Source organism: Haemaphysalis longicornis, unplaced genomic scaffold, assembly GCF_048455015.1.
Source record: "Haemaphysalis longicornis isolate Haplotype H1 unplaced genomic scaffold, Haemaphysalis longicornis Haplotype H1 scaffold_8, whole genome shotgun sequence".
NCBI lineage: Eukaryota > Metazoa > Arthropoda > Arachnida > Ixodida > Ixodidae > Haemaphysalis > Haemaphysalis longicornis.
The window spans coordinates 136,094,424-136,166,512 of record NW_027526445.1 but is presented as its reverse complement, the minus strand read 5'-3'; the positions used below and the strand labels follow the sequence as shown (position 1 = coordinate 136,166,512).

Below are 72,089 nucleotides of genomic sequence, written 5' to 3'. Positions count from 1 at the left end.
CGTAGGGGAACCCTGAGTAGTATGCAAAGCAGCCATGGGGTCGATTCAAGTACCCATTAGTTTTCAGTTCGTCGTTTCCGTTAGGTTGAGGTACATAGCTACCGTTATATTTACGGTTGGGTTTCCATGGTAACTACTACACTTTTCACTTACCGGAACTACGAAATGGGAAATTGCGTTGAGCCCATAGATGTTTCGCATACTACTCAGGGTTGCCCGACGGGAAGATGGTGTTACAGCGTTACAGGTGTCTCCCTGGGCCAGCCCGAGATGAGCCGAGCATGCGCACTGGGGAAGTGAACGGCGCCACAACAAGGGAGGGACACAGCCCCGACCATGAGATGCTGGAGCGACAGTGTTGCCGTTTTCTTTCTGAGCCGGCATGAGACGAGCACGCTTCTCCTTAAAGGGCCTTGGAGCGGCATTGTTGCCGGTCTCTTCCTGGGCTGGTGGATGGACGGACGACGGACGACGAAGCCGAGAGCAAGAGATGCTTTGCACCTAACATCTGCACACAGGGAACGCAGGAGTAGATTGAGCAAAAACCGATCCCCACATAGACCACAAGTAACCTGGGCCATGATCCCCTCTGACTCACCTTATACAAGCTGTTATCCAACCCCCTCAGCAAGAGCGGAGCAACTGCTCAAGGAAAACAACAAGGACAATAATCAGATCCCCGGTCCCTAACAAGAATATTCCATCATGGCCAATGCTATTCACACAACACGTGCGCCCGCTGCGTAGTTGCGTAATGGTTGGTACAGCTTGGTACGCCATCTAGACGCTTGCATCCAGGAAGAGACGATGCAGAGCTGGGCGCAGGAGGAAGAAAGTCTGCACCATCAACCAAGAGATGTTACGAGGATAAAACAGCAGAGTACACAATGTATTCACAGTATTTACAGCATTTACAGCAGAGAGCCACACAGGCCGCAATCCGATATTATCTTCGTCCTCCTTGTAAAGACCAGAAATGTGTTGGGTTCATCGTAGTTACTCAGCTGAATGACTTGTAACAATACTGTCGTCCTCATACATGCTGCTTCTAGAATAGTTTTTGCCAAATATCTGATTGCCTTTGTTAGGTTGTTATTTATCCTGTTCGTACGGACCCGCGTTCTCCTCGTTTAGAGCCACAATTTTTTTTGAAGGGCTGTTCTGAAGTTTTTGCGCCCTGGCTCTGACTTTACAGTGGGTCTCTAAGTTTTCGGGAGTCTCTTTTTGTTTGGAGGTTTGGACTTCGCATCTAACTGTGCTTTCCACATTTAAACAAATCTTGCCTAGCACCTCTATGTACTGCATAACATCTGGCTTGTCAATTAAAATGACGTTAACTTTACCTTTGTTGAAACATTGGACATTTGCAATGCCTATTTTCTATTCTTTCGTTTGTAGAGAAATGTTGTCATGGCCATCAGGTTATTCCCGTACAAAAATGGAACCAGTGTATTATCCCGAATTTTCGAGAGCCCACTTAAAAGTTTCCCACCGCTCTCTCTCCCGTTTATTTTCTCATAAACGTTTGCGGTAACCCCTCCGATCACGGTCGTGAACTGCGTTACCTTCTTGAGTGCTGTTTCGACGTCTTTGTAAAACTGTGCGTGGCTTGATTATCCTAGCTAGGTCTTGGTGTGCAGGTTTGTAGTGTCGTTTACCTGTAAAGCTTACTTCGCTTGAATACGAATGCGACTCTTTCACTAATGATGCAAAATTTCTACGCGATTTCTTCTATTTCTTAGTGTATTTACAATCCCACCTCGTCCGCTTTATTTTTTTCAGGGTCTCCTTAGGACAGACAAATCCCGCTCAGCTATGAGAAGCCGGTACAGTTCTTCGAGTTTCACTTAACCCGAACTTCACTTAACCCAATAATGTCCTTATTATGTCTGCATAATGAGCGGTAAATTTCAAAATAGACAGTCGAAACACCTGAGAAGATACACTGCAGGGATTTGGACAAAGAGATAATCTCAGCCTAACAAACATGTTCCTCTGAAAGTACACCGAAAAAAAAAATTGACTTCATTTTAAGTGACATCTCGGGTATCGTGCAAGACGAACAGGTGATAAGTAAGTTTCAGAGCACCAATCACGGGATGATTTGAAGAGAGCAAAGGCTCCTTCGTAGAAGAGAAGGAAAGAAACGCGTGAAAACTATGAAACCACGCATAAAATTAGCCAGAGCCAGATCACAGCAGTTTAAAATAACTCTTCAAAACCAATTCGCGCTTCGGAACAAGCAGAACGGGGTCAGCGAAGACAGGCTAATGAACAACATAGCATCGGCACTCAGTACATCAGAAGCAGCTGTGGGAGAAGTGACATGTAGAGAATAAACTGGGAAACTAGAAAACCAAGAAAAATATTTCCCAACGTAAGAACATGAGAGTGTCAAGTTCGGTGGATCGGATTCAGTTGGATGACCTGTCAAAACTGATTTTCAGAAATAAAACAAAGGTCCTTCGTGCGTATAGCATGACAGTGGTCTAGGAAACGCTGCAAATAGGGGAACGCTTGACAGGAACTAAGAGAAAACTAGCCATTGTGACAGGCACGCTGTACGATATCAGTGATGTGCAGGGAAACATGACGCCCAACTTGGACGATATAATTAATTGTAAGAGAATGATTGCACATCAGGCCGTACGCCAGCGACGTTATACCAGAGGAAACTACTGAGAATACGAGCTCAACTTCCGATGTCCAACTACTAACTAAATGGGAAGTTCGAACGGCTCTCAAAGGCCAGAAAATATAAAAAGCTGCAGGGATGAGCCGCATAACCATAGTTTTTCAAAGGACGGACACGATAATGTACTGGAAAAGCTTGCTGTAGTGTTTTAAAAATACTTAAAGTCAAAAGTGGCCATAGCCTGGAAAAACGTTCGCATCATTAAAATTCGTAAGAAGGGAGATCCTAAGGACCTAAAGAATTACAGACCCATCAACCTTGTCTCACTTGTCTATTACCTGTTCACCAAAGTTATAGTTAGCTACACACCGAGAGGACCGGTTGCGGTTGGAAAAGGGTACTTAATCATGGATAACCTCTATGTCGTCAACCAAAGCATAGAAAAATCAGCAGATGACACTAAACTACTTATGTGGCATTTAGGAATTACGAGAAAGGGTTTGATTCCGTGTTCACTGCTGCCGTTTTAGAAGCACTATAACACGAACGAATAGAGAAAAACAACATAAGACTTCAAGATATATAAAGGGATGTACGGGCAGGTTAACCCTCCACAAGCAAAGCGATAAATGTCTCATCCGAAAAGGAGAAAGAAAGGGATATACCATCTCTTCAAACCATTTCACAGCATATCTGGAGACCGTATTTTGAAAGCTTCTCTGGGAAAACAGGATGAAGGATAAAAGTGGACTACTTGAGCTGTTCGAGGTTTGCGGACGACGTAGTCTTGCTGAGTGAGACTACAGAACCCATGCAAAGAATGCTTGACCATCTGAAATCTGAAAGCGAGGCCATGGAGCTAAAATAAATATGCATAAATCAAAAGTACTCCGGGATAAGTTTGATAGGAACGTTTTCTTCAGCTCAGGAAAGGAAACGCCAGAGGAAGTAAGAGACTATAACTACTTCGGAACGATGGCCTCTGCTGACCCTAGCGACAAGAGAAACCAAGCAGAAAATATTAATGGGCTGTGGAGCACTCTGCGAGCGCTCCCAATAATGAAAGGTGAGCTGCCTTTGGCATTTTAAAGAAAAATCTGCAACGAGAACATACTGCTGGTGATGACATGCAGAAACGCGGCGCTTTGCTAAACAACCAGAAAGGAAGCTTAGGTCGGCTCGACAGCCCTTGGAACGAATATTGCCAGAAAAACACTCCGAGACAACACTCCAGCTACCGGAATTCAAGAACAAACTATAGTTTAGGATGTCATAGTTCAAATAAAGAAAAACAAATTCACTTCGGCTGACGAAGTGTTGAAACAAACGGAGAACCGATTCACAATTCGGGTAACAGAGTGAATACCAATAGTTGGGTTTAGATGAATGGGAAAGCCAATTGCACGATGGAGGGTAGAAAGTCTAAACTTTGGGGGTAAACGTGGACTCGAGTAGGGCAATGTAGGAGTGATCGGAAGTCAATGGGAGAGGGCTTTTTCCTGCAGTGGTCCAAAGAAGTCTGGTGATAACAAACGTCCGAAAGGTCTTATAATAGTACAGGTAAGCTTCCCTCTCTTCGCAGGGTTTGCGGGTTGAACATTACCAGGTTCAAGTTTCAAAGGCGGACTGTCCGGACCTCTATATTATAAGCAACCTGTGCTGTATCACTAGCCTAACCCTTGCTCTGATTGCGTACGATACTGCTGCTGGGGACTGAGGGCGTCTACTTGCTTTGGTCAGTCATGTTAGGTGTGGTGCCAACTACTATACCAGTGCAGCCAGATCCGCTTCTGGTGAAGAGATCCATTTGTATACGAAACAGCGTATCTAGTGTGGTTGAATTTTTACTCTTTTAGCCTATTTTGCATCCGGGATGATTCTTACTTCCGCAGTAAGCAGCACTCCATACCAACATGTGTTGTGCCCAGAGAGCCAGACGAAAAAGCAAAAGAAAAAAAGAAACAAAGAGAAACAAGAACGAGGATCACAATTGTGATCCTACTGCTTTTCTTTGCTTCGAAGGCATTCATGTGTCCTCAGGAATGCTCATTTGGTGTAGGCACAAAAAAAATCCCAGTATAATTTTTAACGCTAAATGATTCTTTCCAGGTTTGTAGACGACACAGACTTGCTGAGAGTCTGCAGAAGACTTTCAAACATACTTGAGGACCTACAATCGGAAACCATTCTTGTGCGGCTTCTCTCGACTGTGACGCCTTCACTAGGGGAAGAACTGTGTTCACATTATATCACACACAGAATCCCTGCGATTACCGCCATCGTTCCTTATCTTCCAATTCTACCAATATCGGCTGTCACTTTTTCTTGTCTCGGGGATAATAGAGAAAGCAGGGGATTCGTGGTGTCATCGTTGCAACTTGTTCTTGTGCTTATACTTCCAACCGGGGAGAGGTTTCCTATGTCGCCCTATCCTTGCCCAAGACGGTCGCCTCGTTGTCTGTTTCCACAGGTACCTCCAATAATGATGGAATCTGGAGTGACCATTTCTTCCTATCGTCATCGTTAGCATTATCTTTTATCTACAAGTGGATTTTCTCACGGTCTTGCCAATGAAGCCGGTGTGCGCCAGGTGCGGCTCGTGCGAAGAGAAGTCAAGTTGGCTTTCGTGTTTTAGGTATGAGCCAAATCAAAACCAACGCATGTGCTTCATGTAAATCCGAAGTTCATGCCTTGCCTTATTTTCTTGTGCAAGATTAGTCAGCGTCGTTGTAGTTAGGTGCCGCATTGGTGAGGACCCTTCTTGTAAGATCCATGCCATATCTTTATTGGGGACATATCTTTAGAAGCGATGGCTCCACTTCTGGTTCTGTTGCCTCTCTTTGACAAATTACGTACACCACACGGTTTCCCTGCGAGGTCATGCATGTTGTCAAGACATTCACCCTTTTCCGCAGGCACACCCTGAGGGATTGGTTGAAGTTTAATGGAAGGTTTCGGATACATTTCGTGTATCTGGAGGTCTTTGCTGGGGTCTTCGGTACGCGTGGATGCAGTCAATCTGCTGCTTGAGTCTTTAAGAGGTATGTTTGCACGTGATGCGTCACCGGCTAAATGGAATTTGCATGTATCGGTTCGAGCGAGAATCTGCGACGCGACATGGCCATATCTGAGACGAGCACCGAACTATTCGATCGCGGGCACTGCGCCACCCGCTTTATGCTTCATTGCCATTTCACGATGATGTCAGAAAACTCAGCTTTGTCCAGAAGCTCTTGCTCAATCTAGTTGCTAGTCAGAATGGTTCTATGTTGCAGTCCGTGTTCCGCCGTCAAAGCGTATTCAAGGGTTGGACTCGTAGCAAAACGTTCGCTAATGGCGGAAATTTATTCATTCATTGTGTCGGAATTCAAAATGGGAGCCTTATCTTGGGAGATCAGCGTCCTTATAGTAGAGCCCTGAATACTTCCCTTGTGGTATTGTTGATCTCCCGTTGCCTACGATCGTAGTTATGTGATGATGAAGTCGGTGTCACTTCTCTTCAGGTATCGGTCGCTACAGTTGAGCAAATTCGGTCATTTGTTCAACCCGCGCGATTTCGGCACCACTGGGTCACGACTTCAATGCTTTCGGAAAGAAAAACAACTATTTACATCGCAATACACACGTAATACTTCCGATCGCGCCACCGTTCCTTAACGTCCTCTTCTACTCAGGTCTGCATTTCACCTCTTAATCCTCCAGGGAATGAAGTTGCGAGAGGGCTGAAAGGAAATAGGAATAAATCTGAAGTAATCTAGAATAAACATAAGGAGAGTGCTTTCTACAGTATAATTAACGATACGCTAGATGGGGTAGAAGAATGCATCTACATGGGAGAAGATATTGTTACGAGAATAAAAGCGGGAACACAACGTATTCACCCTATTCTCAGTAGTTACTCTAGATAGCAACACAGAACGGAATCGGACCGGACCTTCGGCTTCTTTTAAGAGCCCCAAAAAACGTCCCTCGTCTTCGTCCTCTTCACTTACAACACCGACGGATAACGTAACCCCCCGGGACGAGGCGCCGTCCCGGCGGTCTTTATAGAGGTGTTAGGCTGGGGCAAGCATATCGCTTCAGGCGGACAACATTCACAATGTCTGTTGGTCGATTTGCAGGGGAGCGCTGGATGGTGATATCTCATAAGTCACGTCAGTGACTTGGCGCACGACTCGATAAGGGCCAGAGTGGCGAGGAAAATGTTTAGCTAAGAGGCCCACACGACGCGTAGGTGTCCACAAAAGCACGAGGGCACTTGGATAAAATTTGGCTGTGGAGCGGTGCTTACCATAGCGAAGTTTGCTGGAGGCCTGGGACGTCGTGAGTCAGGTGCGTGCTATTTCATGAGCCGCGTCGGCATTGGCGATGGCGTCGCGGGCATAGTCAGTCGGGCTTGCAGCACATGGAACCAAAGTGTCCAATGGCACTTTGGGGTGTCGACCATAGAGCAGGGAAAACGGGTAATACCTCGCAGTGTGGTGGCAAGAGGAATTGTACGCGAAGGTTACGTACGGCAGAGAAACGTCCCAATCATGGTGGTCGGGGCGACGTACATAGATAACATGTTGGTCAGGGTTTGATTAAGCCGCTGCGGTAAGCCATTTGTCTGGGGATTGTAAGCCGTTGCCAATTTATGTTTGGTCGAGCACGAGCGGAGAATGTCATCTATCACTTTTTAAAGGAAGTAGCAGCCCCGATCAGTAAGCAGCTGCTTAGGCGATCCGTGGATGAGAATCACGTCGTTGAGCAGAAAGTCTGCAACGTCTGTGGCGCAGCTGGTAGTAAGAGCACGGGTTTATGGCATACAGGGTGGCATAATCAGTGGCCACCGTAACCCACTTGTTACCTGCGGTGGATGTAGGGAATGGCCCTAAGAGGTCGAGACCAACTCGGAAAAATGGTTTTGATGGCATGTACAATGGTTGAAAGGGCCCAGCGGGAAGAGAAGTTGGTGTTTTGCGGCGTTGGCACGCGTCGCAGGCGTTAACGCAACGTTTCACACTACGGAATAAACCCTGCCTAAAAAAACCGACGCTTGATACGGTCGTAGGTGTGAGCTACGCCAAGATGTCCAGCTGTGGATAATCGTGGAACTGTTGAAGTATGGCTAGGCGAAGTTGATTTGGCTAAGACTGGTAACAGCTCAGGTCCGTAGCAAGAGAGCTATCTTCGATATAAAGTACCGTCTTGGAGGGGATAAATGCGGCACGATGGATCCGAGAGGTTAGAGGAGAGGTGTCTATTAGGGACCGTAATGCCTCTCCGCGGCTTTGTTCATTGGGTAAATGGTGCAAATCGGAAATGAAAAAAACGACGGCGTCGGTGTCATGGCAGATGATGTCGGCCTGATGGACGGGATAATGGGAGAACCAGTTTGCGTCTTGGTGTAATTTTCCCGAGTTGTGCACAACAGAGAATTGTATTCCTGCAGACGCAGTAGCCAACGTCCGAGGCGGCCAATAGGAACTCGTAACGACGAAAGCCACCACAGTGCATGATGGTCAGTGACCACAGAAAAATCTCTCGCATATAGGTATGGGTGGAATTTAGATACGGCCCACACAAGAGCCAGGCATTCGCGTTCAGTTATGGAGTAGCTTCACTCCGAGACAGAGAGGAGGCAGCTGGCATAGGAAATCCCTCGGGTGTGACCGGCCTGTTGTTGAGCGAGGACAGCTCCGATACCGTAGCCGCTTGCGTCTGTGCGGAGGTCCGTAGGAGCAGAAGGGTCAAAATGTGCCAAGATGGGAGGTGTGGTTTGCAGGATGATGAAAGTAGAGAAAGCTTGTCCTTGTAGAGGACCCCAAGAAAGCGTAACGTCCTATTTCGGTAGGTCCGTTAGGGGCCGGGCAACATCAACAAAGCTCTTAATGAAACGCCGAAAGTAAGAACACAGCCCGACGAAGCTACGGACATCTGTTGCAGACATAGGTGGTGGAAAATCTTTGACGGCACGGATTTTAGCAGTGTCGGGCTGAATACCAGTGGCGTCAACGAGATGACCAAGGATAGTAAGCTGTCGCTGTCCGAAATGACACTTAGATTCGTTAAGTTGAATGTCGCCGCCACCGAAAATCTCCAGAACCTAGGAGAGGCGCTGAAGGTGGCTTTCGGGTGTTTGGGAAAAATGATATTATCATCAAGATAGCACAAGCACGTATGCCACTTAAGGCCATGAAGGAGCGAGGCCATCATGCGCTCGAAGGTTGCTGGAGCATTGCCTAACCCGAAAGGCATGACTTTAAACTGGTAAAGTCCGTCTGGTGTAATAAAAGCGGTCTTATGACGGTCCATATCATTCACAGTAATTTGCCAATATCCTGAACGTAGGTCGATGGATGAGAAATATTGAGCGCCTTGAACCGAATCGAGAGCATCATCGATGCGGAGCAATGGGCGATATCTTTTTTGGTTATCTTATTCAGGGGCGATAATCCACACAAAATCTCCAGGTGTTACCTGTTGGACCTCTGGGTCCTCCAGCTGCGGCGCGATTCTCAGGAAGGGGCGCGACACGTCGTGATCCGATGAGGCTTTAATGGAAAACTAGAAGAAGTGGGCGCGAGCCGGCGCAGCCACATGAGCATGCGGCAGCTCGTGAAGCGTAATGAAATGAGGATGGTTAGCGTCGTCTGCTGCAAGGGGTGACGAAGAGGAAGTCACAACAGTCTCCCCCGCCGACAGATGGCGCTAAGGGGCTTCCAAAGGGTTAAGTAGGGGTTCGGGACGCTTGGGTTTAGTGCCCCAGGAAAAACGTGCACTGCTGGGCCCGACGATGCCATCAAGTCCACCAATGAGATTTGTCCCAAACTACAGAGTTGTGTTGGACATTGCCTTTCACAGTGTAGCCCAAGTTTTTCTTCAAGGGCGTCTCTCTTGCTTGGTTTGGCGTGATATCCTTGGTATCATCACTCCTCTTATGCCGAGATCGTTTTTGCCGCCACCGGTGCTTATACCATAGGGTGTGTTGCTGCACCTTCAAGTCACGCCATGGTTCGTTTGCAAGCCAGGTTCCCGTTGTGAGGGTTTGAACGACCGAGGGTTTTGTGCTCCTTGTCTGGACCATGTGAACTTTCACTTGAAGCCTCCCTCTGTGCTCGGCATGACGTCTTCTGACTCGTTCTTTCTTTCTGCGTTTGCGTCTTTTGGACTCGGTTCGTAATTCAGACGTTCGCTCACGAAGAGTTTCTGCTGGCTGTCGCGCCAGCTCGCTGGAGTGCAGGATTATCTTGGACTTGATCGGAAAGGTGTCCGACTGCTTGTTGCTGTGAAATCGTAGAACTTTTAAGCCTCCAGAAAGCGAGGAAAAAGACTTTTCCGATGAAGGAGTTCCTTGTTGCGAAACGGAGGATGCAACAGGGTCGTTGCTTGCCAATTGTCTTGTGTTCGTTGACGCTTCTCGGAAGACCTTATTCTGGTGCATCGCTTCTTTACTAGGGAACTCTGCTCCAATGAAAGGACCGTCTAGGGAGCCTTTCGGCAGTCGGGCTGTCAGTGGGTAGCTGTTTTCCACTGATTTGAATTGGTGCTTCGACGTAACCGTTGGGAGTACAGTACTCGAATTTGTTCTAAAGGGCACCTTTGTGATTTTCCACGCGTCTAAGTCGGGTAGTGGATGGTCTGGTTGTGGGGATGCCCACTTGTCTCTCTCCGTGGTGTTTTGCTCGGAATTCGGCAGCAGCGCGGAATCGCTGCTTGCCACTCGTCCTTCTGGGGTCTTGACTCCGACACTTTTAAGTTCCCAGAAATGACGAAAAAGTTTAGAGACCACTCTATCTTCAACGGACGATCGAAGGACAACAGCACTGGTACACTGAATGATGTCGGCTGCAGCACACGATGGGCCTTGCACAGTCCATCCTAATTTGGTCTCTACAGCCTTCAGCTTTCCATGCACAGGTTTTACGGCACCCGTTACCAGCTCCCAGTAATAGTCCGTGCCAACGAGGACCGCAGTCTGCATGTCATTAACTCCTTGTACAGAGAAAGGCTGCGTATCCAGGTGCATCTCATTCATAGCCGTTAAAACTCTCTCTCCTGGTAGGGGAATATTTTCGCTGCATATCGTCTCCAGTTCCAGCGCTTCGATACTAATCCGGCGTATGTTGTCTGCAGCGAAAATGATTACTCGTACCTTTTTCATCGTTTTCCGCGTATTGTGACCTCCGAACACGCCTACGGTTAACGTTTCCTCGCCCAGCGGTTTGCAACCGAGTTTTTCAGAAGCAATGGCAGTAATGAAGCTCCGCTGGCTTCCCCCATCGAACAGAACTCGGTAGCGCCCTGACGTTTTCATGCCTCCTATTTTGGCTGTGAGAGTCTGCAGCAGCACGACTGAGCCCGCTTGTTAGGAGACCAAGTTGACAGGTTTCGAGGTAACGTTGCCGTCGTCGTTCTTAGTACTGTCTGAGGCGCACACGGATGTTGCATGCCTCCTCAAGCACTTGCTACATTTAGACAGGCTTCTGCACTGTTTAGCCCTGTGGCACTTCTTGAGGCAACGGAAGCATCGTCCTGTTTTGGCGAGAATCTCCTTCTTGGACGAAAGGCTCAGTTGTTCGGCATTACAGTCTTCGGCAGAGTGCGTTCCAGAGTGGCAAAAAAAAACACTGCTGTAGCCTGCTCACTGTGCCTTGCAAAGCTGAGGTCGTTGCAACGTCATGCAGAAAGCTGCGTTTTCGTCCATCTTCTGAGGTTCGATGAATTTGCTGTGTGGCGTGTTCATCAAGAGCCTCCCGACACGTGAGCTGATGGTCGAAGAAATCCAAGAGCAGTTGAAGCTCCTGGTCCGGAGAGGTCATTCGACCGGAGGAGTCGCCGTGTGGGTTCAATGAAGCGCCATCTGGGGAAAATGGCGTCTTGCGCCCCTCACGGAACCGCAGGACCATGTCTGTCGGTAGTACCCTTAAAAGGATTTCACGCAGCATGGTGCAGTAGGTCGTGGAGCTCGTGCCAAGCGCCTTGAAGCTTCGGATATGAACCTGGACCCGATCGTAAAGGTGCCTCAGTTGTCGGACGTGGGATGACGACGACACCGGCTTCAGGTCCAGGAGGCCTCGCAGATTATCTTGCACAATGATGCGGTCATCTCCAAAGCGCTTCTTCAATATCTCGATGGCGTCCTTGTAGCACTCTTCCGTCACTTGCAGTCCGGCTATGGCTGATGCAGCTGTTCCAGTCACGAGGCTGCTCAAGTAGTTAAACTTGTCAGCCGTGCTGAGCTCGTCGTTGTTGTGGACGGCTGCCGAAAACTGTGTCCAGAATCGCTGCCACGATCTGCGGTTCCCGTCAAATTTGAGGAGCTCTAGCTGGGGAAGCTTGCATTTGCCAGTCGGTGATGGGTGGACGGTCGTCGGACGTGGCGTTGAAGACCGGGATTCTTGCAGCTTGAGACGAAGGTTCGCGGTAGCGCTGACAACCTTGTCGCGGTATTGTCCCGCGTATGTCGTCTCGCTGTCTACTAGGTCATCCGGTGTCTCTTCAAAGATCGCCTCGTCCAACTTCTCTATCTGGCCATAAAATGCATTGATTCGTTCGAGCAGTACACTCACCGCTCCTGCCGTCGCCTCTCTGTTTCCACTTATGTGGTCTTCCGCTTCCGCTAGAAGGCCATCCAGTTGCACCCGTAGGCTGCGGCGTCGTCGAAGCTGCCGTTCCATTCGGTCGCACGCAGCTGGGAACTCGCCAAGATCGCAGGCGCCGCGTCTTTTTCTGGGATTTCGCGGCTCCATGCGTCGATGGGCTTGGCGTCGTCTAGAAGTCCCGGGTTTCGGCACCATGTGTTGGACCTCTGGGTCCTCCAGCTGCGGCGCGATTCTCAGGAAGGGGAGCGACACGTCGTGATCTGATGAGGCTTTCATGGAAAACTAGAAGAAGCGGGCGCGAGCCGGCGCAGCCACATGAGCATGCGGCAGCTCGTGAAGCGTAATGAAATGATGATGGTTAGCGTCGTCTGCTGCAAGGGGTGACGAAGAGGATGTCACAACATTACCCTTTTTCTTCCCTAAGACGACTGGCGACTCCCGTGGGCTAAGTGAAGGTTCGATATTATCTTTAGGGAGCATCTTGTCAACTTCCTGTTGAATAACTCGGCGTTCACTTACAGACACACGGTATGGGCGTCTACGGATAGGGGTTACGTCGCCGGTGTTAATCCGGTGTCTCACTAGAGTGGTCTGTCCTAAGGGACGGTTGCCGAGATCGAAAATGTCGCGATAAATGGTCAACACGCGGCCAAGGTCTTTCGCTTGTGCAGACGTGCGATCTGCGGCGATCATTTGGTCAAAAGGGTGGTCCGGGGAACCAGAAGGGTGTGGACCACGAAGAGATGATGGGGACGCGGACACAGACAAGCTGAAGATATCTGAGCGTTTCAAGGCGAAAGTGTTGCAATAAACATTTGAATTCGGATGATTTGGGGAATGCGGCAGAAACTGAGAACATCGATGCAAATTTTGTTGTTTTGAACTGTCAGGACGGTATGGGGAAGGTTCACATCACGTGCGAGCAAAATGTCCGTGATTGGCGATATGATATAACCCCGTCTTCAACCGGAGGACAAGGTGACAAAGGCACGCTTGTGGCAGCTCGTGGCGCTAATCAAACGAATTTCGTAGAGTGGAGGCGGCAGGGCGAGTCGTCGACCATTGTAGCTGCTTGCGGAAGTTCAAGGCGCACAAAGCCTAAGGCACAGTCAATAAGGGCAGCGTGTTCTCCCAGAAAGTCCAGGCCCAGTATGCGGTAATGGGGAGATTGTGGCAGTACATGGAACAAAACAGAAATGGGACGATCGGCTATTGTTACACGTGCAGTGCACAGGCCGAGTATAGGAGGGTCTCTTCCATTGGCGACGCGCACCAGGCGAGGTGGAGCTGGCGTCATAACTTTCTTCAGTTGTTTGCAAAGTCATGCACTCATGACAGATAGGTGCGCGCCTGTGTCAACTAATGCTTGAATTCGGACGTCATCGACATTTACATTGATAAGATTGGGCCGGGTATATACAGTCGACAGAGGATTTCAGGGCGTGGTCCTCGATACAGCGCTACCTCTCGGCGCTGCACCATTTAGCTTTCCGACGATGGGCGGCTCTTATAGGCGGCAGAATGCGAGCGGTGAGCTTGCGGCGAAGGCGACTGTCGGCGGTGAGGGTAGGGATGCGACTATGTCGGGACGTGGACGCATCGGCAGGGAAGGTGTCTTGCATGTGGTAGGACGGAAATCGATGCGAGGGACTTCGAAAAGGCCGCCAATTTGGAAAACGAGAACGTAGACGCGAGGACAAGTGGTTTTGGCAGTAGCGGGAGACATGTCCGACGACGCGGCAGCGGAAGCAGGTTGGTCGGTCGTCAAGTTTGCGCCATTGTGCTCGACTGCGGGCACCAGGAGAGTAATACTGACGCCTGGCAGGTTGACCGGGTCAAGGATTGCAGTTGCCGGTATCATGAAAAGCGCAAATAGACCGGACGCCTAAGTTGTCGATCTCCTAACGGACGACCGTCTGAATGAGTGACACAGTAGCAGCGTCAGGTCCAGCCAGATACGGTGGCCAAGTAGCAAGGGACATGGCTTCGACATCCCGGCGGATAAGTAATGTTAATGGCAGAGACGGGGGCAGTTGGGTATGTCGTAGGGGTTGTTCCTCACACGCGATGTAGCGGCGGTATTCGGTAGCTGGACGAAGTACTGACCGATCCGGCGGCTTTTTGTCTCTTCGAAGCGACGGCATTCAGCACTCATTGCATCCACAGTTGCGTAGTTCTTAAAGACAAGCAAATTCAAAGCATCTTCGGCAAAGTCCTTAAGCACGTGGCCGACTTTTTCTGACTCGGGCATGGTGCGATCAACCTTATGGCGCAAAGCCAGCACGTCTAGTATGTACGAAACGTAGGGTTCCGTCGCAGACTGGGCTCTGGAACCAAGTTCGTATTTTGCAGCAATCTGGCGACCTGTAGACCTGCCGAACAATTTTCTGATTTCCTCTTTTAACTGGTCCCAGCTTGTTGTGGTCTCTTCTTTTGTCTCGTACGAGACAAGTGCGGGCTATTTTAAGTAACAATTCACATTGGCTAACATGATTGCCTGGTCCCACCTGTTGTGGACGCTGACGCGTTCATACATCTCCAACCAGTCGTCAACGTCGATGTTATCGGAGCCGGAGAACTTACCGGGGTCACGCGCCTGGGCGATGGAGGAAGAGCCATTGGCGGGGATGTGTGAGTGCGTTGCAGTGAGTCTGCACCCTCCACAAAATATGTTACGAGGTTAAAAGAGGGTGCAGAACGTATTCACCATATTCTCAATATTTACTGTAGATAGCAGCACAGGCGGGAATCGTACCGAAGCTTCGTCGTCTTTCAAGGGCCCCAAAAACGTCCCTCGTCTTCGTGATCTGCACACACAGCACCGATAGGTAACAATCTTAGTGCTGCTCCAAACTAGAAGACATGTGACGTAGAAAACGCATCGGCTTGCGGGCACTGGGAAGACTGTCCTAAGTATTGAAACCCAAGCTACCCTGATAACTCCAAGGAGAATATACAAAAAATGCATCCTACCCGTGATGACCTCATCTGCGGGAACGTAACTCATTGCAAAACAACTGCAAAGCAAAACTACGTAGGGTAAACGGACAATGCAAAAATTATTGATAGAAGTAACACTTAGGGACAGGTAACGAGTTTTTTGAAAGTGGCAACAAACTTTGCCAGATATCATTTCGTGAATAAAGAAAAAAATGAATTGGGAAGGACATGTAGTCAGGCAAAATAAGAACGGGTGGAACACCACGCAAACAGACTGGGTACCGTGGGACGGGTGCAGAATAAGGGGAAGGCCAGTACCTTGATGAATGGACGGAATTACGAAGTTCGGAAGCACATCATGGATTTGAGCAGACCAGAACAGAAGCTGTCGGAAGCCGATGGGACGGGCCTTCCTCCAGCAGCGTGCCTACTTATCCTGTGTATAATGATGATGGTGGAACAAAATCTATTGCCAAAGATGATGGACGGGATGCCTGTCCCCTTCCCATACACCACGTAGCCGATGGAACTTCACTTCAAGGTCTCCAAATGTACAAGTTGTGTACCCGACGTGTTTGCAACTGATAGCGCCCATCAGAGAAAAGATGTCGGGTAGTTGCCGCATTAAGCGTGGTTCCCCTCTCCCTAAACCACCAAAATTATCGGTTTTACCGCAAAAACCCAACAACCGAAGTGATGTAGCAACAGCGAGTAAGCAGGGCCTAGCAATTATCGCTGACTAGGCCACATATTGGCCACAGGACATTCAAATATAGTTTCGTACACAAAGTTTCACCTGATGGAGTATCATTCTCGTGCAGAAATTTTAAGTTATTCATCAACACCCGCCAACGAATACTCAAGAGAATAGAAAATCGCGGCGTTCAACAAGCGAAGCTCGGAACTGTCATTTTTAAAAAAAATTGTTGCCACTATTCAACCAGGCTCCATGTGCCACACAGACAAAATTCCGTTCTTCGTCAACACCTCCCGCGCGCACCGGAATTGCAGGACCTCGGGTGCATCGTTGAAAAGTGCCTCGTCGATTCAGTTACGCCTTTTGGGCCATAGCCGTAGACGTGTAAAAATTCCCGCACCACCCCCCCTACTGTGGGCAGTACGTACACCACCACCCGTTTCCCCGTTTAAAACCCCGACCCATCTAAAGAGATCGCAGCTAAGTTAGCTCTACCGTGAGGCGTATATTTACATTGGCTGGACGCTCATATCCTTCCTTTTCCAGATTCCGTAATAGCAGCAGTCACCGTGAGTTGATAGTAGAGACACAGTCGTTGGCCAGCTTCCCAAACTAACCTAGGGGAAGCATCCACCAAAACAGGGAATCGGCGCTTATCACTAGCATAGGGAACACCGCTCCTCCGGCGGTCCCCTTCCGGCCTACTGCCGGGAAAAACACAAAAGGGAACAAATAAGTCTCCTGCAGCAGCCGTTCAAATCCCTAACACATGGCAACCCAGTCTCCATAAAAACAACAAAATACACCAAAGGATACCACGCTAATCGCATGGCATTCAAGATGCCGGACGGTTTTCGTTAATTCGGTGAGGCGCCTGAATCTAAGTTTGCTCCAAAAGTTTCATACCTTACAAAACTCTGAACTTACATTTCAACCCAATCTCCACAACTTTTAACAAGAATAGAGTGAAATAGAGAACGTCTATATTTTACTTACAAACCATTTCAAACAGAATCCAATAGCAGCAAAAGAAAATGCGAGATACTCTGAAGTAATGACGGCAGTATATGGTATTGTGAGCCTTTTGTGTCTTTGGAAATAGTTTAGACCGGAAAGGCCACAAAGACAGAACAAACATGCGTAGACGAATTACAGATGGGATATTGTTTGACCTGATGCTTAACCATTCTTATTCTTTTCAGAACTTCCGGTCAGTACTGGGTCAAAACCGAGGGAAAAACAAACTATTTTATGGAGTGGGCAGCCTCAGCAACACTCCTGTAGGTTTTAATCTGACAAAAGCCATGGATTCTTTTGGCAGGTGAGTATTGGCAAAACTAGAAAGTGGAATAGTGAATGCCATTTTCAGTACTTAGACATGGCTGAAGAATTCTTTGTTTAACGGCTCGCATGCCCACTTTGTGCGATTACCTAGTGCTGCTTTACGTTCGACACCAAGATGTGTTACGTGTTGAGGTGAACCATTCTCACATGACAACGCACATCATTATGCAGCACTTCTCATCTTTGGAATTTTAACTGTCAATTCACTGCCCTGCACCGCCTGACGCGTGACATCAACGGCCCAATAACATGAAGGGAACGGGTATTGAAAGACCCGTTAATACAGTACAGCGCTCAGTGCTTCGCACTTATCCTGTGCAAGGGCGAATCATCCCAGCGCAACTTTCGAAATTTGCAACAGCTGTGGCTTTTTCAACTTTCCAAAACTCATGGCTGTCTCAAGTACGGCTTTCTCACTCAATCAAAATAGTGTTGACCGAAGAAACCATTCGACAAAGACGCACGTTCTAAAGAACTATCATCTCAACCCTGGCAAAAGTCTGCGAACAAAGGTCACGCATTAACTACTGACGGCCGTGAATACTGCGAAGTGTCATTATGCCTTGAAATCCGCAAACCGGATCCACACCACTGGTATCAGTTGTTTTATTAGCGAAAGTGCCTCTGAACGGACATTCGTCTTGTTGAGGTAACATGGTAGACGAGTGGCTTGCTGTGGAGTAGCGTGCGTTCCGACGATTAAATTCCAAAGTAAATCTTAATTTGAATAAGCCATGGCTAGTAGAGAATAGTGATCATACAGGAAGCAGAGCACTGGCTTGATTTCAACGGTGCTCTAGAACGGGCATAAAATTTTTTTCCAAGACCCCGCGACCCACTGCTCTGTGCTCGCAGAAGGGGAGTTTTTATAGTGGTTCCGTGACTGTTTATCAAACGCCGTTTTATCTAACACCATTTTATGGAACAAATTCCCGTTTTATCGAACGCAGTTTTATTGAACAACCTCGGTCTGTTTAATCGAAAGTGGGGTTTTTCTCATTGCACTCTCATCTTCAGTGCTTATTTCGCGTTTACCTAACTTGTCTTTCTCCTAACCTAAACTGCTTCTCCTTTTATTCGACATTGTCGCTTCCGTGCATTATGGGCAAGAACCTCCGCATATGTTTTGGCGCATCTTTCCCGCCTTTTCGTTGTTTTTTGGATCATTTATTTTATAACTTTTGATTTTTTGCTGGTAATGAATAGGTTGTGAGCGTGTGTATTCCAATTTCTTGTATTACAATAGTAGCCACTATTTGAGCAACCCTAACCCCGTGGGCATCTTTTGTTTGCGTTCGGTGCATTTATATTGGTATTACACCTTTCGCCAACGTTCCTTATCACATGATCTGTTCCCCTGTCCATCACCAATATTTCCGCTCACGCGGTCTGCACGCGATTCCTATTCAACAAAATTGAAACTTGGGCGAGTTGGGGATGCATTTTGGGAATAAGGCGAAGAAACGACGACACGTAAAAAAGAACACAGGGCGACGCGCTACTGGCAATTGGATTGCATTTGGAAAGAACAGACATTTATAATGGGAAAACACGCCAACTCATCGACTTTCTGCCAGAAGTACGCAAAAAAAAACAATAAAAACAGCACGAGATATGCTGCATGGTAACTTTTCGTGCGGTTCCAAAAGTTAAAACTCGCAATTCTTCAGACTCAGCGATGGTTGACTAACGCACACGAAGCCCTCCCGGTTGCGTGTAGGGCCTGTGCTTTGAAGGGCAGTCCATATACGCATTTAGCAGTGCATTGTAAGGAGTGCGAAAGTGATGGGTGCAGGCCTCTCAGTGAAACAACGACAGTCATGCACAGCCACAAGAGAAGACCCCAAAGAGACATAATCGAAGCGTACCATATATAAGCCGGGAGGCCTCTGTGTGCGTTATACAACCTTCGCTGAGACTGCACACTGCTGTGTCGGGATTTCTGTAACCGCACGTGAAGTGGCCATGCTACATACCCCATGCTGTTTTTACTAATTTTTGTTTTTTTTGTTTCTCTGTACCTGTGCGATAACGTCGAGGAGTTTTTATTTCGTATTAAAAATGTCTCTTCTATCAAAACAAAGTCCAGTTGCTAGTAAAGAGCCGTCTTGTGTTCTTTTCTACTCGTCGTCGTTTTTAGCGCTTATTCCCAAAAATATTTTTATTCTGAATATGCGGTAGCAAGAAGTTTTGCACCCTTGAGAAATACTGCTCCAACAACTTTGATAATATTACTCGTACGTGAATGCACGGGGGGTAGAAGGAGGGAAGCGGGCGGTGTTCCAAGTGCTAAGTGAGGTCCCAAAAGACGTGGTAGGCCATAATCACTGATTGTTTTCGGTAGCCGCTGTCCCCTTTCTTATTATCCGCCGAAGACCATTACTTCGAGACCAAAGCTAGCCCTTCGGAAGAATTCATTATACGGCCGGCGTTATTCTGAGCTACATCTCGAACCGTCTTAGTTCGCTCATCAAGCACCAAAACGGCGTTTTAATGGTAGAGTAAGTGGAATCAAAATCAATTTCATTGCAACACGGGCACCAATGTAGGAGGGACTATTTCTTTGGGGAACTATATCTTTAACCCTGTAGTTAGATTTTGAAGCAGTCTCTGGAAGCGCAGTTCTGAGTAGGCGTACAGCAGTGACAGGAGCATGAATAGAGGTGTGAGGAAAAAAAATGTGGTTGATGCCTCTTTCATAAGAATCGGTAAAACACGAAAGAGAAATTTGCCTTCACAGAAGCATTTATTGTGCATCCGTATGAACTTGCACATCGCTATTTATATTACGACGGTAAGGCACCGTTAGACGCTTCGAGGTTAGTCACTGGATTGCACGCGCTGGAACATTGCGTAAATCCTACTGAAACTACAGCCCCATGAACAGCGTGCGAACGAAACGGAACCAAAATCGAAAGCGAAAGCAGTAGGTGACGAAGTTTGCGTCAATTCGCCCGCGTTTCGCGTAGAGAAGACACTGGCATCGAGGCGCCAACTGTCGGCGCTCATTATAGGCATGATGAACTACTTCACTTCACTTCTTCTAGACGGTAGTATCTCCCAGACGGTATCTGAATTAGGAAAGTAGTGGGAAAGATTTAAAGCTGGTTCGTAGACCTACTTGCGCTTGAATTCGTAGCGCAATGGGCAGATCTCTGTGTACCTCCGGTTGCAGTGAGACAGGTCAGGCTCGAATGCTGGCGCAGCCGCGTCAATTGAACGTTTTCTGGCGAGGTCATTTCCGTGACGGATTGGACGCCGGTCATATCTTTCTGTACCGGGGCATAAATCATTTTTGTGTTAAAAAATAGAATAGGTCGCCTGAATGAATCAATAAAGTCTTTTTTTGGGAAAAGGTGCCATGAACAAAAAAAAACGTGTTGGCAGAAAACCCGTGACATTCTGAGGTGCAAACACAGGGAGGAGGATAGGAAGGCATATCAACCGGCAGTATGGTGGCAAACATTACGACCCTTCTTGTTTCTTTTTCTGATGTCGGTGAGAAGCGAAAACACACTTGCGTTCCATATCTCCGCGCACATTAAAAAAATAGCAGTGCCTTTGCTTGGCTATGCCAGGATGTATGTAGTTTGAGCTAATGTTCAGCTGGGTATTCCTAGACTTTCTGGTTGTCTAGGATTAGCTTGATTATCATGCTTACTGCTGCTTCAATAACACCTACATGATACACGCATTAGTGACACATGTACATTTATCAAGCGGCTCCGCCGCAGCGTGGCCAATCTCCCCAGAGCTAAGCCGGTTCCACAGGCGCACGCCGGTGTTGCTGCGACGCACGAGACACGGGTTACACGCCCGCCACCCCTCGCATGATCATTAAGTGGACCGGGCCGCCACGTGCAGAACGGAGGTCGGCGTAGACGCTTGGAGCGTGGGGTGTGTTAGAGACGCCGGGCAGCGAGCAACGTCCTGTGCACCGTGTGACGTCACTGATGCCCCCGCATGCGGATCACGGATCTCCAGGAGTCACGTAAAACTACTCAACCTCGGCCAGTGTAGCTGATGCTACAATGCCCACAGGAGGTCACAATTGTTCCAGACCCCTCAACTACGGCCTGCCACATCGCCTGTGTAGCATCGACTTGTTAAACTTCATAATTATTTTATTTGTTATGAAGGAAGCCGTCGAGAACATTAGGACAAGAATTGGTCACTTATTAGACAAAAGCATTCCGATCAAGAGCTAAAAATTCAGAAGTCGGACGAGACTCTTACTAGCTCTCCTGTTTCATTATGCGGGCAAACTGTAACTTTAATTATTTGGTGGTATAACGCGCCGAAGCTCCTTATGGGGTTTGAGGCATGCTGTCGTCAAGGGGTGCCAAAGAATTTTGACCATCTGAGTTTCTTCGACTCCGGAATCTCGACACACAAAGCTTTTGGTTTTCGCCTTCGTCTGAAAAGCGGCCACTGCGGCTGGGATTGAAATGGCGACCTTGGGCTGAACAGCACAACGTAGAGCCACTAACAGCGCCTGAGACACTGCTCTACCACGGTGGGGTAGGGGTAAGAACGAATACGTCCCTTATTTACATAAACAGACGTCATGAAATCATTATTTATTTGCACATAAAAAAGCGCAGTACGAAGAAATAAAAGTATATAAGAGCATTCTAGCCTATAGTCTACAATGACGTGGTATGCTGCGGATCAAAGGGGACACCTGAAGGAGACAGGTTTGTTATAGCAGTTCAACCTGCGTAATGAACCGAACAAAAAAAAATGTGGAAACATACTTGGGGCATCACAAAAACATAAAACGCATTCCCGAAATAAAACGGCTAGTTTAAATATTACAGATTCTCGTAAGTAATAAAGACCCGATGTTGGGACAAGCATCCTAATTCCACAACATGGAAGAAACTTAAAAAACTGTACTGCTATTTTCTCAAATAAAAAGAATGAAAAACATTTTCGATAAAACGGCTTCGATGGAACGTCAGTCGACAAACCTGCGTACAATAAAATGGCTTCGATGAACTGGATTTCGATCAGTCTGCGTTAAGTAAACATTCCGGACCGCTTTATTCCGGAATTCTAAACGGTCGGCGGGGGGTATTCCAGTAACGCCTGCCGCTAAAGCACAAATGTGTCAAATAATGTCTATAGGTCTCATGGTTGAAGCCGGGGAAGCCTGGGCATGAGAAAGCAAGGGGGATGGCGTCGTTCCTGCTCACGGCCGCCATTTGTAGAAGGCTTGTTGAAAAAGGCGTTCCCGGGGATTTACATGGCGGATGAGCAGGCCCGCGGAGGTGGGCACATACGTGAGGCCACCAAAGCGTCACCTCATTATTCGGCTCAGCGGGGCATCCACACGAGCGGAGCGACTAGCATACGACAGCGCGGAGGAACGAGGCTGCTCTCCCGAGGCATACAACGTGGAACCCTAGCTTTGTATCACCCGCAGCACCTCCAAACCTTAAGGCGCGCTTCTTCAGCGCATGCTGCAGTCACTTCCGTACGTGTGGACCACGCCAGGTCTAAAAAGCCGCGCTCGCACCTGGTACAACCTAAAACCGCGTGACCGCAGTGCTAAAAACTGGTTCCATTCCCCGCTGCGGTCCGCAACCGTCCACCGAGAACATCCGGAGACATTTTCTTACCAGGAGCATTCGCGGGCGTTTTCAACCGAGGGGCGGAGCCTGAATCTGGTCACTTGAGGGGGATCTGCGGGCCACAAAGATCGGATTCCCCCGACGGGTAATCCCGCTGTACAGGAGCAAGAGTGTGCCTTTCTAGCAGCCGACTTGAACGTGCTTTGAATGGCCAGAGGGCCCGTGGGAATGAAGAGGCAACGACATGTAGAAAACTGTTTGAGAAGCTGGCTTAGCCGCCGCACAGGGAACTGCCCACCATGCAGAAAACCTAGCCAACGATTCAAACATTGCAAAGCCTTCATTTTTGCCAAATGGCTGCACATGTTATTCTTCCTGCCCACGTATAATCCGTACCCTCTGGCATTTGGGGTATACCAACGGTAAGGTTGCCGGTTACAAGCCGTAACGGTCCCGGCTTCGAATCCCAGGACCTCCCTAGCCGAACTTTTCTTCGAGTGTTCGAATGTTGTGGTTATGACAGACGCATTTGTGCCGGCCTAAGCAGCTCTGCTGTCGGACCAGTAATTGGCCGAAGAAAATCCACTGCGGTACACCAGACGTTGGTTCGTTAATGGGAAATATTTGTAATAAATAGATGCGCTCTGTTTATGGTTAGTCTGAAAGCATTGAAGCCACGTCGATATGTCCGTGTGTATATTTATTCTACGCAGCCTTTGCATTAGGAATGCATAGTAAAAATTGTCGAACGCATTCGTTAATAAAGAAAATTGCAGTATGCCAGTGAACCTTTGTCTAGTATTTTGTGCGAGAGATCAATGAAGGGGGATTAGAGTGTTTTACTTGGGAATATTCTTGGAAAACCATGTTAAGCGGATGAAAAATGTTTTATTCCAAACGTTGCAAATTTGTATTAACTCTACATGCTTGAATAGTTTACAAACTATGGATTAGTGAAACTGGTTGATATTTGTGTGGAGAATGTCTGTTACGGGCGCTAAATTATGCGACTCCATTGACTATTTTCCGTTTGGCGGTAAGATGTCGTCTTGAAGTGATTGCTCTAATATTTTAATTAAAGTTAGAAGAACACACTTCATTCTGATGCAGAAATTCGGACTTGATGCTATCAATACCGCAGCAGGACGACATTCTGAGGGATCGTACTGTCTTCACAATAGAATAACAGAATAATCACAGGCGGAATAAAAAAAGGAAGCAGGGCGCTATTCCAGAGTCACACAAACAAAAAAATTCCGAAAGTTAAGGACCGTATATGCGCGGGGGAAAACATAACTTAAACCAAAGCACCCGGTACGAGTGTGACAGGCTTTCTAACAATATTCAACAAAAAATGTGATGCATTGGCTGGTGGGCCATGTACGAAAACAGTGTTCAGTTCACAGCAATTTTGACAGAGTTGTAGCTATTCAATACTTTTAACTTCGCAAAAGCAAGTTATCTCCATTCAAAAGGTTCAGTAAATATAAGGGCTGTTCAATTCAATTCAATTCAATTCGTTTTATTCACCAGATAATACTGGTTGGCTGCCTGGGCTATAAGCTGCGGGAATAGCTTGACGGGGGCCCAGACAGCCTTTGCACTCCGATGCATCTTTTAGCCGTGTGCAAAAAATCTCAGCAGAATTTGCTTTGTGCCTTGTCACTGTACGTTTAATTATTGCCGTTATCATACTCGATAAAACATTTTCCTTAAAAACTGTATCTTAAAAAGAGCAGTTGAGGTTTTCATAGGACCATATTCCTCGAGAGTGCACTAAAATCAACGTTCTATTTTAGGTGTACATGAAACTTCGCCTTTTTAGGGACCAGGAAAAAGCAGTTACGAATACAAGCTTTATAATGCGAAATTAGTGCGCAGCGGAGATGCACGCCTTCGGACATTGCGCATCTATGCTACGCCTCAGGAAGTGATCACGTGATCATCGAATGGACGGCTGCGCGCGCTAGACTACTTCTCTCAGCGCGCGTTGCCACCACTGAGCATGTTGCTGAAAATCGTGTTTGATCCTACCGTCGAAATGACACGTTGCTAGAGGCCACGAATGCAAGAAGAGCGCCTGGGGAAAGTGTGAGAGGGAGGGCGCTCCGCAACATTGACGAGGGGCCAAATTGTGAGAAGCAGGACTTGAAAGCGATGATGCCATTGCAACGTGCTGTGCCCTGCCCCGTTTGTTTCGCCACACGATCCGACAAGCGCCTCGTGCGGCCTCAGCATACTGCCCTCCCCCTCACACTTTCATCACACTTTCCTCCATCGTCATGTTTCAGTCTTCAATTTCTTGGTTACAACGCCCACAACATCGCTGCAACAAGACACAAGTAGCGGCTGCCAAAGTGTTGCGAATTAAAATGTGTCCGTATTTTTTTGCCATGTGTATGTTGCAGGAGAGCAAACACATTGTCTATCCTAACACTGAGGTTTACTTTTTAGATGCAAAGCATCTGTTGCTCGGCGCTATGTCCATCGGCGTCCGTCCGCACCCTCCCCACCAGCTGGGCGATAGCGTGCGCGTTGCTCCTCCTCTCCTTCTCTCACCACCAGCTGTGCGATAGCCCGCGCGCTGCTCCTGCTCTCCTCATGTCCGCGCGCCGCTCCCTCAGTTGCTGCTTTTCCGATGAACTGAATGGACGCCAACAATTCTGTCAGCGACCTGGCTGGCACACCTTCAACCAGCGCCAGCCAGTTCACTCCGAGAACTGCCAGCACCTCTGAAGACAAGACTCCGTAGAGGAGAGCTCAAGATGCAGATTGCAAACGTCGACGCCGAGCAGCGGATCCAGATGGCGTTCGGCAACGCGACGCTGCTTCGAAACGTCGACGTCGAGCAGCGGATGCCAAACTTCGAGAAAGTGTAGCCGCTTCGAAACGCCAGCGTCGAGCAGCGGATCCCACACTGCGAGAAAGCGAAGCCGCTTCGTCACGCCAACGTCGCCAAGAGTATGCGGATGCCGTTCGTCAACGCATGCTTTGCATCACCACATAGTTCCCTTCCGGGAGAGTGTGTAATTTTTACCGAATTCGTCGTAACTGTAGTCAACTTTTTTCGCAGCATTTAACACCTTCTTTTCATCTGTTTTCACCCAGGAAGACCACACCGATGTTCCGAACGTTCCCGATCTCAACATAGATTACATGCAACCTATTGAAATAACGCCTGAGGGTATCGCACTTCTTGTCACTAATCTTAAGCTATCTACTTCAGCTGTCATTGACGATATAAATTCCAAAGTTCTGAAAAACACCCTTTCTGTTTCTGTTAATATCCTGTATCACATTTTCAGACAATCATTAGCAACAGGCCAGCTTCCCATTGACTGGAAGATTGGTAAAATAGTCCCCGTGTTTAAAGCCGGCGATAAACATTCACCCGAAAGTTATCGCCCCATCTCTCTAACGTGCATCTGCTGCAAACTTCTGGAACATATAATCGCTTCTCATGTTTTCCGGCACTTAGAATCTAACCACTTCTTTTTTGTCAACCAACATGGATTTAGAAAAGGTTTTTCGTGCGAAACACAGCTGCTGGAATTTACGTCAGAACTACATTGCAACATGAACAATAACCTTCAGACTGACTGCATTTTTCTCGATTTTTCAAAAGCATTTGATCGTGTACCCCACTGTCGTCTGATTTCTAAATTATCTTCACTTCGATTAGACTCGCTCACTTTATCTTGGCTTCGAAACTTTCTTTCGCTCCGCCAGCAGTTCACGGTAATAAACAATATCCAATCCCCGCTTTCCCACGTAACCTCAGGTGTACCGCAGGGGTGCGTCCTCGGCCCCCTGCTATTCTTAATTTATATTAACGATTTGCCAATCACCGTTTCATCTCGCATGCGAATTTTCGCCGATGATTGCATCATATATCGCTCAATAACCTGCGCTGACGACCACCTAACACTGCAAAATGACCTCAACAGGATTAATGACTGGTGCAAAAAATGGCTGATGTCACTAAACAAGCAGAAGTGCAAAATTATGTCTTTCACACGCAAGCAAAATATTTCCAATTGTTCGTACATAATTGATGATTACCCTCTGTCGCACGCATCCTCCTACAAGTACTTAGGTATTCATTTCACACCAAATCTTTCTTGGTCACACCATATCACCACCATTTGTGCAAAAGCTTCAAAATCATTGGGATACTTACGCCGTAACTTGCATAGCTGCCCATCCCATGTTCGTCAACTAGCTTATCAGACCTTCGTTCGCCCACAACTTGAATTCGCCGCATCCATCTGGTCCCCTTACCAAAATTACCTAATCAACATGCTTGAAGCGATTCAAAATAGGGCAGCCCGTTTTATCTCGAGAAATTACGACTACCATAGCAGCATAACGGAAATTAAGCTCTGCCTTTCTGTTCAATTGCTGAGTACTCGGCGGGATATTTCTCTTCTATTCCTCTTCCATAAGTATGTTTACAGTAATAAACCATTCCCATTTCAACTCGATATACCTTCCGTTACATCTCGCAGGTTGCATAATAACTTAAGTTTCACGCGATTATATGGGTCAACCGACGCCTTTAACTCATCGGCTCTTCCTCACGCCATTCGCTTGTGGAATGATCTCTCGAATGACATCGCATATCAATCAGACCACGAAAAATTCAGACAACTTCTCCACTCTTTCTTTCAGTGATAGAAACGTCGACTGGTTCTTTTTACAAGTATTTGTGCCACCTCCTGTATCGCTCCAGTGTAATTATATCCATTCGTTTTTACTCCGGTTCCTCCCGCTTACAGATTAAGGCCTTGTGTTCGGTAAAACAGCATCGCGCTCTTCTTTTTCTTTCTTTTTTCTTACCGCTTCAACTTTGTGACCGCTGCATTTTCAGTCTATAATGTCCTTATACACACAAGTAAAACTCTGTTATCCTGTGTTTTCGAAACAAGAACAAGTTGCTTTCTGCGCGTTGTTACAGAATATTTTTAACTACGTGTGTAGTAGGTGTTTTTTACTAAGTTGTATTGCGCATATTTGCATTCCTTCCCACCTGCAATGCTCCATGTATGTGTAACTTCAAGTGACTTTTTTTGTACATTCTTTTTCTCTTTAGTGACATATATCCTGTTATTTGCTGTTCCGTTCTTTCAAGGTTCAAGTTCCCTTACAGTTCTGTCACGACACTCACCCTTTGTTACCCCCCTTACACAATGCCCTGCAACAAGGGCCTGTAAGGTATTTTTGAATAAATAAATAAATAAACTTTACCTGCTAAAACTGCTTTATACCTCTGCTGCCAAACGCAGACACTTCGGGTTTATAACGAAGTTAAGTCGTCGCTAGTGCTGTTCCACCAACATAATATTTTTTTAGCTCACTCTAGGACACCTCCACACTCATTTGTGGTAGGCAATGCGCATTTTGTCTTTTCGCAGTGCGGTTTAAAAAACCTCATCATATACCAACAACCTTTAGATACTTGGGCTGCAAAATTGCTGTTACTTCATGTGGATATGAGCGTTACACCGCAAGGAAATTTATTTTGAATGAAGCGCCGCTTACGTGATTTCACACTTTCTTTTGCTGCAGGGGAGATACCGACATCATGGTTCTGCTGAATGTCGCCTACACGGATCTTGATCCGCCCCCTTGTCAGGCGTGGCCCGCGAACGACTTGCCCAGACTGGTAAGTTCCCTGGAGCGTCACGTGCAAAACACGAAAGCATAATGGCGTGTTCTCAGCTCTCTGACTCTGATAAAACAGGAAAGCATAAAACCACTCAAAAGGGGCCCCTAGAATAATAGCCCGGCTTCTGCTTTCCTCTTCGTGACAGCCTCTGAATATAACAGCCATATCCAAATCTAAGGCACTCAACGTACAGAAAAAAGTCAGGCGAGCGCGTGTCGCTGTTCCTTTTCTGGGTTTTCCTAACGTTTTTGATTCACATACCGCTTTTTTAAAATTTGGCGCTCCTTTCAAGAGCACTGAGAAATGTAGAGACAAAGCTGCGAGCCTCGCTGCAGGTATGCGTATCACCGCGTTTTAAGCGACTTTACTCGAGACAGCTTACAAATACCAATGTCACCTTAAAAATTTCTACCTTTTGTTTTTCTTCGTTTCTATGAGAAGGGATGCTTTGTCAATCAACCTATTTAGTCCAACAGATATGGTACACCCGAAAACATGCTTTGCTTGTCAGTATTTCCTGCCCCTGCAATTATATGCTGAATGCCCTCCCACTGCCCTGAGTAAATCTTAAAGACAGGTCAATAAGTCGAAAGACAAACTTTGTTTATTTTGAAAGCCCTAGGATTCAATATCTCACTCAGCTCCATTACAGCCACAAAAGATATTTTGTAACAAAAAAAGCGAGAAGTATTTATAAACTTTCAAATTTTGCGCCAGAGTGACGTTTTATGAGCAAGAATGACGTCATACGGGCCAACAATAAAACAATTTTCAGTGCGTTAACTGGACGTTAGCATTCAAGTCATGCGGTTAAGTGGAACTAGAGGCGTCATTACAGACGTGCAGTCATGTGTCGTCAGGGCAGGTCACTTAGGCGTATATACTAACTGTAGACGTTTAGCGTATTTGCTCACAGTAGACAGGCCGTTTCAAGACTAGCAACCCGGTCGCCTGATCCACAAGCCACCCCATCAAGACAATTGCAAGCAGACTTTGCACAATGACACATATTATAGTGTGGGTTGACTGGGTGCCGGGACACGCGGGTGCCGTCGAGAATTAGGCCCCCTAGGCGTGCGCGAGAGGCGAATCACATATCCGCTTCGACTCACCACACCTTTTTTCCCTAAACGGCACTTTCCCGACCCAGCGAATAGCAGAGCCGTCGCCAAACAAGAGAGCAGCGCAAAGCTCCGTGCCGCTACACTTGATGGCCCTAGGCCACCGCCAGGAGGACTCCGCGGCAGGGCCCAAGTTCGGGTACACAAAAAAAGCCAGGGTTTTCTTACGGGGACGTGCTTAGAAAGTGGCGGCGTGCGTTCGCCGTCGCTCAGTACACCCGAATGAACCCGAGAGACCTGAAGGAAGACGACCATCGAGACCCGCTCATCGTGTCACGCGCCAACAAGGCCCACAATACAGCACATGCTGTAGAGTGCTCGGGGCTCGCGGCGGAGAGAAGAGCAAATCTTCTGCCCAACCTCCAGACCCTGCTGTTGGGGCCATCGCCTCCTTAGGGCCGGGCTCACCGAAAAAAAAGTTTCATGTTCCTGTTTGTTTGCGAAGATTGCTTAGTAGTTCGGAAAATAACTTGGCATGATAATCTAACCAACCTTAAAGCTGACCTAAATTCTATTTTGGCTTGGTTCTTAAAGTGGTGAATGGAACGTAAAGTTAATAAGTGCACATTCATGCGCGTATCCAGAAAAAATAACACACTACCTGTTTACTGACTTGATGGCATTGCCCTAGACTCTGTTTCTTCTTATAAATATCTCGCTGTTAACTAACAATATCACCTGGTCCGTTGACATAGACAATATTATTAACAATGCAAATCGCATGCTCGGTTACCCCAGACGTAATTTTGCCAAGGCACCATCATCCCTTAAATTACTGTTGTACAAAACGCTTATCCGGTATAAATTCGAATACGCCTGTCCAGTTTTGGATCCTTCTTTTCACAAAGTCATTAACTCACTGGAATTGGTTAAAAATATTTCTGCACGTCTCAGTTTGTCTACCTTTAACCGAACCACCAGTGTAACTGCAATGAAATTACCCTTAACCTTCAATTCCTACCAGTTCGACGTGACATTTTCTGACTTTCTTTGTTACACAAATTATTTCATCACCAACGCCTGCACGATGAACTGATTTTGCCTCCATTGAACGTTTCTTCTCGCGTTGACCATGCTCACAAGTCGGCATAGCATCGAGCCGAACGAATGCATTTTCCCCGTCATTTATTCCTCGGACATCTTTAGAATGGAATCGCCTTCCGTCATCAATAACAACCGTGGTTAAAGATACGCTTTTCCAAAATGCCGTAGTCAACATTGTGTAAACCATTCCTGGTTGTGTGCAGTTATGTTTGCTTGGTGCGTTTTTTTTTATTTTGTGTAAAGATGTGTTTTTTCGTGTATTACCTTTGCTGCCTTTTTTTCTTGTGCTCTTGATTGTAGCCACTTCCGTCTATAATGCCATTGGCCCTCAGGGTATTACTAATAAATAAATAAATAAATAAATAAATAAATAAATAAATAAATAAATAAATAAATAAATAAATAAATAAATAAACAGAACAATAAAGAAATAAATAAGTACCGTGACAATACACAAGATGATGTAGGCGCCTTCACCTTCCTTAACCCCTTCCCCATCCCACAATAGAGCCTGAGTAACCCCTGTAAAAAGAAGAAATACTCCTAACAAGAATGAAAATACTTATAGCCGTCGGCAATTTTCTGAGCCATCTTTTGCCATTTTGTGTGGCATCATTTTACGGTTTTCGGGGCAGCGTCGTCACTTTGACGCTGGATTTTCAACATATTCAGTAGTCATGCTCTGAAATCAATGCCCAGGACCAACACATTACACACTCACTCAAAGTGAGAAATCTTCACACGCGGTTACCGCGTTTGTACGCGTTCCGGTTTTTTCATCCAATCATGGTCTTTAAAGTATTATATGACAAAGAGTAATTGCTGTTCGAACCAAGAACAAGTGTTGGTTATATAGGATGGCTCCAAAAACCAGCTACCGAGCACTAGCATTTGGAAGACATCTCGCCGAGACCTGTGAGGATCTTCGAAGTTAACCCAAGGGTGTCGTAGTATGCTCTATTTTTGTTGAATTCGGATTCCTTGCTAAGGCTTTAAAGGTACCTTATAGACAACACGCAGATTTTCGTGGTGTGTTGCGTAGATTTTGGCTTGTAATTCGCCCGCTATTCAGTCGGACTTATAGAAGTAAGACGGTCGAATGTGTGACACGCTCAGTCCCGTTCATGCCTCAAAATACAGGGGAAAGCGAGGACCTCGTAGGAGAAGACGTGTTTAGTTAGATACTAAAAGATTGAGAGCCTCTGCCGCCCTTTTATTCAGTGTTCACTTGAGTAATCTTAGCTGTCAAATGGAAGATTCCCTAGTTCTTCTGTAAATATTTTTAAAAATCAGTCCTTTGCTTATTGACACACTGCTGGTTACTCACGCAACTTCCAAACAATTGCCCCGGTTTCCTTCCTCGTAGCTAACTTCCCCACTATTTTTCCAAAGCATGATACCGTTAAAGCTATTATACACGCGTGCTCAGCCGATATCTTTATCGGCACAGAAACCTGGCTTTCCGATTAAATAGCAAATAAAGATCTCACCGTTTCTTCAACCTTTAAAATTTTCCGCAAGGGCAGGTGCAGCTCTCCCGGGGGCGGCGTAATAATCGCAGTTAAAGAAGAGTATCCCCCACCAAAAATAGACGTCTATTGACCATCACAAATGATCTGATTAAGTGGCCACATTGGCCATACACCCTGTGTTTTAGGCGCGTGTTATCATCCTCGCTATGGTCGCGCAGATTTTGTCGACATTTTAAACGACACGATGGGCGGCATCTTGTACCAATTTCCAAGTAGCCTTTTCACTATGGGTTGTGATTGTGACTACCCGGGTATGACTACCGGGTATGACTACCCGGGATTGTGACTACCCGGGTATGAGTACCCGGGATTGTGACTACCCGGGATTGTGACATTCACCTCGCACTTAAACTGGGTCCCCCATATGGAAAAAAATCACACCAAAGGCGTGTAAAAAGCTCAGCCTGCTCAAGCGTCACCTTTACTTAGCTAATTCTGAAACACGGCTTCACGGGCGCAATACCCTTATCCGTTCTTCACTAGAATATGGGAAAATGAGTTGGCAACCACATCAGATGTTCGAATAACATGCTTGAGTCAGTACAGAACAAGGCCGCGCGCTTCATTCTGTCGTCGTACTCAGGGTGCCAGAGTATCGGCCTTGAAGGACTAATGCAATGCCTCCCCTCTCACCCAACGCAGGCAGTGATTAACTTTTAGATGCGACGCATCTCTTTAACTCGCCCTGTCCCTCCGGCGTCTTCCGTCGTCCGTAGTCCGCATCCCTCCCCCATTCTCCTCGCCAGCCAACTGCGCGCTAACGCCCCTTCCACCACAGTGCCATCTGGGTGTTAGCGCTCGCTCCCGTCGCCGTGACAGCTGTGCGTCAGCGCGTGTTAGCGCTCGGTTAAACATCTACCACATGCGCATGCGCTGCTCTATCTCATTCCCCTTACCGTTAACGCGCGGTACATATAAACGCGGTAACCGCGCCACTCCGCTCAGTCGTTCCACCGCTCCGATGACATCCGATGACCACCGATGATTTGAAGGGAGACTAACAGGCCGGCTATCGCGATGGTCGGCGCAACCGTACGTAATATAATGGAAACAACAAAAAATTGACACACAACTGGAAACAACATAACGGAAACGCAACGGAATCCCCACGATGCGTCGCATCTACCCATGGTTCCCCTGGCGGGAAGATGGTGTAATTTTTTTAACATCCTGTACCGTCATCCTACACCATTGGCTCGCAAAATCATCCTTCAGGCACCGTATCCACACGCACCTACAACGCTCACTGAGGTATCCAAATCTTTGCCCTAGAAAACAGATATTAGAAATCACCCTTTCTATTGGCGATAAATAAATGGGAATATTTGCTCAGTACCGTAGTAGATAAACCAGACGCCTCTTCTTTTCAGACCGCACTCCTTGAATTTTTAGGGATTGAAAATCCTGTGTCACTTGTCCTTATCATAATTATCGTGTTTAGGTAAAAATGTTTGTCCCTGGTGAGGAATTACGAGATCTTCTGCCACTTTTACACTTACTGTATTGGGATCTAATGTGCAACGCTGTATTTGGCGATTTTATTGTATACTTCTTGTGCTTTTATGGTATTGCAATGTTAAGTTTGTTGCGTCGACTATTTTTTTTATTTGATTGTGGGGGTTTAACGCGCCGACGCAACGCAGGCGATGAGGCGCGCCGTAGTGGAGGGCTCCGGATTAATTTTGACCACCTGGGGATCTTTAACGTGCGCCGAAATCTCGTACACACGGGCGTTTTTGCTTTTCGCCTCCATCAGAAAAGCGGCCGCCGCGGCCGGGAATCGAACCCGCGACCTCGTGGACTATTTTTTTTGTCAATGTATGTTTCGTCGGTCTTTAACTCTATCCGCCCCTATGTAATGCTCATCTGACCGCTCAGTAGACCAAAATAAACGAACAAAAACTAACTTTAAGATTTTATTTGTTTACGAGTACGAGGAGGCAGGCTGTTCGTAAACGCTACAAAAGCCCCCTTCGACACAGTTCAATGAGTAAGCAAACTTGACAAAATGAAATCCAAATGTTTCAGTAATAACCGATACAAACAACATGTGGAACAGTAGAAAAAAGAGCAGTAAGGGAAAGGTACAATGAAGCACATTAGAGTACGTAAGAGCGATGAAAAAAGAAATACTATTCCAGAATTAGAGCAGACCTTTGAGTGCGTTTTGAATATACACACAACCACAAAGCCTCCGCAGTAAACGAGTCTAAACATCTGCAGTTCTAGCTTTTAAAGCAGAAATTCTGACTTAAGAGGTAATACATCACCTTAGGTTTAAATTTGTTTTTACTGTATTTGAAATCAATCTCGACCCAACTTTCTTAGTATGTCGGTGTGGTCAAACAGAAACGACTGCCTGCCGTCGTTTGTTCGTAATTTCAGTGTACGTATTTTGGCACATCAGAAAGACTATATTCTCTTAGCGTCGCTATTTGCAATGAATATTTTCTTTGTGTACAACTTGTAAGATTTTCCTATAAATAATATGGTCAGCTTTAGGTTTACTGTACTGAAGAAATAGTGGACCCGTTCTCAAACCAGAATAGTATCTTTGAAATGTGGCAAATAATTGATTGTAGGGTTTAACGCGCCGACGCAACGCAGGCGATGAGGCGCGCCGTAGTGGAGGGCTCCGGATTAATTTTGACCACCTGGGGATCTTTATCGTGCGCCGAAATCTCGTACACACGGGCGTTTTCGCTTTTCGCCTCCATCAGAAAAGCGACCGCCACGGCCGGGAATCGAACCCGCGACTTCGTGCTCAGCAGCGCAACGCCTTAGCCACTGAACCACCGCGGCGGGTAAATGTGGCAAATATATGGAGAATTCTTTGTAAGACGATCAACCGTTTGTAAATTCTCTTATTTTTGGTTTCGAACACTAATAATCCGTAACAAAGCTTCCAATAGACAAGACTTGTTCAGAGCAGTTTTTTGAGCCAAAATAATAAAAAAAAAACCTAATATGTAGAGAACGCCATTTGTTTTTTATTCATTGCCTGAGTTTTCGATATGAGGCTCCCAATATAATTCGTGAAACCTTTCTCCTAAAACCTTGCGTTCAACATGAATGCCTTGATCTATCTTGGTATTATTGGTTTACAAATGATAGCGCTAGATTCGATGCGTGTAGCTGTAAGTTATTTTTCTGCAGCCAATTTCACATTTATAAATATATATCTACGTCGTACCGGAGTTCGCTGACACTGCTACCGGAGAAGGAGATGTTCGTGTCATTTGCATGCATGGCTATCTGGGGTGTATATAGTAGGTCGGGAATATCATCCAACTGTAGCAAAATAACTATGGGCCCAGCTTTGATCCTTGCATACACCCTATTTCGAATAAACAAGATAAAACACCATTATGTCCAACAAAGTGCTCTCTATTACTTAAATAGCTCCTTAATTGGTCAGCCGCTACTCGGTGTATTCCTGAACTTTTATTTAAGCCTTCCTAAAGCAATATTGTTTGATTGATAGAGCCAATGTTTTTGTTTTTAGATCTAAGAGTAACCCGAGTGCAATTTTTTCTTTTTATATTTATTGTTATACTCTTCTTAGTATTAAGCAGAGCCTGCTGTTATGGCTTGTTTTTTTTTAAGCCGTACTGATGCAGCGAAATAACCTTGGTGTGTTCTACGAGTTTGTTAGTGTTTTGTGCGTTACATCTTCAAATATTTAGTCACGCCTGACATTGGCCTGTCATTGGACAACCGATCATCGTCACCACCTTTGTGAATTGGCCTAACGTGTGCAAGTTTGAATTTTTGGGCAAAAACTCTATTCATAGTGTGAAATTATTAATAAAAGCTAAAACTCAATCATTTCAGGGTAGATGTGTTTAACGGAAGCGGCGCTGTACCATCAATGCCAGATGCGAAGTTCTTTTTAAATTAAAATAAGTTTACACCTCGCTCACGTTTCTTCGACTTAAAAAGATCTATCTTGGAAGTCATGCCGGTTTAAAAAACGCGCCACTTTTATCTTCATCGGTCTCCGCAATGTAACCCACTGCTTCCAAGAAATGCTTTCGTTTGATAAAAGAACGCCCTTTCTCTTCCAACCATAGCAAAAAAATTAGGGGTGTGATTTTTCAGCCACAACCGAAAGTTTCAGCTTTTATTTTTCTTAATCTTGCGATAAAAGTAACGGTTGTTGCTTGTAGCTGCAAACGAGCGGATGATTTTTCAGAGTTTCCATTTCTCCAATACTCGTGCATCACTGAACCACATAACCGGGTCAAGAGTGACCCCCATTTACGGAGGCGGTTGGACAGCCCCTCAAAGCCGTACAGTGGATATCCGCACAGTGGTTGCGGCTCGCATGCGTTCTGCAGCAAGCTCGGCAGTGTTAATTTCTACATGAAGCGAAGGGGTTGGGTAAGGGCGTTACCTGCAGCACTGTACGGGCTCCCACAGAAAGGCCACCGCTACTTACTGCAGAAAACGAGTTCAAAGAGTACGAAGCACTTGGTTAGTAACATCCAGAATCTTACGCTTATATATGAGCGAATAAATTTACTAACTGAAATTGATAATATTGTCATGGGAAGAAGATATTTGTGGGCCAAACATCCGTAGGACGATTAAGCTGTAAAGGAAACTCATTGTGCTTGAGATCTATCTTGGCCGGCATTTCGTAAATTGTCTAAATTCATTGCTCGCATCTTACAGGGTTCATTTTCGGGGTCGTGCTGCCATGTAACGATATTCAATACTGAACACGTGTATACGTTATACGAAACAAATACACCCGCTTCCTTGACACGGACAGCATTTATTTCACAGCTTGGTGAATGATGATGCCTTCTGCCAATTCACATAAGTATATCGCATACCGATACTTATCTTACAGCAGTGCGTTCCTTGCGTCCTTGCAAAGATTCCATTCAGTCCCTCATATCGCCACTAAGTCATAGATAAATCTACCAGAAAACTAGTTGACCAGGTCCCTGTTTTATGGCCATTTCTGTAAAGGCGGTCAGAAAGAAAAAAAGAATGCAAGTTGTTGAACGCTTTAAAATAATATTTGTTTTGTTAAAATAAGAGAAAATGGTTGACCGATAAAGTATAACGTGCTTGTGCTTTATCCTCCGTCCGTATCTCTTTCGCGCTATCCGGCATAATAACTCATCCGGCATAATAATTGCGCACACAACTCTCCCAGCGAGTGTAATGTGGTTGTGTAACCAACAGTTCTCCGCATTTTACGTGCGCGCTTCAAACGACAAAAACCAGCCCTTGACAGCAGTTTTCGTTATCATTTGCAGCACCATGCAAGGCTCAGCACACACTGACAGCACAGTCGTCCTTTTGAAGCCGCCCATTGCGCGATGCACAAATTATAAACATGCCATGAAATGTTCTGAGTAACGACTCTTGAGCAGGTAAATTTGCTACTGATGTAAAACACCCAGTAGCAACACGTACGAAGAATTATAGCAACACTTCGTTTCCTGGTCAAAATAATGAAAATAACGGAAGGTTGCCATTACACGCCTTAGGCGCGCGCCAATACCAGCCTACAAGCTCCTCCATCGTACAGAATGTCCCATCAGCTCGCCGTGACTATTGCTGTGATCTACTTTACCTAACACACAGACAGGCAACCAGCGACGGATGCGAGACCCGCACGTGACTTTGACCACTTCGAGCTCGTTTCACCGAGTCCACAGCCGCAAGAAACAGCTGAAATGTAAGATAAAACAAAGAAAGAAACAAACAAAAGCTGACAACGCGTTAACAGCGCTACACTGGAGCTGGAGGAACGCGAGTAACTAGGTACGCGAAGAAGCCGAAAAACAATTGTGTTTTACTACTAGTGCAAACAATCTTAATTATAATTACTTAGAGTGCGGATACGGAAAGCCACGACTAGCGGATCATTCTCCACGCCGGCCGGGCCCAACGCGAAGAAACCGAGAAGAGTTCATTACTCTTTCAACTTGCTTTCAACCTTTGGCGCGTTCTACAACTTTCCCCTGCATAACCGCAGTGCATGGGGGTCAACCGTGGACCTTCTTTTGATACGTGAAATCTATAAAGAGTTTCCCAACCGGTATATATTGAATAACTTTGGCGCATTCCACGTATTGTGGTCGCTTGGAGTTCACTCAATATTCTCTCAAATTCGAGGGTAAAATTTGACACCCTTTATGGCTCGCCAGAATACACCGCAGAAAACGTCAAAAGTAGGCGGGATTGAAATGCAAGCCTTGTTGATTTTACGTTCACACTAAAAAGTGAGTTTATCATCAAGAACCCCGCAAGGGGCACCTTGAGCAATCTTGGCGACGGTGTTGGCGACACCGCAGACCCCGAGCTCCCAACATAAGCTGTCCCCTACCGTGGTGATGTGTTTAAAGGTGCAGGGTAGAAACCTCAATTGGTGGCCGTCGGAGCCCAGGCCAAGCTCTTGCGAATGGCCTCTCTGTCTATTTACCAGGCACGGAGCTCCAGTACCTCCTCAGCTATCAGGGTAAGGCTGTGTTAGAAAGTACCCCCGTCCCCTGCTTCTATGCATGCTGTATGGTATTCTCAACCCCCCCCCCCTCCAAACGTGATCGGTCCCTGAAAAGGGGCCGCACCAAAGTATCATTTTCGTCCTTACCAACGATCTCAATCCCCATGCCAGCCAAATATCTCCGCTTCCTGATCATTCAATCCATTGAAAAAGAAAAGCCAGTTGTCTCTCTGTCCGTCTTCTTGGTCACAAAGTTCATAAAAGGTATAATAGGAAAATCCTACAAAGCAAAGAAACAGAGAACGGAAGAACTGTTGGTCGAAGTCAATAACCAGCAGCAGGCAACAAATTTCCTGAGCCAGACACGCATTGCAGATCTTGACATCACGGTCACACCCCATCAAAGCCTTAACAGCTCACAGGGCATGATCTCAGATCCTGACCTCATGACTGAAAGTGAAACCGATCTGCTGGAGGGCATTAAAAGTCAGGGCGTAACAGCATTGAGGCGCATAACGATACGCAGATAAGACAAAGAAATTCCTACTAAACATCTCATCTTAACCTTTGATCGATCAACACTACCAGAATTCATTCCCGCAGGCTACACTCCATGTTCGGTTCGGCCATACATACCTAACCCCCGCCGGTGCTTTAAGTGCCAGCGATCGGGCACGGCACCAACTCTTCCCGTGACCTTCTGACCTCCGCAAAGTGAGCCCAGCATGATCACTCATCTGACAATTGTCCATCTTCAACCCTCACCGCACCAACTGCCAGGGACCCCATGCCACCTACTCTCGAAAATGTGAGAAGTTCAACCAGGAAAAGAAGATAATCCACGTGAAAGTAACCGAGAACATCCCCTTCCCCGAGGCGCGAAAGGATTCACCTCCTTCCCTCTGGGCAGGTGCGCCGACGCAGCTCGCCGGGGGGCGGAGTGGCGTCTGGTTTTGGCGGGGACCCAGTACCGCGAGTCGGACTGGTCCCGCTCCCACCGCCCGCCCCCCACGGTTGCCCCGTGCAGCCCAACCAGCCTTTGCACCGCTCGCTCACCAAGCAGCGGCTGTGGTGGCAACAACGTCTGTTGGGGATGCCGCTGCATCCACTGCTTCCTCTCCACCGGCGCAAAGCACACGCATGGGCACGGAGATGGAGACGGAGGCAGTCGCAGCGACCCCCTCCTTCACCTCACTGCCTGTGCCATCTGTGGTGCTCCCCACGACTTCGGCACTGGCAGCGTAGGCAATGAACAACCGAAAGGGTACCACGTCAAGGGGGCCCAATCCGTTAGGCACACCCTTGCCTTCAGATGACGACATGAACGTCGAGCCCTTCCGGCTTTCATCGCGGCGGAAGGAATGGGCTGCGACGTCCAGGTCAGTAGAAAAGGCCAGAAAACCCCTTCCAAGAGTGCAAGCCCCGAAAGACCCTACATAAATAGTCACACTCCACTAGCTCCGAACACATCATAATGGGAAGAGAAAACATAATACAATGGAACTGCAGAGGCCTTCTGAATAATCTTGACGATGTATACGAAATGCTGCATGCTTATCAGCCAAGTGTAATGTGTGTTCAGGAAACACATTTGAATTCTAAACACACAAATTTCTTGAACATTTCTTTGATATACAGAAAGGACAGGGATGGCTGCACGCATTCTTCTGGCGGTGTGGCCATAATTACCCGGAAATGCTTTGCCTGCCACCCTGTCACTCTGAACACTGTCCTTGCGGCTGTAGCAATTCGAACAATAATATTTAATAGGTTGATAACGGTATGCTTCATATATATTCCTCCTGATCTTGCAATTTCGAGCTGTGACTTCGAGGCGTTGGTTTACCAGCTGCCCGAACCATACATCTTAACAGGCGACCTTATTGCTCACAACTCTCTATGGGGCTCTTCTCGTACGGATGCCTGGGGTCTCCTGATAGAGAGGTTTGTTACATCCTCTGGAGCATGCCTTTCCAACAATACCCAGCCTACATACCATAACATAGGACACAACACATACTCATATCTTGACTTGGCTATTGGCTCTGCAGTTCTCTTTTCTCTTCTCGAGTGGGGTGTGGGCACTGACCCATATGACAGTGACCAATTCCCCACCTCACGTACATACATAGGTTAAGTCCCATGCAGTCCATTTCCCATAATAGGTTCAATGAAGCACGAGCGCACTGGAATACATTTACAAAGACATCCAAACTACACCACACATCCATAGGACACCTACACGTAGAAGAAGCTACCCAACTCCTCACGGCGCACATCCTCAACACCGCCGAAGAGTCCATTCCTCATGCCTTTGGTGCCCCGCGCCACCAGAGGAGGCCGTGGTGGAATGAGGACTGTAGGCGGGCGCGAGAGGCCCAGAAAAAGGCGTGGGGTATCCTTCGTCGGTACCCCACGTCGGGTAGCCTTATTTTGTTCAAACGGGCCAAGGCGTTCGGAAAACGTGTGCGCCGTGAGGCAAAACGAGAGAGTTGTCGCAACTTCCTTACACCCTTTACCTCGTACACAGACGCAAACAAGGTATGGACAAGAATACGCGAACTCAAAGGACAACATACACATAGCCTGCCCCTGGTCAGTACAACAGGGGACACACTCGAAGACCAGGCTGACTCTTGCACAACACGTCCAACAAGTTTCCAGCTCTGCACACTACACAAACACTTTCCTGAGACATAAAAACACTTGTGAAAAGAAGTCCCTACATGCCAATAACAGGTCAAAATTTGGTTACAATTCTGAATTTACTCTCTATGAGTTGAGGGCTGCCCTGAGCACATTTAAACCTTCAGCTCCAGGTCCAGATAAGATTACATACACCATAATACAACACCTACACCTGGACACTCTTGAAACACTCCTACACCTATACAACAACATATGGCTTTCGGGGCACATCCCAAAATCTTGGAGGGAGGCTATTGTAGTGGCGTTCCTGAAGGAGGGTAAGGACCCTTCTTCTCCCGCCAGTTATTGACCCATCGCCCTCACAAGCTGCCTGGGCAAGCTTCTCGAGAAGATGATCAACAGGAGACTCGTGTACTTTATAGAGTTCAATGGTCTTCTCGAGAGCTGCCAGGCCGGCTTCAGGGTGGGGCGATCCACAAACGACCAACTCGTCGCCCTTGAGTCGTATATCAAGGATGCGTTTGTCCATAAACAGTTTTGTGCTAGGGTCTTCTTTGATCTGGAGGATGCCTACCATAGCGCTTGGCGATACGGGATACTTTGTGACTTAAAAGACTTCGGTGTCTCGGGTAATATGTTTAATTTACTTCATAGCTTCCTGCGGAGCGAACCTTTCGTGTGAGAGTTGGTACTGCCCTTTCAAATGTTTTCCTGCAGGAAAACGGCGTCCTCAAGGCGGAGTTTTGAGCTGCACATTGTTCATTGTCAAGATGCACTCACTTCGAAAGGCGTTGCCACGAACCATTTCCTGTACAATGTATGTAGATGATGTGCAAATATCTTTTAAATCGTGCAATATGTCAATCTGCGAACGCCAAGCGACTTGCTTCTGGTACTTTCCGGAATAGCCCTGTGCGAAGTTTGTATGTCGAGTGTGACAAATGTTGCCTAGGGTACCAGCGAGAGTATGTCGATTTACTATATGCTTTTAAAGTTTCATCAATGTCTTACCATCCCATTAAATTTATAATGAACGATACTTCTACATCCTAACTGTTTTTAAATCGCCTATCTATTTCTGTGCCTTTCTCGCTCATGGTGAGGGAGGAGGCTTCTGAACATTCTGTCTTGTTTTTAGACACCTTCAAAATATCTGTCATTGATTTTGTACCCCCATGGCATCTTCACTCTGTATTATGTGATTTGTCTTTTACTCAATTTAGGAAAAACACGGTGCCCACAACAGCAATTTTGCAGCATTTCATGTATCTCCAGACGAAATATGGTGCACCAGAATTTTTTACTGATGCTTCAAAAACGTTCATTGCGGTGTCTTCTGCTGCACACGGACTCAATTTCAGTGCTTGTAAAACCATGAATGTTAATTCCAGCATTTTTGAGGCGGAAGCATATGGTATACTTCTTGTTTTAAATCACATCAACAAACATAATATCGTGAACTCCACCATTTTCACGGATTCACTAAGCGTCGTGCATACATTATCATCCCAAAGGTCTTGCAAAAATTACGTTGTCAATCTGGTTTTTAAATCTTTAATGTCGGCGTATGCCTCATATCTGAATGTAACCGTCTGCTGGCTTCCAGGCCACGCTGGGATCGCGGGCAATGAGTTGGCCTATGAAAGGGCCGCTCCTGCTGCACTCAGAAACACTCTAGACATAGCAACAGTACCCTACACTCATATCAAGCCAATCATCAGACAACACCTACGTAAAACATGGCAAACTCACTGGAGTGAACAGTCAGACAACAAGCTACATGTAATAAAGCCACACTTGGGACGATACACAACTGACTCACACAACAGACACAGCGAAGTGACCCTAGAAAGGTTACGGATAGGCCACACACATGTAACACACTCCCACCTGCTCAGTGGATCTCCAAGACCCATGTGCAGCGGGTGTGGAGAGGGCCTATCCGTAATCCACATACTCCTTCAATGCAAGGCACTTGACACAACACGACGAAAACACTTTCCACAACTATACAGACAACACATCCCGTTTCACCCGTCGTACTTTTAGGAGACGAGCCCATGTTTTCCATCAAGTATGTTTTTAAGTTTCTCACTCATGTCAAGTTTTTACATCTCATCTCCTACCATGCATCATGACAACCTTGCTCTTTACACCAGTCATCTTCATATACATTGTGTTTTACTTTATTTTTACTGAAATGATTTACTTTTACATTCATATCACTTAAATGAACCAACCATTCTTTGGCGCTCTTTGCCCTCAGTCGGCCTTGCGCCACAAAACTCCAAACATCATCATCATTATCATCAATAAGATGTGAAGATGTACGAGAAGGGTCCTAAATTGTTCAAAACAGGTCATTAGTCATTTCGTATTAATTAAAAAGTGTCAGCGCTAAGACTGAGAAGCTCCTTTATTTTCTTACTGCTCGTAGCGCTGTCACAGTTCTAGTTAAAGCCACCTCGGAACTTCATTTTGTAGTTTTCTCGGTGCTGCATTGTTGGTAGAAGACAATGCTTCGGACATAGTTTCATCAAACGCAGTTACTTCGAAGGCATTTATCATTCATAGAATGTCGCTTAAAAGCTTTAGTGGCAATAAATAAGTATTGCTGCTCGAAAATCTTGGTTCCGTTCGTATCGAAGGCCTGTATGAAGAATTACATAATTTAGAAATTTCTCGGGTGCAAAGAAAAGATGCGTTTTTTAGGCACAATCTTCGCCATTTCACTTTTATGGCAGTTATCCAATTACCGGATATGTGCATCGGAATAAACCTGCTGTGGTCGTCCTAATATTTTCGGTACATTTACACAAGTTCGCCTTTATATTGACTCTTTTTTAGAAATTCTAAAATCGTGTTCTTACAAAGCATTTTTACGAGAAGGCAGGCATCGTTAGGAAGCACATAAAATTCATAACCGGCTCAAAGAAGTTGCAATGATTATTTCACAAGGAAAGAATGAGCTGTAGATGTACATATCGCAGTGCCATGAAAGCATAAAAGAGCGCCGTTATTGTATTAGCTGGTCCACAATCGACATCTAAACGTTAATTACTGGCCTATTCCACTGGTTATTACAGTTCTATTTTGGATAACACAGCCTGTCGGTACTTTCACGGTAGCTTGATTCGTAAAAGTGCTTCCAGCCGTTAATTGAAACAATTTGCAATCAGCTTAGAATAGCAGGCATCCCGTATGTGCAATTCCGGCCACTTCTGAAGGCTTCTGCATCAGGTTTTTATTGATTTATTGCTTTGTGGCGCCCCTTGTTCTTTTAATATCTCACCGACCGAAGATAAGGAATACCAATGTGGCGCTTAGAACATCAGTATACCAGGAGTATGGCATGGCTTTTCCATTACGTAATTAATCTCCAAAAAGCATAACGACCCCTCGTAGCTGATGGCAGCTCCTCTTTCAGTTCTTGAAACACCTGGTAGCTGGCAGAAGTTAAGCAGTGTGATGTACCCCTCGAATTCTGTGATGACTGCAAAGACACAAAAAACAATCTTGTCGGACAGAGGCCGAGAAATCTGAGTAACCTTACAATGTCAATGAAGTCGAAGCTTCTGCACACACCCGTACATATTTTGAGGCAAATAAAAATACACAAATATATGCTCGAACACAACAAAAAAACAACAAACCCGTTCAGCTGGATGGTCCTAGTTTGGAGAAGAACAACTATCATGTTATTTTCTGACCATGCACGACAAATTATCTGCTATAGTGTGCACTCCACGACTCTGTAAAATGTTCAGATCAAATCTTCTTCAATCAAACGGCGTTCATTGAAGCGGCGCATAGTGAACCGGCTAGTGGGTATCGGCGTTCGATGCGCAGCATTCGATTGTCTGCAAAACTTGCTTGGACACCTTTCTTAATAATGGCATACCTTTTGTAGCGCATTTAAGAGAAGTGGTGGATTTGTCTTCACTGTGCAGCAGGAAGAAAGTCCGCTATAGCGGTTATTTTTGTTGTGCGGCGTTTAATACGAGCACAAATAGGAAAACAAATATTCGAAAGAAAGAGAAGAAAAATGTGTACGCCAGTCGTTACGTTGCTCAGAGGAGTAACATCTGACTCGTGTATGCCCCTGGCCATGTGGGTAAATTGCCTTCTAACTACGCTTGATCAGCATACAAAATGTTTCAGGGTACCTTCCATTGTGTAATATTTAACGACTGCCCACAAAATAATAAAAGTACGAGATTGATAAAATTGCAAGTTTGATTGAAGGCGACCACCTGCTGCAGGAACGTGCCTTGGGATATATACCGAAGGAAGCTCGCAATTTCAACTACTCAAGGACAGTGGCCATATCTTTACAAATGGGTGTGGCCAGATACCTGATGCATGCCGTTTACGCGAACGTGCAACCCGCAGTGAACAAGGATTGCAACGATGCCACTTTCCTTCCTTACTCGGAGGTAAGTACGCTGCAAAAAAAAAAGAAAACCAATGTATATAAAAGGCGCAGTCTCCCCCTGGCGAAGTGAATCACATGCGATCTCAGGCCAGTCATACATGGTACACTGCGCCCACGTTATTACCAGGCAAATCGTTATTGTCAGGTTACTCCGATTAAGATTGACGTTCCGCGTTTACACCTACGAAGACGCGTCAAAATCATCGTCGTGGGTGTAAAATCGTGGTAACGAGCTTGTGCAAGTCTATGGCTTGCATGAGGAATGAAAATCTCTCAGAGTAACAGTGAATGTCGGACAAAACAATTGAAATTGTTACCACCTTTCCCAACCAGTGAACTGCTGTTCCCAACTGCGTAGGTTCGGAATGAGCTTCGAAACTCAACATTGCGAAGTTTGTAGGTATGGCACTATGTTAGCGCGGTTTTCAGCGCCAGCGTCTGAAGCGCTGCGGACGGAATATTTGTCCGTACTATGCTGAATGTTTCCATCTTTATGGAGAAAAATGGGCCTGCGGGAATATTGGTTCTCAAACTTCGGTTTTATAAATGTTACTAGAAAACCGTCTTTGTTTTTTTTATTTGTTAATACAACCCGTCCATATTGCGTGGAATGAATTTCTGGCACGCTGCTCACATTAACACTAGCTGAAAGCGCAACGTAACAAATTCTCCACCTCTTTTACACAGACTTTTAGAATGGAGACCCATCCAGTACCCCAGAGGTATAACTTGTAAAATATACTTTCGAATTGTAACTTTATATTTCCAATCGAAAAGCAATGGAAAAGTTGCAATTACGTGCGATAATTGGACATAAATACAACCAAATTTAAACAAATAAGATAAGTACACAAGATCTGAAATTTGTTCTCGCTTTACTTCCCGCTGATCTCGTGTCTGTCTTTTTAAAGAATTTTGCACCGAAATATTTGAGGAGATAATATTTTTGAATACTACGGATGATTCATGCTATCCTTCCTTCTAGGTGTTCCAATGTTTGTGTATTCTTATTAGCTTTGATTTCCAGTGTCAGGGTGATGTGCGTCGACTAGCTTAGAAAGAAGAACGCAAGAGAGCCGTTGGTGGGTTCAAGAAAACGCGCATTTGTTCTGCAGACGAAAAAAACTTGAAGTAAACGACCCAAAGACTAAACAGCACCAAACCGATCAACCATAAAACCCCTAATTAAATGTCACAAAAAACCAATCAGACCAAACAAGAGTCGGCCTCCCACCGCCAGAAAGAAAGAAACCCTATCCACCCCCTAATAATATGTCATCATGTCTAATGAATTGCCGCTACTAGTACCTAATTGTCCTCTACAAACTGTGTCCCTAATGGATTGGGCTACCTCGGTCGTCGGTGCTGGCGTGGCGTAACCGTTGCCTGGTCGTGACACGGGGGTAGCTGTAGTCATCTCATAGAGGGGCCGGCGTCTCCACGCTGTTTTAGGGGCGAAGCTCCTTAAGGCGTGGTTCTGTCCATCCTCGACGTATGTATGTAGCCACCTCTAGTTTTGTTCTTGGATTGTTTACTAGATGGCGTGGCTACCTCTAGTTTAGTTCTTATATTGTTTAATAGATGGCGGTACTTGTATATGATGAAAAGATGCGCTTGGATTGTTTACTAGACGGCGTGGCTACCTCTAGTTTAGTTCTTGGATTGTTTACTAGATGGCGGGGAGCGTTGTAATAAAATCCGTTCGCTGTTGGCGCGCGCTCGGAGTCGCCCGATGGATAAGGCTGCAGATGTGCGAGCCCGCGAGGCAGAAGCGCTCCGTGAAGCTGCGCGACGCCGCCGCCAAGATCCTGCCGTACGAGAGCGGGAGGCCAAAGCGTGTCGTCTGGCTGCGCGACGACGCCGCCAAGATCCCAGCGTTCGAGAACGAGAGGCCCAAGCGTCACGGCAACGGCGCGAGGACCCTGCCGTACGCGAAGCGGAACGGCTGCGGCGCGAAGAGGATCTCCAAAACGTCAGAGAACGGGAAGCGGCGAGAAAGCGCGCGTATCGGCAGGCAGACCCCGATGCAGTGAGAGCTCGTGAGGCGGCCTCAAAACGCATCAGGCTAGCTCAGCCCCAAGGTGCCGACGCGCGGTTTAAGCGAGACTTTCTAGACGTTACGTTTGGACACAGATGTAGTGGGCGAACTTTCACTGAAGAGTCACGGTTTTACCGTTGATTTCCCCTCAGGAGCTTCGCCCACTCATCATCATTCACCCCGTGGATATGCTGTGATTTTTTTTGTGTTGACGGCGTTGGCACCGCTCGTCGCGAAATGGTTCCTCGGAGGCTACCATTCTGGCGGCGACAACCACCCGATGTACCCAGGGGGATGCCGAACGTAGCCTTGCGGGCTGTCGAAGGGAAAGTCGACGGTGTGTGAGCGCTGGCCGCAGGTTCCCGACCGTCGCTGCTGGGGCCACCAATACGCAAATTGGTGCTGTGACAAGGACTCCACAGCCGATTCAAGGTCGGCCCGCTTCTGCCGGTGGCCTGGCCCTGTAGCTCTGCCTGCTTCCTAAATCTCGGATACTGCTTCCGTGTCCTGGTTCCTTGTTTCTTCCTTCTCCTTTCTTTGGACTCCTCGCTTTTACATTTTCTGGGCTCCATCGCGGTACTCTAGGACTGGATCTCTCCCTTTTCACTTCTGTATTTTCTCACAATACCGCTGGGCTCCTTCAGGGCGTTCTGGAATTGGCTCCCCATTTCAGTAGCATATTTGGTCATGATGCGGGGTGCTCCGTCGCGGCGCTCGTGGATTGGTCCGTTCCTGTCGGGCAGTTCATTTTCCATGGCTTTGTTCTCTGTTCATGGGGTTCTTCGTACACCCTTCTCAAGGAATTGCCCTTGACAAATGGCATACACCTTGTCAAAGTGTATCTACAGACAGTGAAAACTGCTTCACTGTGTTTTTTAAGTAATACACTTTATAAGCGACCCCAAACCATCCACCGCCGGCGTCGGCGGCGGCGGCGTCCGCAGCGCTCTTTAAAGAAGAAACAGCGTACGGCGCCAGGTTTCGATCCGAGGACTTTGCGGGCCGCAGCCCGACGCTCTACCGAATAAGCTACGGACGCGACGCTGATATTGTCAGTAACGCGCCTTATATCTTTAACGCATTCAAACTACGTCGTCAGCGGCGTGCGTTGGCGACTCAGCGGCGTTATAGCGGCTTGATAACCATGGTGTACACGTGATACTACAAACCCGATGGAAGAGATGGAAGAGAAGGCGGCGAGGCGGTGGGCTGCGGGGGCCGAGCGCAAGCGCCGCAAGCGGGCCGACAACCGTGCATTCGCACTTTCACATTCTCCCCCTCGGGGAAATGCGGGGGAATTTTTTGTTATACCGAGCATTCGCTTCGTGAGCATCACTTAAACCATGCACTGGTCCGGGCTATTGCAGGAATATAGTCTTGGCGAATGTGAGCAGCTATAAAACGCAACTCGACACGTATTTCTTCAATTCGCGGCAAATATCGTCAAATTCCGATAGCCTTCTGCCGCCCGTTCCACGTAAATACCAGTCGCCCCTCCACCTCTCCTCTGTGATGTTCTTCCATTCTCGAAGGCTTTCCAAAGTCAATTCAATTTTTCCGCGCTCCACTGCTCGCCCCTTTTATTAAACCTTTTGTTGCAATTAAACTTGAAACCGTCACACGAGATCCAGCATCGCGCGAGCGCTATTTGGGTGTTGCAGTGCAGCGCGTTTTAACCCCTTTTTTTGTTAATATGGCAATAACTAACTAGTCGTATCTGTATTTATTGAAAAGGTTAATTCAAATACCACATATATTGCAGTCTGGTCGTTATGCGTATGGAAGTATGGGCGTACTGAAGTATAGCCGTAATGCTGTATTTTTCCTGAACAATGCTGACAAGATTGAGTGCGTTTACAGATCTACGGATGTAGAGAAGGATTGCTAAACAAACAAGTTTTATTCCGCAAGTCTTAATACAGGACAGCCATACGAGACGTCGGACAGGCAATTATCTGTTTAAGTAGCTAAAAAACACCTTCCTCCTATTATTCTCAGCGCGCTGGTGCACCTACCGTCGTGTAGCAGGTCTTAATTGATCTGAACGAGCAATGCAGCGCAATAATTTGAAGCCGTAAACGCACGGCTCCTTGATACCACTGCCCACAATGCAAAGATATTGGCAATAACGACCAAAACCTTGAAATCGTTATCATTTTTATTGTTCATTCATTATTGACGTGTTTTTAAAGCCGCAAGGGAATATTTGTACTTTATTTTGTGTATGCCCTTTTTCAGGTGTGCCAGCCACCTACAGCGACTGTGACCATCGAAGATGCAGTTTTTGACATTAGTCGGGGCCCTCCAACCGTACTGAGAACTTGGAGCACTTTCGAGCTCCTAGAAACAAAGGTATTGAACTGGGAAAGGCTCTTGCGTTGTAGTTCTTTCTTAGGACTTCTCGAAGCAATGAACATAAATCACCTTTATTTTCTCACAAGTAGCTAACCTCTGCGAACATGAATTCATAACGCAAAGTGGTGTGAGTATTTTAAGATGCCAAAAACTTTTTTCTTTGAGGGTTATGTTTTTGCCTATGCTACTACCGTTTGAATCAATACTCTTGCAACTGTTTGGTAAAAACAACAGAACTGGTTTGAATGGGGCGCTTCGTTTTTGAAAACAACCAAACTGAAAACTCGAAAGCTGAAAATACCCAAAATGCTGTCGCCACCACTGATTTTATTATTGATCACTGTGATATCGTTGTGGTGGTGGAAACCAAGAGCATTTGATTTTAGAGTAGAAATTTTTTTATAAATGTTGACTTCGCCTTTTTCTACCGTTTCTTCAACATAACTTCACTGATTCCAGTTGCAGGCATTTTTGCACTCCAAAAACCTCACATAATGTAATAATTATAAATTTTGACTATTAGTAGTGGTGTGTTAGGAAAGAGCAATCGAACACAATTTGTGGTGCTTTAAGTGCGAGATGCACTTGAATTCTTGAATAACATTTTGGTAAGGAAAAACACAGTCATAACAACGTGTCACTGAGAATTCGGACAAACAGAATAGGAGGAAAATGGGCAATTACGTAGCGTTTTACCTCGGACGTTTTCACAGGTAATCTCTCACAATTACTCGCTTTTACCCCTCCAGCCGATTTATTTTTGCTTTCGTAGCCGTTTTTCTAAGGAAACAGAGACCAAGGACTCTGCGGCTTTTCAATATTAACAATAGCAGAGGGTCAGGGTGACTTCAGACCCTTCAGCACTCCTACGAGACACTGTTCCAGAAGTAAAAGTTTTATATTTTGCCAAATAACGGAAAACGGAAAATTTTATCAATGACCGTGCTTTTTTGGGCATATAGCTTTTGCCAGCACCTTGCATACAAACATGCTGTAGCGTTTCTTTGCTTTTCCATTGTGGGCTCAACACACATGACGATAGCTACTAAACTTGCGATTGAAACACTGCACTTTTTGGAGTTCCTGAGATCTTTCAGTAATTCTGCGATGTAAGCTTCAAATCGATTCCTTCTTTCGCCCCAGGCCAAACGCATAATGAGCGAAAGGAACATCCGGTCAAACTTCACCTGGTTCTTGTGGAACGTGCACCTGACAGACTTCACGTCACAGTGCCTTCCCGGAGGCCCCTTCGATCGTGTCAAGAAATTCCGCAACCTCTACAGGACTGAGTACGGGAAGATGAGCGGATAGCAGTCCTACGCCATGGTACCCTCTCCTGCACCAGCTTCGGGACATGTCGAATTCTTCGGGACTCTGCGCTTCCGTGGTGTAGGGGTGGTCCGCTTGGGCTGCCACGTGTTCATGGTTCATTGATGCGGCAAACGTACCATTTTCACGTCGGATTTTCGCTCTGCTGTAATATGGCTGCAACTTGTGTTCGCTCATGTGTGGATGGGTTCTTTTGTTTCGATGCTTCATTTTTTCTGTGTTGTGTGCCAGAATTCCACCAATGGGCCGCATCTCGAACAAAGGCATAGGGCATAACTGACCTTTAAAAAAAACAACCACAGATGGCCGCGCAATTCTTTCTTCTTAGCTCTATTATTCTCTACTTTTGTTTAGAATTTCTGCAATACATTGGCGTGTTCTATATTTATTATAAGCTCTTGTTGGTGACACAAAACTACGATACACGAGCGAACTTAGGTAAGTAACATAGCTTTTCTCCTTTACGTCACCCGTAATATGCTGTTTTATCATGATATTTTGCTCTAGAGATAATGGAGATTGTATATTCTGTGAAGACCACACTGAATCAACAACTCTCCGTAAAGCTTCCTCCATTTCCGCACTGCCTTCCCGGGCCCTTTTCACTAATATGCATTTAGCAGCAGGGAGCCTGTTTGCGGTTGTCTGTATTACGGTCATCTCGAAGAGCAACCTAATTTTTGTACTTAGCAATTTTGTACTACGCATCACGGCCAGCGTCATGTCATAGAGCTAACAACTAGTCTGTTACTATTATTTTTATTTTCCAAAGCAATAATAATTATGAAGATTTTTTCAAGGTACAGATCCTGCCGTGGTACTAAAAAAGGCCACTTGCGATATACACTCATGTTTGACAGCTGGTAAAACTAACCTAGCGCACTTTAATATAGGTCGAACCTATGCACCAGTTTTTAAACATACTTAGTGGCATAATACAACGGTACTACAGTAAGAACGAAATTGCTGCTTCTGAAGGTACTATCTCAACGGCGTAGAATAAATTTTAGGGTGCGCTTTGACGCGCTGCTACCCTTGAGCTATGAGGCCATTGCTTGCGGAGGTCTTCGGAATAATTTCGACTACCTGGTCACCTTTACCGCGCTGCGTAATCTCGGCACACGGGAATTTTCGCTTTTGGTTTCCATTTCATTAGCACCAACCATGGCCGAGTTCAAGGCCGCGTCATTAGGCTAAGCGTGGTCAGCGCGCCACTGCGGTAAATGACTACATTGAGTTCAAACGATATACAAAATATATAGCAACAGCGGAAGCTGCAGCGCCTTTTTTTATGCAGCAGAAATTCTAATATTGTGGTGTATAAACTCTCAATCTCAAATGAAATTTCATTCGGAGGAGTAACTTAGGCCTAAATCGTCTGCTGACAGCGCCCTTGATAGAACTCTGCCCCAAGTATATTGCCAAAACCGAATACTGGCAACAATGATAGGGAGCCGGCAGGCAGCAATCTTTTCAATTTCCAAGAGTAAAAGCAGATATTCTAAAACTTGTACCCAGATAAACAGCTATGAAATTCAGGTTTTTACATTTCTTTTTGAAGTTTCTGTATCACGCACTGAACCGAGGGAGCTGTATGCATACGTGTTATGTTGTCATGCTTCGATGCTCCATGGCCTCACCTTTGGGGTTCTAAAATGTTTAGTCACAAAATTTCATAACACAAGATATTTACACACAATGGTCCTTGTTGCTGTGCACGCTTTTTTCGATGACTTTGTGTGAAATTTTGCAGATTATGTGCTGACTATCCCTCGCAAAAATGGATTACGAATTTCTGAAGAGTTTTCATGGAGATATTATGGTGTCACAAGAAACACGGCGCAAACTCATCATAAACTCTGAGCTTATGGAGTTGCGACTATAAAAATCTACAAGTTTTTTATAGCTACTTCTCCACATAAATTTATTAAGACCTAACTCTTCAAAACCTCTATAAATAGTCTGTAGAATTTATACAGTCATTTTTCATAGAATGTCTATGAACTTAAACAGCTCAAGGCCTCTATAAAGACTCTGTAGAATTTTTGTTGTGACTTCACCATAAAGTTCATTAAGAGCGAACTCATCAACATCTCTAGGAATATTCTGTAGAATTTCTACCGGCGCTTCTCCATAGAGGCTCTGTGAACTTAAACAAGTGAAGGCCTCTATGAAGAGTCTAGAATGTTTGTTGTGACTTCACCATAAAAGTTCATTACGCTTCCACTCATCAAAGCCTCCAAAAAGACTATTGAATTTCTCGAATTAGTTCTCCATAGAAACTCTGTGAAATTTAACTCCATTATAAGCCAGCTCCCCAGAGATTGTATTGTTTGCCATCATAACTCGTGTGTACCAGCGGCCGCCCTTCCATCTAGGCAATACGATACACGCACGAACACACACATACACGCGATTCACGCGTCGCGCGATCGTCGGCGTTGATTGGTGGCGCCGCACCATCACACAGGAGAGCAGCGAGAACCCGCAACCACATGCAAACGCATGGACCCGGCGAAGTCACGCGTTTTTTCTGAAATAAAACGTGACCGTGATTTATTTTTCTCAATGTATGTCGATGCTGAATGTCGCTATAATTTAAGGCATAATAGTTTTAAAACACCGCGAACGAGAACTAAATATGGCGAACAAATTTTATCTTGGCAGATTTCTAATCTTCTCAACCAGCACCCGAATGTAATCGAAGTTATAGATAAACCCTCTCCATGCGTGTACTTAGAAAACAATTAAATCTTATGTTTCTGCAGTATATATGAAACTTCCCCGTTACGTTATCAACTGTATCCCTGTATGTCATGTTTTTTCACAAGTTGGGTATGTAGAGTATATGAAACGTTTATTTCTGCTGTATAGGTTGTTGTTGTTACTAGGCCTTTTTGTATTATTTGTTACCATGATCCTCCTTCTTTGTATCAGATAACAAACCGTGTATTTTTAGTATCTAAGCTGTTTCCACTTTTATTATATTGTATAATTTGAACGGCAATGATGTTGCTGTGTGTCGTGTGCAGCTGCCCTACGGGCCCAGTCAGGCGATCACGTCGTCATACAGCTGCTGCAGCTGTATGACGTTGTGATGCATCGCCTTTAGCCCACGAGCCGCTGCATTGTGCTCCACTGTTGTTGTTGTTGAACAAATTGAATTTAATTGAATAAACTTGAAACTTCAAAGAACCGCTGCGTCGACGGACGTTCGCTGGGCACGTTTCAATGAACTCGATCTGCACCATTTTTAAGTTATTTTTGATTGTTTATGGGCAATTATTTTCGATTGTTTAAATGCAGTAATTAGCACTCTAGATTTGCCATACAAAAGTGCACTTGTCTTACTCAACTAATTGCTAAGAATGCTTGCGGGCCATTTTTGAAATGTTGCGAAATGTATGTCAAATTATCACAGTCAAATCTGAACAAAACAACACAGCCTCATGAACAAAAACGCACTTCGAGCAACTTAGTTCCTTACAACTTGATGTCCTACTTAGATATAACGTACGCACTGCTTCATAAATTCAAAGCGCGAGCAAAAGAAATTTTCAGCGCTTCCATGCTACTGAGGTTAGGGTCAGACTTCATTTGTGTATTAAAAGGCAGGTTGTCCTGGTACCCTTTGTTTACGCCGGTAAAAAAGGGGGATCTAAATATCACCAAGAAATAACAGGGAGTTTGTGGGAAGGTTCGAACATTTGACCTTAAAAACACTAGCCCAGTACCGAACCTCACAGAATGACGCAGGGACTTACTGCAGAACTTCGTATGCAAGCGAAGTTGCCAACGAGCCTTGTAAGGTTTTCTTTTTTTTTTTGGGGGGGGGGGGAGGTGGGGGGTATCATTGCCGTCAAATCTGAACAAAATAAGATAGGATGATGAACGAAGACGCAATTACCACAACTTTACTTGCTACTTGATTTAACCTTCATGTTATGTCCCGACTGCAGTTTCATGAATTCAAAGTGTGAGCAAAGCAAATTTCTGGCTGTCTTGATACTGAGGTTACCGTCTAACGTCACTTGTAGGTTAAACGGCAAGGTACTCAGCCTTTTTTTGCCTTGAAAAAAAAAAATCTGATGACACCCTCATTGCAAAAACAAAAATGTGAGGTTTTGCCAAGATTATGAACCATGGACTTTCAAAACTAAACGCAAACACCCAAACTCCCAATTACTCGACCACGCCGGAAGACAAGGCGTGGACCCAGAAATTTGGTACCCTAACACAAGCTGCGAAAAAATATTGTCGAGTGATTCGTTTTCGTCGTATTTGACAAATTTCGGCAGTGATAACGCTTGTTTTTTCCGCGCCGATTTTGGAGGCGAGACCAATTATGCTAATACTGCAAGTGATGTAACCAAAGCTCCCTTATTTGATCCAAGAAAAGCAACCGCGCTTCATCGTTCTCCCTATGCAAGCTACGATAGCCGAGAATGAAATTGAATGCGCCGCTAGATTTCTGGCGTTAACAAACTTTGTTCGTAACGCACCGATCTCGCAGACAAGCCCATTATGCTAACACTACAAGCGATGTAGCCAAAGTTCCGTTTTTAACTCACAAAAAGCCATCCGAAATCCCCGATCTCCCCGATGGGAGCCAAGCTAGCCACGAAGGAATGCGCACTTTCGAACAGAAATAGCTTGTAATTTGCCTCAAGGCACCCGATTACCGCAGGTTAAAAAGAAATTGATTGTTTTCTGTGAAAGTAATGGCCCCAAACCAGGAGGTGGACATGAAATCCGGACTATGTCGTCTGCTTTCGGATGCATTCTGGCGCTGCGTCGACGCTGATATCTGGCGAGCATAGACATAGGCGTAGCTCTCGCGTCAGCTCACGTCGCCATGCATTTGCCGACAACGCCAATGCGGGGCGGTGTCGACGCGCGAAAGTGCAGAAAATGCGCTGCAAGTGGTCGCGGCCTCAGAACAAACAAACCGTAAAATTACGACGCCCACAACCCCACGCCAGCAGTATTTCCACCGTAGACGTTAAATTGGCTTAAAGGCCGTAATCTAGATTGTCGGTACAATTACTGTTTCCTTTAAAAAAGACCCACGCTGAAGCTTTTCTTGTATATAATTGGCAACTAATATATGTATTTACCAATAACTTGGGCATCTATTTCGCAACGCGTTTTTATCAAGGTGGGTGTCAGTTCAGGAACTAGTTTTTCCCTCGTACGAACATGAGACAGGAGAGTCGCTAGGCGGCGAGTCCGACCATAGCTTCCTTTATAACGCTTTGTGCCTGCTCAGTGCCAGAAATTCCGCCGTTCTCTCTGGTGGAGCCCTAATCCCAGGGTCCCTGTGTTGGTGAAGGAAGGGTCACCATTTGTCTACACACCTGGCAACAATGAGTGGTTTCAAAAAATTGTCAAGTGCCTTTGCAAACCTATAATATTTGTTGTATAAAGGCATTCAGGCTCAAGCACTGACGGCCAACTCCTGTTTGAACAAAAAAGATATAGAAATTCATGGGGCCAGAAATAAAACCATCTAGCTGGGATGACGCTATAACTTAACAGTGTAATTATAAAAGGGATGTTCTTTCTCTGGCTACCTTGTTCGTTCGTAAATAATTTAAAGCAAAAGATTTTTTTCTGCGTTTCCCTCGATTCCGCCAGAAATGTTACCGGTGAGTTTACCAGTGGGGTTGTGACCTGTTGGGAATTGATTTGTTATTGTGTATGTGATTGGAGAGGGAAGAATGAATGTAGCGGGGAGAAGTATCGAGAGAAACAAGCTTAGTGCATGCTGAATGTTTAACCTGAGCGTATGTAGGGGTTCTCAAATACTGAGCATCGTCTTGAGCTAAAGCTTGAAGTCGTCATTCTTTGCGCAGCAGCCAGGCATTGCTGATTACCGCGTCGTCAATATATCTACTACATGCGCGATGGCAACATTTCGTGGAGCAGCGGCGATGGAGAAATAGGTAAGGGATGGAGAACAGTGGGCGCGTAGCCTTTCGGGTGCCGTAAAAAATATTAGCCGCAGAACAACACTTAATGAACCCGTAAGTAAAAAAAGGGGAGCTCAACTGTTTGGACTTCTTGAAACAAAATTTTATTAGTATTACTCAATTATCACTAAACACCGAATCAAGCATCATTGTTTTTTCACTTATCAACTTATCAACTTTTCAATTATCAGCAGGAGAAAAGTTAACTGGCTCTTATCGCAGTGACAACCATGAGGTCATGTATACATTTTGTTGGGGAGCTGCCTAGCGAACCCAAAAGGGCGAGCGTGCAGGCGGAAACAGTACACTAAATGCAGTTTAGTAGTTCTGCGACGCCACGCATAAATCTTTGGTCTTTAATGGTGGCTCATGAAGTTAAAGCTCGCCGTTTTGCGGAGTTTTGTAGCTGGAAGACGGCTTCGTGTAGCAGACGACGCCGAGGTGCGTTTCAGTTCACCTCCGCCTGAAACAGCATTTCGCATCGGCATGGCCATCCAAAAACCTGGGACCTTGGCGCCCCCACAGTGAACGGACTGCTCCAATGGGTTTCGGGGCGATAGAGCAGGCACAGTAGGTTATATAGGAGCCTGTGGTCCGACCGTCCGACAGTTGTATAGTTGTATTAACTGCACTCTGCATCGACGCGCGTGCTACTGGCCGGTGATGGCCCTGCTGTGCACGCCTTCAACTTTCGTTGTTTTTGTGAATTGACTACCATGGATTTATCTACCGAACGAAGAAATACTGCCAAGTAGTGAAGGTAAGTTAGTACTAGTGAATCCTGTTTTCTTGTCTTATGTACATAACGTAGCAGAGTTGCTCTCGAACTTCGGTCCGCGTAAGCTGTTAGCCCTAACGTATTCAGTGACTCGCTTTGCGCGTTGCGCAGATTTGTCGGTAGACCTTTGTACTTGACTGCTGCGTGTGTAAACAGAATCAATTCTCGCGCAATTTCTAGCCTGGTGTTTGGTGAAGTGTTTGTGTCCGGTCCTGTTTTGCTAGCCGAATGTTTTGATATGAAATGAAATAAGGGAAGCTGGAGAATGCGAACATAAGTGTGTGTGCGAATACAAGTGCGTTTTTGCATTAAACGCACATCGCGTACTTTTAGCGTTATATGCACTCTTAGTTGTTGTTTCGTTTCTGCAGATGCTTTTTTTTTCGTCATAATAGTTTTCGGTTAAGGACCGTGCACAATAAATTGAATGATTGCCGTGCGTGTAGCATTACTGTAATATAATAAATCGAGTGATTTCCGAGCGTACAGCATTAGATTAAAATGCTATCTGGATGCTATTTTCGCGTTTCAAATGAATGTTCAATCTTTTCGAACGCTCAGTTTGGTCGTGAAATGTTGGAATGAACAACGTATGGAACCCGAATTTATTTGTAACGTCAGAACTACACGCATGTCGTAACTGGTACAGCAGTATGAGCAGCGCTGGTTGCGCTTCGTACTCTTACTCATCGCAAACGTAAATTAAAGGGACACTGAAGTGAATTTGTCAAGCTCCCGTTTTTGCTTGCACTGCGTAGACTGGCTCAAATTAGCACACTTTGCATCGTTTATCCGGTTGACAAATCGGTAATTATTTTACAAAGGGCAAAAGAAGAAAAACTACCATGCGCGGTTTGCGGCGGCCGCACCAACTAAGGCTGTGACGTTGAGAGGAGGGGCGCCGTGATTGGACGATGCCCAAGGTTAGCAATCACACAAGTTTCGGTTTCGGTTCTGTAAAACATAACCAATGGCTTTGTTGGATGGGCATTCTCAATATCTCAGTAATCATCGTACCGCGCTTCTGCCATGTTGTCGGCTATAAAATGCACAAGATAAGCCTCCCAGGACGGCTTGTAGTCGTAGCATTCACTAGCCGAGACCTACGCAGTGCATGAACGCCCTCCGCGTACCCGCAGACGCCCAAATGTCATGCGCTTTTCCCCCATATTTGGAGCTTGCCTCCCTCATGCCTGTATCGTAAAAAGCGTGTTCGCACCAGGCCAAGGGTCTGTTCATTCTGGCCTGTGCCCACTGCCTGCAGTCGGTGCTTATGGCAACAGCACGCCAACGAGAACTCGCTAGCGCGCCAGTGCCAGCCTGCGCGCGTTTTGTGAACTAGTTCGTGTAGCCATGAACGTTGCGGCCCCAAAAAAGGTGAACTCAATATAGAAAACATCGGCGGAAAACAAAAAAGTTAACTAACACAAAAAAAAAGCACGTACCCGCGGGGATTCGAACTCGTGACGCAAAACATTTGCCGTGAATTCCTAGCGCCTCAGACCGCTAGGCCACGGAGCGGGACGCCAATTCCTTGCTAATATAGGGTATATATTGTACAACCGGTTTACACTTTTATTTAGTTTTGGCATTTCAAGCCGCTTAGGTGACTATTTGTTGTGGTGCGATCGTGCAGTAAGCGTCGCCCGAGTTTCCACAGTAGCTCACGTCTAGCAATTGCATTTCGTAGACGGAAAAGCGTTCGCAGATGCGTAGTCGTGCTGCTGACCGCTGTGCTTGTTCGCCCAGCGCAAAAACGTGTTTCCCGCGCCCTAGTTTTACGCTGTACGGTAAAAATATCAGTTGATTTTATTTGCTTAGTACCTATTTTGACTTCGCTGACTCTTCTCCCGCCTTCAAGAGGCCTTATATTTTCCTACTGGCGTACCAGTCAGCGAAGCGTCGCATGTGCAGCGCTTGTGTGAAGCGACCTTGACTTGGAGCTAGATACAGTGTACAAACAAACCAAGTAAAGAAAGGCACATTCTTCCATTCACAAACGTGTCCTGGCTTCGTTTCAACTAAGCGAACGAATTGCGACCAAGCAAATTTTTTTTAACCTCCTTGATTGCGACGACCCGCCGGCGGCCGGCGGACGAAACACTGGGCCGACTGGCTCTGTCGGCCGGGGAGCCGTGCAGTAGCGCAGCCGTGGCGCAGCCAATTGCCAGCTCATCCCCTCCTGACGTCACACGAAAACGCCACAGAAAATGGGCGAGCGTAAAGAGAGGAGGACAGCGTTTTCGAATTAGTTTTTCTACTAAATAAAATCGCGTAAACGCGCCTAGAGTGGTCGAAACATGGCCTGGGGACTCCGGACTACAATTTGCGCTAGTAATCCCGCAATGTTTACATATCACTTCAGTGTCCCTTTAACCATTCAGAACCTAGTAAAAATATTCGAAAATGGCTGTTAAATTTCTGTCACCTAATGGAATTTCCAGCCTAATGACTTTTAGTCTGCAACACACCTTGGTGATCAGAGTAACGCAGCATTTGGGATTTCGCAGGTTTAAGGCACTCTGATTCTGGTGTCGGGCCTGTCGTTTGCTAATACTTTACATGTTTCAGGCTGCTCACTGGTGCAACTTGCATTCAAAATGACTTATTGGTGCGGCCTACTTCAAGGATCGAGGCTGTTTCCACAACGGGCATCACCGACTGTTTGGCGGTAGATGCAAAAGTGGGTGAACACGTTTGTTTTACGGTTTTTATAGACCTCGTCTTGCTAATGTTGCATGCGGAACGGAATTTCAGTAATCTGAATTCGTCATGTTTTGGCTAGAGACAATTTAGATGGTGTTTAAGCAGTGTTACACCAGTGGCGTTTTTGGTGACTATTTGCGCAGGTTAGATCGTTTCCGACAAAACGTAGCACTGTGAATGCTTTATGTAGATGTACAATCTAAACAACACAAGGTAGCAGCTGACTCTCATTTGTTTATTGCACACTGAATATATGTATATACTGAACTTTTGTGGAGACGCAGATGTGCTGCTGAACTTCGAATGATGCCAACCATTCCGATAGGTTCTTTCAGCCACGGCAGCCAATTTTGGAGTGAAAAAAAAAGTGCCGGTACTTCACTACTGCACCCCTCAGACCAGATATAGCTTCAGTGCGTAGAACCCCAAAGCTGAATTTATAAAGGCAGATCATCCCTCTCGTCAACCGAAGCACTGCGTGTACTGATAAAAAACCTAAATATGTATGAAAAAACTCCTGGCGCATTAAACTAAACAGTAGTACCCTCCGAGCATCCCTTCATAAAAGCTTTAATGACCTTCTGGGCTGATTTGTATCTGCTTTGGCCTAAATTCCTGGACCCACTGAATCGCTGGTCATGATAGCACGCCCAACAAGAAGGAGAAAATGGGGGGCAAGTGGGCTAAATTGCAGTTTTGCTTGTCGCATGTGGTCAATGCCCATTTCCTCGGGTATATCATTAATACATTGTGTGACGCACAGAGAGAAAAATAAACCTTCGTTCAACACCTTACACACAATTTTTCTTCTTTCGGATGAACAGAGGGCTGTCGGGAAAAGAGGCATTGCCTGTTCCAAACGTCTGGCAATATTCAAGCATTTGGGCACCGGTGCGATATTTCGGTGCATATATACATTCTTTGTGTTGATGAACAGCTGAGAATTACGAATTATTCTTGTCCTGTGTTTTTGCAAGTGTGAGCTTAGGTCCAATTTTCGTGCTTTTTTCTTTTCTTGTTTTACAAGCGGCAATTTGTCTGGTAACATGTTCTTTTGCTAGAAAACGTTTTCAAGCAAGTTATGGCTTTTCGCAAAATTTATTTGAAAGATTTATTGCTCTGTTTATTAGCGTTGATCGGATTTGCTTATTGTTTTTAATTTAAATTGTGAACACTTTCTACTCAATATTTAGTGGCAGTGTACGTTTGGCTGCTCCAATAAGAGCATGAACACTAAAGAAAAAGAAATATTTCACATACATATTTGCGGCTGATGACTATTCTGTGGGCGTGCGAAGTTTGGTTGATTGTAATTGTCAGGTGACGACTTATCCTTAGCTGTCCACGTTGATAGGGATATTTGAAACTTGAAAAATTACTCAAACCGTTTTTTTTGTCTTTTTTTGCTCCTCTAAAGCTATAAATATGACAACATGCATTATCCGTATCTGTTGCTGTTCAAAATTCCTTGACAGATCTCTTCATTCACAGTAAGCTGTTAGTATAGCTCCAGCTTTGAATATTTCATTTCATGCTTATTTAAAATTTTTTGGAAAGAAGTCCTTGTTAGGGACTTTCGTGTAGCAATCGTTTATTCGTCTTCACTGCGTTTCTTGCAATTGTGCATGTCTATATCCTCAGCACAAAACCGACCGGACAGAGGGAACAGAAAACATGGGACAAGCTCTGAATGTCAACTTAAATAAACTTATTGGAGTTGCACAAAAATGTGTACACAGCATGCATAAAAAAAAAATGAGAGAAACTTAACCCAATAATGCCCGAGGCTTTCATCGGGTAAAATTTTGTTTTTGTGCATCTATTGGCGGCATATTTTTCTGTAGCTTCAGAGCCTGTCCTGTGTTTTCTTGCGCATTTGTGCTGTATGTTTTGTGCTTTGGAGCTGATTATTTACAACATTAATACACTTGTACATTTTGGTTTGTTGGCGCTGCTCATGACAAAATAGTTCACCCCATTGCTTATTTTTGCTCTGCTTTGGCTCACGTCTCCCCACACGGACAGCATCCTTTGTTTTATTTTTGTTGTATTTGGCACCCTTTACGCCAGCACAAGGCAGGTCTTTTCCTGTGCCGCTTAGTCTCTCCTGCTTTCAACAGTTTTTTAACCTGCATTATTTTTTTCGTTGAAACGAACCGGACATATTTAAGGAAGCTCTGTAACTTTTCTTTCTGCATTTGTGTTTTTCCTTATGTCTGCCCAAGGCCGCCTTGGCAGCATACAAAGCAGTGTTCACATGAACCATGGAACCAATGGTAGTAGAGTGGAAGAGTTTTGCTTATATGTATTTCGTCTTCGGGCTAACTAATAGGGAATGTCCATCATGGCATTAGTGGTTTTTTGCAGTGGAAAAAGCTGCTGTGGTAAAAAACCATGAATGAACATCTGCTCGAAGCCGTACAACACTACGTGTTGCGAGCCATAGAATACTACGTGCTGAAAATAGCTGACATCTGAGCATAAATTGTCCATCAATTACGGCAACTTGTTTCCTGCACATCGTTCAGAACACTGGTTTTTAATGTGGATAGTATTTTGGATTTTTCTCGTCTATCAAAGGAATAAGCGGGGGATCCACATGTTCGCCCACTTAAGTGGGGGTTCCAACTTTCTTTCGCACGTCTCAGCACTGAATGAATTCAAACGCTAAAAAAACTTTAAGGCATTGAAAAGGCATTGCAAAATAGCTGATGGTAATTGATAGAGAGCAGATATCAAAGCTGTGTAACAGCTGCTTACAACAAAATAATAATCAGTACTTTTTACAGTTAGTCCGCCTCTCTTTTATCAGTGGTTCTATAGACATCTATAATGCCTAAAACATATTGTTGGGCTCCTCATGTGTGCCAGCTACTTACAACTGCAGAAGACATGACAACGGACATAGGCAGATAATGAGAATGACAACCGCATAGGTGTCCTGTGTATACAGGCACACAAGCTATTTAGGTGTACAAACATTATTCATAAGTGAACCCAAGTCATTGGTGCTTTTGTTGGATACCTCTTTTTGGCTGGTAACATGTCATTCCGGGGTTTCGATGAAACTTTATTAGCCTTCAGTCATTATTGCTGGTGCCGAACGTCTAGTGACATGAGGTGGCTTTTTATACTGAGAGATCATGTATATGCGAGCGAAATCTTTTCAATTACTACCACTGCTGGTACGGTTCATGTAAAAATAATATAGCCCACATGCAACCTTAAAACATTTAAGCAATGACACAAGTATTCAAATGAGAATTAGTGTATTCTTGCTAAGAATTTATCACATTTGCATTTGCGGAAATTAAAAATAGCTAAATATCAGAATCGAAGAGAGTCTAACCAAAAACAGAACTTTAGCAAAAAAACGATATTAAAAAAATGTTACTTTTGATAGGTTGTATTCTGATATCAGATTGCTTTTTCTTTCTTTCCAGCCTGCGCAAGTGCCAAGTCTGCTATACCACAGCAGCTAATCAAGGCGACCTTCTTGTCAGTAGTGTCTCGGGAAACCAAGGGTGGCTGTCAGTCAGTCAGCCGCATAGTTCTGTCTCAAAATTAAATCGACCGTGAGTGGCTGAGTTTTGTCTCTACTTATATATTTCAGCAGCTTTGACTAGCTGGCCTGTCAGCTAGCTGTTGCTGTTTGAATAAATTTATGTGTGACGATTTCTGCAGACGATTTACATCCTGTGACACTGCCGAAAATGCCCCTATTTTGCCCAATAACCCTTACTTGCAGCAAAGTGTAAAATGTGTAATTATGTATCAATTTGCTGACCTGAAATATTCACATACTCCAAGAAACTCATTACAAAAATGGCAAGAACACGTCAGGAAGTACGCAGAAATAAATAAAGAAGGTCCGTAAGAATATGTCATGAAGTACATAAGCTGTCATCATAAAAGCCATGAAGTGCATCAAGAAGTACACATAAATCTACTTAAAAAAGGCTCCAAAAATAGATCAGAAGTTCTATAGAAACTCACTTTTTAAACACTCTACAGAAACTCTATGAAAAGTGCATCAAGAAGTACGCATAAATCTACGTAAAAAGGCTGCAAAAATACATCATAAATTGTACAGAAAATCACACGTCAAACTCCCTACAGAAACTCCGTTGCCAAATACTTGTTGCAAAACGTCAAGAGCACGTCAAAAAAATTCTTCACAAACTCTACAAAATCTCTATACAAGCGGAAGACAAAACTCTACAGAAACACATCAAAAACACAACAAGGTTTTTTGTGAAGGTAAGTGCATATTTTTTCCTATGACCCGTGTCTCTTTTCTAGGATAATATCTAGTTCACAAAACTCACTCGCCCAACGAACGACCGATACCAAGTGATATCCATGGGCTCTCCAACAGCGTTTTAAACGTCCATTTTGTTTACAATTTTTTTGTGGTTACTGGCGATATAAAACGCTGGCTTTCATCTGAGCTGTTGGACAGTGACTTCACAACAATTGGTTGTCTGTTCCTTTTATGATCAAGTTCAGCAGTTGTATTTACAGCAAAATTTTCTACCTCTACCTACCACCGGTTCTTTCGGTGCGTGCGGGACAAAAAACTCCGAACGCGGCCGGGGATGCATGGGGGACGGGGGCGCTTTTCAATCACGAAGCACAGTGTAGATGACGCGGCGATAGGGCGCTAATATCCAGCGTTCCCCAAACGCAAATGACTGCTCGCACCGGCTGGCGCGTCGGCGGGACGGCTTTGTTGTTTGCTCAAGCGACAGATGTTTGAGGCCTGTTTTGGTGCTGCTTCGCGTCCATTTCTCGCTTTATTCCCATGGCTCGATTAACTTTTTTGACAGCACCTGCTCGGTAACCCGGACCCGACAGAATTAAGTGAGCATACGGCAAAGATAATTTAAGGAATGGTTTGCAGGGCGGGAAAACAAAATGTAGAGACCAAATAGAGGCATTTGGCTGCTAAAGAAAAGCAACCTTCTGCGCACTGATAGCCGCGAATGGGACTCCATTTTTAAATTGGTGAATACCAATTCGGTTGTGTTTTAAGAGGTTTTACAAAATGCGAAAGGACCAAATGGATCTGATCTATCGCGATTAGGAAAATTCCCTTACTTTCTCGCAATTGTCAAACATTCAAAGCTAACTACTTTAAATCGGTATATATGGGAATTACTAAGCTCATATGCCAAATTGTTTCGGAGTACGCGCTTCTGTCGCGCGGTGGTGTAGCCCCGAGCCAGCACATTATGATGGGTTGGTTCCGCTGTCTCACCCTTCGAAACATGCTCGTCTCTGCTTCCGCCGACAAACGGCCTGGCTACAGCGGTGGTGTCCGCCTTTGTAGCCCTGTCTATATTAGGTCTTCTTTGGGCACATATTTGTCGTTGGGTCCTTTTATGCCGCTATGGCAATTTTTGTGGAGTGTTTTTATCGTTGGGTCCTTTTATGCCGCTATGGCAATTTTTGTGGAGTGTTTTAAAACGTCTTTAAGCAAGTTGGTTCGTCTTGTCATTTTAGCGTCGGTACCACTGGTAACAGCAAGGCTAGATGCGGTAGCCACATATATTTCATTGTTCTTTTTCTTAATTAGAGTTTCTTTGCTTGTCTTAGGTTTTTTGTTGTCTCTTACGCTGGTTTTTTATAATGGATGCTTTTTACCTGCTTTTAATAGCTTCTTTCTTTGCGCGCCAAAGCCCTGCACGTTCCTCTACGGCATATGAACAGCGAACACGCGCCTAGTCACGCATAAACGCTTCTTTCTGCGCCCAGCCGAGTGACACATCGTGTCCGCTAAGGGAGCGGGTGCTTTGTGACACTGTGTTTCACGAACTTGCTCTCAGGCGTCGTGGTGACAGGATGCGTCTCTGGGTAGTGGGCGTGCGAAGCTTAATACGAAATCAATAAATGCCGTATTTTGTTATTCTTGTTTTTGTTGCTATTATCGTTGTTCTTTTATATAAAGTACCGTATTTTGGTATCGCGGATATCCTATTTCGGAAACCTTTGGTATTACAAATGTGGTTTTGGGTTGTGTTGTTCTCCTTGGGCAGTTTCAGCTTTTGTTCTTTTACGCATTCGCGGCCATTTTAGGAGGGGGATCCGTACGAGCTGTGAGCAAATGTAAGCAATTGGTGCTGGCTGAGCTAGATGATGTAAGGATATGTGTAATTTGATTTCTTTAGAATTCGGGTGTTGCATTTGTTTTGTGTTCGCTTCGGTTTGATTAAGTTGATATGAAGTGCCGGGCAGTTTACAACTGCCAGGAATGAAGCTTTGTAATAGCACCCTTAAAACTAAGGGAAAGAGCCGATGCTTCCAAGAAGACTTTGGCCAATCGCAATCATCAGTTTGAGGCCAATTCTGTAATAAGAGGGTTAATCATCTTCTCGGATATTTCTTTGTGCAATGGCAGCATTGGCTATCGCCAGGCACGTATTCATTCTGGCAGGTCCCCAATAGACTACCTAGTAGCTACCAGATTGTTCGTCAAAGATGCTGTTGTACACCAGCAGCGCTGTTTTTTGCCTTCATTCGATCTGCAGACATCCTTTGAAAGAGAACGTCCTCAAGGTATCATTCGTGATGTGCGGCGTACTGCTTTGGGAAATCATGCTATACGGATGAAAGACAACTTACAGCAACAGCGAAATGTTCCTGCCAAGTAATTATTTCGAGAAAATGGGATGCCTCATGGTGGCGTGTTGAGCTGCAATCTTTCTTTATTGTTATCATGAATTCTTTGGGAACTACTTTACCCGCATATATTTCTCACTATATGTTGGTGATGTGGCCAACCGGGTTGAAAGCGACAACAACATGCGCAGACCAAAAGGCTTCTTACTGATTTGATGGGAAGAAAATCAACGTTCACATATGCTTAGCGCATCTAGGTCAGCCAGCACAAATTGCTGACATGTAAACAGCTGGTACTGTACCCACCCCCTAAAAAGCCAACGAAGGCGCCGAAAAACGATAGCTAACACTTTCTTAAGAGAACAAAACAAGCCAAAATCACATTTATAATCCACAGGGATTTTATAAATAAATGTTCGTGTTAGCAAGATACGCTATTTCAAATAAAACCACATCCTCAATAACAACAAAAACACCTATAACAAAAGAACCGGCGCTTAGGTTTTCCAACTCAGGTTCGCACGCCCACTATCCAGGTACGCAACCTCACAACGATGCCAGCTCGCCAGTATGGTTAAAGAGAATGTCACTACAAAATCACCCATTAGAAAGTACACTATGTGACTGTGTCAAGAACTCATCAACGACGTTCTCTAGACAGCGTGGATTTTGTCCTGCCCTTCTGTTCATTCTGTGGAAGAATTCTACCTGTAAAGAAGGGCACAGATTCCGTGGTGTTCCTGACGACAAACTCAACTTTATTCATTCAACCTTTCAATAGTGATACAATGGAGTGTACGATGAACTCAAGATTCTTAAAGTATTCTCGCACAACTGATAAGGTACTGCCATGTAGTACGTATTGGTCCTAGTAATAACCATGTGAGATGCATCGTTCCGCCACAAAAGCATCCCTAATAGTGTTAGACCCAGTGTACGACGTATGCCTAAGACTGGTGCGTTCCAGACACAGCCTGCTCCAAGCTAATAAGTTGAGGCCAGCCAGTGGCCTCGAGACAGTAGAGGAGGCCACCTCTTTCATATAAGGACGCCACCTCGCGCACCCCTATCTGACAATGAGGAAGGCCTTAACTTGCCTCAATGGTCAACCGGCGGAGCTAGCGTAACAGACAACACAAGTATCCCGCTCCTCAAAGAACCAGCAAATGTCGTAGGTTGGCGTATGGAGGTAACATGTATCGGTCTCAACTTGGGAGTCTAAAATGCCCAAACGACAACAAGACATTAGGCAAAAGAAAATCAGTTACAAGACGACAAAAATGTTGCAAGTAGATACATGATCCGACATCTCCTTAAATAACAGGAGCGGGATATATTTTAGATTTCGCTGGGAACTGTGCATCAAATTGTCGTTTTCATTTGATGCTTTGTGCCATGCAAGGGCCGCCATTGAACGGTTGATGAAATGGACAGTCCCAAACCGATACTTTACAGTCCCTACGGACTTGCCCTAAATAGCAACATTTACCCTTTAGCCAAATAGATTCGACGACGGAGTATTCATTTGAGACCAGGTTTCTATAATTGCCTGAATCGACTTAGCAAGCCATCAAGGCTAGGTCGACCACATGCAGTGGGTAGGTTTACCCCGTCACCAGACTGAGTCAGCGGGTCGTGGGCAGTGGAAAAGACCCACTACCGAGAACCCTCTGTCTGCACCGGCTCGCCCCTCATGACAATTCATCAGAATTCATACACGCGGGAGCTAGCGTAGAGCTAAGCATGACGGGTTCGTTAACTAAACATTCCCTCAACGGATTTATGTGGGACTGACTTCTCCATGTAGCATGAACATAGTGCGGTGGGAGGACACTCAAGCTCATGCCCCCACCCGGTCAAGCCCGCCCTGTCTAGAACCTGCGCTCATTGAAACTCCTCGTGTGAAGATCAACCGTATAATGTATGATAACGGCGTCCGCGAGCAATGGAAGCACGTTCGTTCTCCCCGCGTGTATTTTCCGGTAAGGATTGCGGTGAAGCTAGAAGAACCGCCATCGATTACACTTGCTACACTCAATTTTCCATCCTCAGTTTTGCACTCGAGAGATCTGACTCACGACTTCCTCCTCAACGAGGTGCCATTGTTGTGTCATTCGGAAACGTGGTAGGATGCGTACTACCATGTGAACGGATACACTGGAATAGTGTGTGCGAACTGAGTGGGCAACCGCGCGATAGGCATTTCAGGTGCAATTAGGCAAAGTCGACTTAGGTTGTGGAGAAGCGATGGAATTTTAATTTTTAATCTACACTTCACCGAATATACCCAAATCGGAAATTATAGTGCATAATACGAACGCACTTCTCAATGGCGATGGATCACACTCCGGCAATTATCACGAGTGGGGGTGCGATCTATCACCATCGCCAAACCATGAGCTTCGGCTGGAGGTGGGACGGGACGGTGGGGAGGGAGGGCGTCAAATATTATAAAAAATTCACAGCATTCAAGGGATACCATTTGGAACAACACAGAGAGTACTTCTCTGCATTGAAGGGTAGCTCGTTTCAAAATGTTTATTAACAAAACTACGTCAATACATAACTGCAACATTTTATACATCTAGAGAAAAGACACAGGTCTTGCGCCAGCCTAAAAACCATGTAAAGTTTAATAAGTGGGCGATCAAGACTACTAATATTCGTTTGTTTCGCAAAGCCCACCCTTGCACGCAGTCGCCTGAATAAATTACCATGCTTCTAGAGGCACGCGCGTTGCAACTTGTCTCCGGGAACTCTCCTTGCCCTTCCTTGGTCGTATTTTTCGAAAGCAGTGGCGGCCTGCAGAATTCAGGCTAACGATTCTCGGACGCCGTTAAACGAAGCCACGTTCGCACTTTCCAAATCGCGGTAACCGAAAGCTCAATCGGGACACCACGCCGTCACGGGGAATATTATGACCGTGTAAAGAGAGCGAGTGATTGTGGGATAAATCCAGCGAATGCCAGAATATCGGTCAGGTGCCCGTCAAAGTCCGTCTTTCTCAATGGCTTACGCCAAATTGTATATTCATTGTCACAGCTGTCGGAATGGCAAAGTTTGCTAATTGGCTAGCAGGACTCTGTTTTGAAATTTTTCTCGTTCTCTCTTTTGAAAATGCCGGCAACCAACCGAAGATAGCATGATCAGCACATATTATGTAATCCAATTCGGGTACTAAATATCTAGCGATAGTCGCGCGAAAGTGACTCCAAAATTTACCGTCCTCGAACGTGGCCTCTACACAAACTAATTTTGCACGAAATCTTTGGGACGTTTTGCTCAAATGGCAAACGTTCGCAGGTGAGCGGGCGTCATCACAACCAAAACACTCCTCCACCCGCCGCAATGGCACTGTGGCTAAGGCGCTGCGCTCCTGAGAACGAGGTCGCGGGTTCGATTCCCGGCCCCTGCGGCTGCTTTTTCTGATGTAAGCGAAAAGCAAAAACGCCGGTGTGTACGAGATTTCGGCGCATGTTGACGACATCCAGGTGGTCAAAAGTTATCCGGAACCTTCCACTACGGCGCGCCTCATCGCCTCCGTTGCGTCGGCGTGTTAAACCCTACTATCAATCCATCAAAACACCCCTCCCGCGTTCATGTATTATCATGTCATTGATTTTTCCGCATGATCATGTTGCAGCACCCGTAAATAGGGCCCATAAATAGAAACACACTTTCGGCTATTCAACTGCGCTAATCTATGAAGTTCTAAAGCTACGCTCTTGCATTGGTTCCCTAGCGTCTGATGGAACTAGCGATTGCGCGACAGTCATTGTCACGCACGTTATTCCTTGGTTGTCCCTTGCAGTGCACAAATTATGACTAAAATTCCAAGACCTGAATCTCCGGCTATACTTATGGGAGAGGAATATATTTCCGACGCTATACGGGTCGCCAGCGTTCGGCAGTCGAGATTTAATGTGGCTTGTCTTGTTACTTCAGATGACCAATATGAGGTGACTGTTGGAATAAATTATTTTCAGAAATTCAGCCGGCTGCCGCGAGAATATACATCGCCGATGTATACTACAAATATTCCTCCCGAGTTCCAGAGTGTTTGTTCAGCGCACTTCGCGTGCAATAATTTGCTGCACAGTGACGTCTGTGCCAAGCTTTCGTGTCTGTTTGTATTATTTCGCTTTTATTAGGTGCTCGCACAGTCCTTTAATCAGGGAGACACATGTGCTCTTGGTTCTTCAAGCTGTCGATATGTCCAATTAAAATCTTCATTTTTAAACTAACAGGGTAAAGAAATCTGGTGCATGCTGCAGTTTTATACTGGTGCATATTTTTGCGTGGAACACCTAGCTTCTCGGTGTGGAATTGACGGGCCCATTCATTAGGCAAGATTAAAACTACAACGACTGCTTTCAGTGAATGTAACCTAACTACGCTTTTATCGCGTAAGGTGCCATAAAAAGCCAAATTTTTATTGAAAATCGGGTATGTCGTAGCCTAGCGGGTCAACATCATGAGCCCGGGCCAGGTAGAACAAGAAAATTAGTCCCAAAGAAAATGAGACAAAACTAAAATAAAAAAATGAAATAAGTAATGAATCAGAATCGATTAGTACTTTGCCGAAAAGTCGTCGTA

At 45.6% G+C, this 72,089-nt stretch overlaps 1 protein-coding gene across 3 annotated transcripts; it reads left to right on the top strand.

The window, feature by feature from the left end:
• The first annotated feature begins 25,237 nt into the window (after positions 1-25,237).
• Positions 25,238-53,107, top strand: LOC144150258 (uncharacterized). Of its 3 annotated transcripts, none has more exons than XM_077682116.1 (5): positions 25,238-25,740; positions 28,348-28,444; positions 45,522-45,695; positions 49,971-50,084; positions 51,231-53,107. In XM_077682116.1, exons 2-5 carry the CDS (start codon positions 28,364-28,366, stop codon positions 51,396-51,398), a joined length of 537 nt encoding a protein of 178 aa, XP_077538242.1. In that variant the 5' UTR covers positions 25,238-25,740; positions 28,348-28,363; the 3' UTR covers positions 51,399-53,107. The 3 variants fall into 3 exon arrangements, with proteins under 3 accessions (XP_077538242.1, XP_077538241.1, XP_077538243.1); XM_077682115.1 differs by having other exon boundaries at positions 25,238-25,801; XM_077682117.1 differs by lacking the exon at positions 45,522-45,695 and having other exon boundaries at positions 25,238-25,801.
• Positions 53,108-72,089: the final 18,982 nt, after the last annotated feature.

Bases quoted from the DNA above. Each gene is read 5' to 3' on its own strand.
- LOC144150258 (XM_077682115.1), top strand. From the start codon at position 25,743: ATGCGGATGCCGTTCGTCAACGCATGCTTTGCATCACCACATAGTTCC. The intron at 25,802-28,347 runs GTGTGTAATTTT...CTTTTGCTGCAG, and splicing joins CATAGTTCCCTTCCGGGAGA to GGGAGATACCGACATCATGG. The intron at 28,445-45,521 runs GTAAGTTCCCTG...CACCTGCTGCAG, and splicing joins CGAACGACTTGCCCAGACTG to GAACGTGCCTTGGGATATAT.